The sequence below is a fragment of the Arachis ipaensis genome, chromosome B9, assembly GCF_059453495.1.
Source record: "Arachis ipaensis isolate K30076 ecotype BB chromosome B9, ASM5945349v1, whole genome shotgun sequence".
Classification (NCBI taxonomy): Eukaryota; Viridiplantae; Streptophyta; class Magnoliopsida; order Fabales; family Fabaceae; genus Arachis; species Arachis ipaensis.
In genome coordinates this window covers 40,811,914-40,884,002 of record NC_142444.1, presented here as the reverse complement: position 1 = coordinate 40,884,002, position 72,089 = coordinate 40,811,914, and the positions used below count along the sequence as shown (strand labels likewise).

The 72,089-nt window shown below is 36.3% G+C and overlaps 1 non-coding gene across 1 annotated transcript; it reads right to left on the bottom strand.

Annotated features, from left to right (window-relative positions):
* Positions 1–39,169: 39,169 nt before the first annotated feature.
* Positions 39,170–39,277, bottom strand: LOC148544416 (small nucleolar RNA R71). The gene has a single exon (XR_015901329.1). It is a non-coding gene; the product is annotated as a small nucleolar RNA R71 (small nucleolar RNA).
* Between the last annotated feature and the right edge of the window lie 32,812 nt (positions 39,278–72,089).

The following is a 72,089-nucleotide window of genomic DNA, read 5'->3' as shown; positions in this document are numbered from 1 at the left end:
GGCAGGGGCAGTGGAGGGAGGAAGAAGAAGAAAGAAGAAGAAGGAGGGGGAAGGAAAGGGGTGGGTGGCGGCAGTGTCTGGGTGGTCGGCAGGGTGGCGGTCGTTCGGTGATGGTGGCTGGGTAGGGTTGGTGTGATCGGAGAAGAAGAGAGGGATGAGAGGGGTTTGGGGGGGGCGAATGGTAGGGTTCGCGTGACTGAGGGGGTTATAAATTTCAATCCATGCGATCGCGTGGGGAACGCGGTCGCATGGCTGGAGTGAAATGGGGGTCGATGCGATCGCGTGAGTGGCGCGATCGCATGGAATAGCTAAAAGAATGAATGACGCGATCGCCTGAGGCATGCGATCGCGTCGCTTGAAATTGTGCTAAACGCACGAATCCAGCGTCGTTTCAGCGCAACTAGGGTGTTGTGTAATCCATGCGACGCGATCACGTCGCTCACGCACAATGGGTGTTGTGCAAGTGACGCGATCGCATGAGTGACGCGATCACGTGGGTCTTTTGTGCAAAACGCACAATGGCCGCACGATTCCAGCCTAACTTTCTAGACGTTGGATCTTTACGCTGATCTCCAGACCACGCGGCCGCGTGAATGACGCGGTCGCGTGGGAAGTATTTTTCGCAACTTTGACGTGATCGCATGAATGATGCGGTCGCGTCGCGCACCCTTTTTTTTATGCAGTATGCGGAATGCAATGATTAATATGAATGCAATGCAAACTAAATAAAATAAAATAAAACTTGAAAGCAAATAAAACTGAATAAAAATTGAAAAAGGAACGATCATACCATGGTGGGTTGTCTCCCACCTAGCACTTTTAGTTAAAGTCCTTAAGTTGGACATTGGATGAGCTTCCTGTTATGGCGGCTTATGCTTAAATTCATCCAGAAATCTCCACCAATGCTTGGAATGCCAATAGCCTCCGGGGTCCCAAACTAGGCATGTGAAGCTTCTGAGCAGCTTCAAACAGATTGTCAGGCTCCCGGGGTGATGATTGTCAGCATAGATTCTAGGATCCCAAACTTTGCTTTTAAATCCGCCTTCTTCTTGATCTATACTTTTCCATCTGGGCGGTTTAGAAATTAGATTCTCACCGGGATAACCAAACATTTTCCGAGATCCATCCGATTGATCATGATGCCAATCCGTGCACTTCAAGTTGAAGCGTGGAACCTTATTAAATCTTGTGCACCAGCTCTGAGTACGAGCCATTTCCCGCTTACTCTTAAAGCCACAAAGAGCTCTAAGCTGGCCATCTGTTTCAAGCAAACCATATTCAAGTGGAAAAACACAGTTAAAGGTTAAGGATTGTACCCACTTGAAACTTGTATTGGGTGGTAATGGCCTTGGGATAGGTGGTTCCAGTGGTTCTGTGAGTTCTACTCCCTTGTGCTCTTCTGTGAATTTCTCCACTTCTTTGCAAGATTCTTCAAATGTATCCATGTCCTGATCAAAGCCATCTATGTCTTCCTCATCACTTAAGTCATAGACTGGAGGTTGAGAGAAATCTACCTCCGTATCATCTTCGTATTCACTTGGGAAAGATTCTTTGATCTCAGAGAATTCACTCACGGATGTAAGTTCATTACGTGGGGGTTGGGCACTGTCCTCCTTAGCATCAATTGTAACGTCCTTGACAGAATTTTTCACAACTCTGGATTCCCATGAAAGTTCAGCGTCTCCTAAGTCTTCAACCAACTCTTCTTCTTTAATAATGATAGCTTCCTCTACTTGTTCCAGGACGAAGCTATGCTCTGTCTTGTCCACTGGAGTTTCTAGTATCTCCTTCATGCTACGCTCTTTGTTAGATTGTCCACGTGGGGCTGTGGGAGGTCCTTGAATGTTCGAACGTCTAGAAGATAATAGACTTACTGCTTGCTCCAGTTGATGAAGGATTGTTTGAAGTTGATCTACTGTTTCCTTGAGGCGAACCTCTGATTCTCGAGGTGATAGATTTGGATATGGTACATGGGGAAGTGGTGATGTTTGGGAGTAATTGGACTGGAATCGGGGTAGATGAGGATCATACGGTGGTGAATGGTGAAAAGGAGCTTGTGAGTGTGGTGGTTCGAAGTTATGTTGAGAGGATGGTCTATAAGCACATGGTGGGGCTTGTGGGTAATTACAAGGTTGTCCACCATGTCTATTGGCTTGGTCTGCATTGTAGAATGATCTTTGTCCATGATATCTTGGAGGGTGTTGTTGCCTAAAGGGTTGATCAGATCCTCTTGGCTCCATCCATCTTTGATTGCTTTGACCTTGATGCATGTTCCTGTTATAACTTTCATTCCTTTCAACAACATTAGAACCAAACTCAAAGCTAAAGGGGTGAGAATTCATAGTAGCTAATAGAAAAAAAGGGGAAAATAAAGACAAATAAACAAGTAAAAGAAAAATATTTACAATAACCAATAATAAGGCACACGATTGCAGTTTCCCGGCAACAGCGCCATTTTGAAAGAGCTGAAGATTGATGGTTTAGAGGTCATAGTAAACTCTCGTTGTAAGTATAGTTACTAAACAAAGCAATCAACCTTTCTTACAAACATTTTGGTTGTCACAAGTAACAAACCCCTAAATAAATTGATAACCGAAGTATTCAAACCTCGGGTCGTCTTCTCAAGGAACTGCAGGGAAGTATGTTCTTATTATTGGTTATGGAGGTTGTAAATTGGGGTTTTGAGAATGAGGAGGGAATGGTTTAATTAGCAATTAAAGTAAATGAAGAACAAGTAATTTAAATGGCAAGTAAAATAAATAGATGACTGTAAATAAACTTTTGGCAAGGTATGAGAAATTAGAGGTCCTATCCTAGCTATCCTTATCAATGACGATGAAAATTGAATCTTAATTCCACTTTGTTAACCTTTACTAAGGCAAAGGAAGGTCAAGAGATTAATTGGTTTGATCTTCGGATCCTATTTATTTCCTAAGAAAAGATTGAGATTATTGAAGTTCAATTTAATTAACAAAGATAACAATTATCAATCATGTTTGAGTTTGATAACTCCTGAGTTACTGATTTCTTAACCAAGACCAAAAGGAGAAAAGTAAATCTACTGGAATAAAAATGTCTTCAGATGGGAATAACAATAATGTAAATAAAAGAAAGCAATAATAAACTGAAATACCTCGATTAACATTAATTTAAAGAGTAATCTGTAACATAGAAGAATTCATAAATAAAACTGGGAAAATAATAAAAAGGAATATTGAACCTGATAAAAAGAGATAATCCTGAAAGTGCATAAAATCCTAAATCTAAATCCTAATCCTAAAGAGAGGGGAGAGAGGAGAGAACCTCTCTCTAAACTAAATCTAATTCATGAAAAACTAACTAAAGTGGAGACTCTCCTTGAATGGATGCATTTTCCCACTTCATAACCTCTGGTCTATGCCTTCTGGACTTGGATTTGGGCCAAAAAGGGCTTCAGAATTTGCTATGAGCGTTTTCTACAATTTTTGGTGCATGGCCTTTGTCACGCGTCCGCGTGGGTCTCGCGGTCACGTCATTCGGAGTTTTCCTTATCACACGGTCGCGTCAGTCATGCGACCGCGTCATATGTGTTTCGCTCGAGGCATGCGGTCGCGTCAGTCATGCGGCCGCGTCAATGCCTTTTCGCGCTGGCATGCGGCCGCGTCGCCCATGCGATCGCGTGGCTGCAAGTTTCTTCAAAAACTCTGTTTTATGCTTTCCTTCCAATTTTGTATGTTTTCTTTCCATCCTTTAAGTCATTCCTGCCTTAGAAGATCTAAAACTACTCAACACACTAATCACGGCATCGAATGGAAATAAAGGTAATTAAAATAATTAATTTTAAAGCATAGGAAACATGTTTTTCACATACATCACATAATAAGGAAGGAAAAGTAAAACCATACAAATAATATGAATAAGTGGGTGAAGGATTGAATAAATCACTCAGATTAAGTATAAAATATATCATGAAATATGGGTTTATCACTTTGGCTCCAAGTTTTGTTTTTGAACTTTGATCTTCTGTTTTTCTGTTTTGACGTTGATTTCTCCATTGTTGCTTGATTTGTGCTTGAGAATTTGTTAATTTCTTCTTGGTTCCTTGGTGTAGCACAAATTAGAGAAGATGCTTTTTGAAGAGCTTTGACCGAATGCAACTCATTACTCAATTGTAGCCCTTTCTTCTTGTTTAGTTTTGGCAACAAGCTTTTTGTCCTTCAATGCTCCATAGCCTCTGCACTTTTCTTTTCTTTCTTTATTTCTTGCTAAGTGACGTGACCGAAGTGAAAAGAGAGAGGAGAGAGAAGATAAGACTTTTGGCTTTCGGTGGAAGTTTTAATGAAATTAATTGAAATAAATTTAGGGTTCAAGTATGTAAAAGTGGGAGTAGGTGACCATACGAGGCTTGAAAGATTTTGGGCTTATTATCTTGTTTCTCATATGTGCTAGGGATTGGCTTGGTTCTAATGGACCAAAGATTGTGGGTTTGATGATTTCTATTTTATGACCAAGTGTTTTATTTGTCTGCTTGCACACTAAACTAAATACGTTAAACAAACAATTGGTAATAATAATGTTTGTTCATCACTTGGGTTAGTTTTTCAAACGCAATACAGTACATGCATAGTCTAACTATAAATCATTGGAAAGCTATGAAGAGAATCCTGCACTACATCAAAGGCACGATAAATCAAGGATTGTTATTTGCCAAGAACACTTATTTTCGATTACTCTCTTTTGCAGATGCAGATTGTGGTGCTGATATTGACGACCGAAGGTCAATAATAGGCTACTGTGTGTACCTTGGAAGGAATCTAATTGTGTGGAAATGCAATAAACAGCAAGCTGTTAATAGGTCTAGTATAGAGGTTGAATTTCGCACTCTGGCAGCTATGCAATCTAAACTTGTGTGGACTCAGAATCTGCTTCATAAACTAAATATTCAGATTCTTATAGTTCCTATCATCTATTGTGATAATCAGAGTACTTATTTACTTGCCACGAATCCCATTTTGCATAACAAATTCAAGCACTTTGAACTTGACCTTCATTTTGTTCGAGAGCATGTTACAAATAAAAAGCTATATATTACTCACATACCTGTCTTCGAGCAAGTTGTATACATCTTTACAAAGACCCTTGTCATTCGTCTCTTTAACAAGTTTAAACACAAATTTCGAGTGATTTCTAGTTCTCCATTCAGTTTGAAGGGACTGTTAACAGTAGTACTGCTAAACAGAAAGCGAGAGGATAACAATTAATTTGTTATAGATATTTATGATAGAATTAGTTTGTTAGTATGTGGTAAAACTATGCATATATATCAGGTCTGATTCACTTTACATAAAGAAAAAAATACTTCACATTGTGTATTCTATTTTCAATCAATTACTCTATTCTAATTACTTTAAATTCCTTTAATATTCACATTCTTAATCTCCAAAAAACTTCTGTTTTAGGAACTTCACAAAATCATCAACAAAACTTAGATATCGCATGATGTAAACCGATGCATTCTCGTCGTATATACTCATAAAAAAATTATTATCTTATCATTCACTTAGATAAGTAAATTGGTCTTTTTACCTTTCATAAAAACAGTCCTCTCTCGTTGGATTTCATATGAATTGTCAAGTGATAGGATAAAGTAGAATAAGCAAGATGCCAATTAATCTTTTTTTTTTATATGTATATCAATTTAAAAAAGATCAGTTTTCATTTCACAAAAAAGCTATTTTTATACTTTTCGTGACTAATAACGACACATTTATATTTTATTAATATTTATAAAATATCCTTCATTAATAATAAGTTCGAACATTCATCGGTGTGAACAAAAAATAACTATATCTACTACCAAATGTGATGTTATGAATTTGATTATATCCAACCGTTTATGTAAATCTGCCGAAAATTTCATAAATTGGTCTTTAAATAGAGTTGTAGAATATCAAATTAATAACATATATATATATATATATATATAGACCAATATCGTATGAAATTATTTTGGTTATAGTAAACAAAAGATGTGAAATGATATTAAAAATTTATTTATATTCTTGAATAACTAATAATTTAAAAGTTATCATGTATAGATATATAGCTTATATATATATCCCAAAAATATTTTTTTATTTTTATTTTGATTATTCATGTATAGATGGAAGATTCAAACTTCGTTCTTTCACTTTTTTTTTTTTTTTGGGTAAATCACGTTTCATCTTTGCACAATTCAACTTGGGTACAAGCATTTAATCGGCTAAAGCGAACAATAATTATAGTGTAGTAGTGATGATTATTTTAAAGTGTGTAACCTTTTAAACCCACTCAATTGTCCCAAATCATCAATTGATGGGAGGAGACAATAGAATCTAGGGTTCTGTTGAAAAAGTATATCCGCTTTATACTTGCTCATTATGTTTGTTACCACTTTTATAACTCAAGTATCAATATTGGAGGACAGTTAAATATACAATCTATGAAAAGAAACAAAAAAAAAAAATTCAAATTTTGAAATTACAAATAAAGAACAAAAGAACGAAAGAGTGAAAGGCTATTGTAAAAGCTTAATTAACCATGATTACATGCATGTCCAACTCAACCAAAAACCAGGGTTTCCTTTTATCATTGTTTACCAAACGCTAATAGAATGAACTCAAAATCTCAAGGAGGATCTCACCATGCCATTTCAAGCTCAATCATCTATGCAAAAGAAATCAAAATGATGGAAAAAATAAAGTTTAATTGTTAATATAACAATGTTAGAAAAACCAACTTCTTTTCCCAGTCAATATTAGTCAATTTTTTTAAAATTATTTTGTTCATTTTAAATTTTTTTAAATTTAAACTATAAATTTTTAATCCTGAATTCTAAAGAGTAATGTTATGGAGCAAATTTTTTTTCAGTCATTATTAATTATTTTTTTAAAAATTATTTTATTTATCTTAAATTTTAAATTATAAATTATAAATCATAAACCATTAGTCCTAAACATCAACTTATAAACCCTAAATTATTTAAATATGATCATTTTTAGAACTAAAAAAAAGTCATTTATATTGGGAATAAGTAGTATAATCAAAAAATATATATATATATATATATATATATATATATATATATATATATAATTAATGGTCTTTATTGGATGAAAATTAATATATCTTATTTATTAAATTATATATATAGATGGTGCATATAGATATATGATCATTAAACTAACTCCCTTTGAGAATTCATAATAGTTATAATTATCGCATATTTGTCAATAAAATATTCTCAAGATGATAATAGCAATAGAGTTTTTTTTTTTTTTTACCTACGACTGCCATAGTAATTAATAATGTGTTTATTATACTTTGATTCCGGACACCTAATACCCTAGGGTGCTAGTTAAATGGATATTGTGTATGATTTAAATATTTGTAGAATTAATGTTTAGTCAATAAGAAATCTGTCAACTCTCGGTAAAAAGTTTGAGCTCTATGATTATAATGATTGAGATGAATAAAACATTGACCAAGGAAATCGAATAAACGAAGAAATGAGTTTTTAAGGTCATTCACAGTTCATTATAATAATGGTAACAAGTTAGAGTTTAATAATTAAAGCATACTCTAAGGGTTAACAAAGAGATGAAAAGATAGAAGGGATTATACTTTGTTCTTCTTGGGTTCTTAGTAAAAATATATTACTTTATACTATCGGGTCGTTAAGAAGTGTTGCTAGACGCCAATCTTGATTAGTAAATTAGTATGATTAATTTACTACTCGCTTAGTATTAAATCTATGGGATCACACACTAACGAGTGTTCTAATCTTTGCTAATAAAAAATTATTTAATTATTATTTTGATTTGATTAAATAAATAATTATATTAATTCAAATAGAATATTATTATATTATTTACTAATACGAAAAATATAATAATAATAATATGATAATTGAAAATATTATATATGAATATAGAATAATCAGTTATATTATTTCTAAATTTGAATTCTAAGTTTGGATGAGATCCTAATTAATTCTGTTTTAAATTGTTGTGATATGATTCATAAAATTTGAACGAATTAGATTTGAAATTACAAGATATATGATTTAAATTTGAATTGGGATTCAAATTTAAAATAAGTAACAAATCTTTTATATATATATATATATATATATATATATATATATATGCGCCAAGAGTAGAGGAAAAATACCAATAACACACAAGTATTTTATTTTTTTACCTCTTTACATATAAATGTATTTGAGTCTAATTCTTGGAGAAGAATTTTATGGTGTGCAAAGAGTTACAAAGAGGTTTCTCAATTTAGATCAGATATCCATTGATCAAAGTGTTGACAGTAAATGTTGGTCTTGATGTGGATATGCATAGTGTCTTCGTACCATCAAAAGAGAAAGTGATTTTTACTAACATACTCAGGTATTTAAATCTGATCTATCTTACTAGAATAAAATTTAAGTACAAAATAGATCTTTAAAATTACTTTTTTTTTCTTCCGCTGTGTATTATGAACACATAGTAATCTTTTCATTTAATGTTAGCTAACTAAAGTTAGTTCTCTATGTTTCTTCAACTCTAAATTCTAAATTCTTAAAAAATTAAAAAATTTTAGAATTAAAATAAAAAGTAGTTAATATAAACTAACTAAAAATTAATTTTTTGTACTTTCTCCTGTTAATATTATATTGCCATTATTTGAAAGCTGTTTATATTTATATAATTTTTAAAAGAAAAAATGACTAAGTTTACTAGTTTTATTGATATGATGATAAGAATGTTTATGTAAATACTTTTTGTTTTTGACATATTGACATTTGACAATATGTACATAGTAAATTTAAATAAAAATTATGCAACATCATCCCTGTTCTGTGGTTCTCCGATCTCCCATGCCCATTGTACCAAAAGACAGAAAAACAATGATGATCAAATATGTGTAAAGAGAAAGATAAAAGAAAAAGAATGTGATGAAAAATGTTACTTTATTTTAGCAGTTTGAGAGAAAGACAATAGGCAATTGCACATGACAAGAAGCAAAGCATTGTTATAGGTTTGTATCATTTTGGTCCCATTTGGGAATCATAAAGCTAAGAGGCCAAACCCATATTTAATGAGTTGTGAGTGTAGTTAATGGTGGTAGCTAGTACCTCATTACCTAATAATCAAACCCTAAGTTATGTGGACCTTATTATTGTTATTAGGGTTTTGGAAACTATTCTCATATATCTTTTGTCGGCAAATTCACCATCCAAATGATAAAACCCTTGAAATGGTTCTTTTTTTTTTATGTCATATAATAGTGTATCAAAAGAGGAGAAACAGAAAAAGAAATGTACATTTTGAATAATAATAATAATAATAATAATAATAATAATAATAATAATAATAATAATAATAATAATAATAATAACCCGCTGTAGCCTGGGCTGTGAGGCATCATATACCATATGCAAGTGAAGATATATTTATCTTACTACATTTTCTTTATAACTTATAATGCATGTGCATGCTAGTGTTGTCCTTTTACCGGTCCTTTATTTAACTTATTAATTATTTATGAGTTTACCCTACTTTCATTGTCTCTTTAGCTTTCGCAAATTACACGTAAAACTTATTTGGTAGACGATAAACGTTTAGTAGGAAAAAAAAAATCAGCTCAAATAATCTAAAATTATTTTATTTAGTATTTATTAATTATTATTAAAATAATTATATAATTTTAAATATTATCTTTTTAACATTATCGTTTGGTGGTTGCCATGTTTTTTCCTTCTTATTAATAATTGGGAGGAATCTGTATGAATATACATATACTTGAGTTTTGTAATTTAACATCTATTCCAAAACTTTAAGTTAACGAGAATGTATATAATTTTAGGGTTAATTATGCTAATATTTCTTGGAGTCACATTATATATTACATATGGCACATTCTCACGTTCTTTTTTTTTTAATTAAGAATTTAAACTACTAGCCTAGGTACGTAAAATTAAGGTAGAAACATTGGCTTGGGCCATATATATGAATAAAGTTGATTTGCCCAGCACACAATTGCAACAACCCAAAGAATGTCCCACATACATAATGTTAAGTGCAACTTCCTACTCATTAAAATGTGCATGAGTGAAACTTTTGCTTAAAATGATTGATGAGGATCTTTCATCCATCACACTAAGATTGCCTTTACATGATTACAGAGTGAACGCAATATATATTAAAAAAAGTGCTTTATCCTCTCTATTCTCGATTCTCGTGGAAACTGAAAATATAATTTTTTTTGCTTTCATAAAATATAAAAGAAAACTTTAATTCCGCAAACAAATTAAAATTATTATTTTTTAGAATTTACTTTTTTTTTGGTATTTTATAAATTTGTTTATAGATAAGTGAATTTTCGCCATATACATAAAATTTGCTTATTACATCAGCGAACATATCTAGTTATATAAATAGACAAATTTACCGATGTGATGAGTAAACTTTATTAAAACCAAGGTTTTGAAAACTAGATCGGATCGGTCGGTTCAACCGAATTAACAAAAAATTGGTCACTTAGTCGATTCGGTTGACTTTTAGAACTTCTCTGCAAACAAATTGGTGAAAAATCGATCAACCAGTAATTAATCAGTAAACCGGCCAAATCGGCCAGGTTTTTCAAGATGCCGATTTTTTATTTTTGTCCCAAAACTACATCGTTTTGACGTGAAAAACACTCAGTCCATTACTAAACCTGCTGAGACCCAACCCAAAGAAAAGCCCTCTCAGCCCTTCACTCCCTCAGTACTTCACTCCCTCACCAGTCACCACACCTCAACCGTAATTTCTACTTCTAATCATCCTCCAACTCCAACGAAGGCTACCGTCCCTACCACTTTATCACAATCGACGCAGGATAGGAGCTGCTGTCACCGCGCAGAAGGAACTCACCGTCGCAGATCAAAGCGGGTGTCAGCAGCATCATCGTCTGGTCGTTTGAACTCTGAAACTTAGCGTCGGTGTCATCTGGTCATCGGCGTCGTTGTCCTGGTCGTCCTGGAAATCTAGGCCTTCTCTGCTCTCTGCCGCGGTGATCGGTGAGTTCTTGGGAGTTTTTTTCATTTTGGTAATTATATAAAGTAATGAGTCTGTATTTCTAGATTTTGCTAAATGTAATTTTGATATAAGTTCAATTTTGGATTCTGGATTTTGAATGATACATTGAATTTTGTTGAATTTTGCTCTCTGCCGCAGTGAATTCTTCGGTTATTGTTGTCAATTAATTTCTTTTATTTTGTTAACTACATGAATTGCTTGCTGTAGTGAGTTAATTAGTTTTTTTTTTCAGTTAATTTACTTTCATTATGTATTCTGAATTTTGGATTCTGAATTATATGAATTAATCATTCTGGATTTTGGATTTTGAGTTGGGATTGTGTTTTGAGTTGGATTGTTATTTATGTGATTTTGAATTTAGTTTGGATGTTATGTTTGGATTGTTTTAGTTAGTTTTTCTGTTTCTAGATTTCTCTGAATTTAGATTTTGAGTTTCTGAGTTTTGTTGTTGAATACTTAGATCGAAAGGTTTTTGTTAAAATTTGGTGTGGCTCTGAATTTTTTTGTTGCTGATGGATTGAATTTTTAAGTGTAAGTGTAAGTTTGTGATTCTAATTTTTTTGTTGTAAAGTTGCTTGGGATTTATGGGGGTTGGTGTTGAATCACTGGAGTTTGGCTTGGGTGTGGCTAGGTTCGATGCTGGAATGTTTCAATTCTTAGATGGATTGGAGAGTAAAAAAGGAGGAAAAGGTTCCGTGGATGATGAATTTTTAATTAAAAATTTTTTATTTTATAGATTTTTAAAGATAAAATATGAATAAATTATTGTCAAATTATAAAAATTTTGAATTTTATTAGTTAAAAAATGATTAAATTTGTATATTTAAAATTGTGTATTGAATTTTTAATAATTTTATTATATATTTAATGAAACTGGTTCAACTACGGTTAGATCCTAGTTGAACTATTGAATTATTGGACCAGTTATTTGACCGGTTCAATTATTGGTTCAGTTCTCGCAACCTTGATTAAAACACAAAATGAAAAAGTAAATTCTAAAAGATAATATTTTTTAATTTATTTTGAAAATTAAAGTTTTTTTATATTTTATAAAAAAAATATAGTAATAACACCACAATAATAATAATGCATATTGTTTTTCATGGAATGATCAATTTTTCCTTAATTTTAAGATTACTATCCTGAAATAATAATGCAAGTAAATTGTTGAACATATATATATATATATATAGCGTGCCAATATATATTATTTGTCTAAGACTAATAAAAACAAATGATTTTTTTTTCATTTTTTTTTCTAAAAAGCATATAGTATGACTGGCATACTTGCTCACCTAAAGTTTAACAATACCATATTATTTTAAGAGTTTCGTTGCTATGATGAAACTAATACATGATATAATATGAAAGAGTTTACATCTTCGTTCTTAATTGGATATTAGCACTTGGCTAGAAAACGTAGGTTGAATGAAAATAGTTGTAAAATTCTGGGGGCAAAAGGAGTACGGCTGAGCTAGAAGGAAAATTCGAGGTGGAAGAATATGGGGGAGATAAAGTGATGGCAGAGTACTGGGGTGAGGGTGCCAACTCAATTAAGACACCCACAGAAACATAAAGATGATGATGTAGAATTATTGGGGTTTGGAGAAATCCCTGACAATTCACAACATAAAAGAGATTAGGAAATTTCATTCTCTCGAAGTGGTGTTCTTATGTGAGACTGGTGCGCGAAATTTAACTCGCACAACAGAACCGACAAATGCACCGAGTCGTCCAATTAATACCTCAGGTGAGTGAGGGTCGAATCCCATGAGTATTGCCGGATTGAGCAAGCTGTGGTTATCCTGCAGATCTTAGTCAGATGAATAGAAAGAAGATTTGATTGTTGTAAACGCATAAACAGACAATAATAAGAACAATAAATGGATATGGTAGAGACAGTGATAAGACATCAGTTAAGGCTTCGGAGTTGCTTCCTCTTCTGGACAAACACGTCATACTCACTACTCCAATGATGAATGATTCCTTCAATGGCAAGGCTGTAAGTGATTAAGTCATGGGTCGTGGTCATTAATCTCCTAAGGTCCAGACCAAACATCTGAACGAACTAGATCAATCTGGGAGAGGGTGAAGCGCGCACAAGTCAATTCCTTTGTTGATCCTACTCAAAACGCCACAGACAAAGTCGGATCTTTCGGATCAGAGACTACTGCTCTTATGGTTCTAGCCCATAGAGCCACAGGAACCTCAATTGCCCCTGACTAACGAGGTTATATGTCACATACCCCAATTAATTCAGATAATTCTGTTGGAACCCATGATGCATCCTCAACCTGTAGCTCAATACTATCTGGGTCAAGACTCGTAAGGAACTCATGTAGAATCGAGATTCATAAGGACAAAGAATGATAATGCATCATAGAATAGAATCACACATTCATTGGAATAGAAAAGTAATTGTATTAATTCATAGGAATCAGCAGAGCTCCTAACCTTAACTTAGGAGGTTTAGTTGCTCATACTGTACAGAGAATAATATGAAAAATGTGTAAAGTGTCTGTGCTTCTCCCCTCCTGGGAGGCATAGTCCTCAGGAAGAAGGAAGTCCCTTATTAATAAAAACTCTAAGACTAAACCTAAAAGATATTACTTTTAATTAAAAATTACAAAAAAGAAAATAAAATAAGCTAAGTGCTAAAATCCCCTTTGGGGTCCACTTGGTGAGTGTTTGGGCTGATGCCTGGCGTTCAAATCAAGTTCTGGGCGTTTACTGCTCCCCTTGGGGCGTTGAACGCCAGTTTGGGAGTTCAACTTGGGAGGTTGCTCCCTTTGGGGCGTTGAATGCCAGAAAGGAGGTAAGTTGGGCATTCAACACCCATTTTAGGCCATCCAATCCAAAAAAAAGTATAAACCAATATATATTTCTGGAAAGCCCTGAAAGTTAGCTTTCTAACGCCATTGAAAGCGTGTCAATTGGACTTCTGTAGCTCCAGAAATGTTCGTTTGAATGCATGGAGGTCAGGATTTGACAACATCTACACTCCGTTCTTCGCCTCTGAATCAGACTTTGCCAAAACTTGCCAGATTCACCCAAAATTCACCTATAATTATAGGAAAAATACAAAAGCTCAAAGTAGCATCCAAAAAGTGAATTTTGCAATCAAACCTACTAAAATTTAACAAAACATACTGAAAACACTATGAAAATAACATCAAAAAGCGTATAAAATATCCGCTCATCAGAGACCAAACATCAATCCTCATTCATCTTTAATCAATTACAGTGGTGTGGCTTTAATAACTATTTTTGTGTCGATCCAATAGGCACAGCGGGAGGCCTTGCTGTAGCCTGGAGGGAAGGAGTGGATGTAAAGATTAAGGAGAGTGCTGAGTTTTATGTGATTTTTTTTTATGGAAGACCAGCAGCATCAAATCATATGGGAGGTGGTAGGAACTCATTTGCACAGTGTAGAAGCAACTCGGGAACACCAGTATAAGGTGCTGCTTGGCAAAATAAATCACCTGGGAGAGAGACACATGGTTATTGGAGATTTCAATGCTATTTTAGCATGACATGAAAAACAAGGAGGGCGAGAAAAATTGCCCCAATCAATGCATAATTTTCAGAACATTGTAAGTAAGGGGAGATTGATTGATATGGTATATAGAGGAGGAATATTTACATGGTGAAATCCCAGTTATCAAGATCATGCAATACGGGAAAGACTAGATCGAGCTTTCCTCTCTACAATTTTAAGAGTCAAATACCCGATGGCAGTGATCCAACATTTGGAAGACACTGGATCCGACCATAGACCTTTATTTTTTTGTGACAATGCAACTACTACAAAGAGCAAAAGGAGGTTCCGATTTTAAGAGAGGTAGTGTGGAAAAGAAAAGGTGGATCAGATGGTGGTTGAAACTTGGAATATCAAGATTAATGGCTCCCCAATGTTTCGTTTGTTTCAAAAACTAAAGCTCTGTAGAACAGAAATTGTCAGATGGCAGGCAGTGGGTAATAAAAATTCCAGAAAAGCTATTGAACAAATTGAAGGTAGGTTAGCAATCCTAAAGGAGAATCTAGAAGAAGCATGTAAGGTGGAGATGCTATAGTTAGAAGAGGAGTTGACCAATGCCTATTTAATGGAAAAATGCTTTTGGGAGGAAAAATCTAGAGTTAATTGGTTGAAATGGGGGGGATCAAAATACCAGATTTTCCATGCAAAAAATCAGACCAGAAATAGGAGGAATAAAATTTGAAGGTTGGAAGATGGAAAGGGAGAATGGTGTACAACTCCAACAGCTATAGGAGAGAGGGCTGAACGGTTTTTTAAAAGTTATTCACCACAGGTGCCCTGCAGGATCCAACATAGGTTCTAGAAGGTGTTGGGAGGAAGATTTCATCTGAAACTAATCAGAACCTTACAAAACCGGTTAGTGAAGAATAGATTAAGAGAGCTGTAGTTTCTATTCATCCAGCGGTAGCCCCAGTGGATGATGGCTTCACAGCAAAAATTTTTCACTACTATTGGGGTATAATCAGATCCGATGTATGCAGAGCAGTAAAAAGTTTCTTTTGTCGCAACAGAATATTAAAGAGCTTCAATCACACTCAAATTTGTCTAGTCCCTAAAATCTCAAATGCTGACAACATGAACCAAATCAGACCAATCAGTCTTAGCACAATTTTCTACAAAATCATATCTAAGGTATTGGTTTACAGACTTCAGCCTTTAATGAATAGAATTATTAGTGAAAATCAAAGTGCCTTCATTCGTGGTAAACTCATTAGTGATAACATTTTAGTAGCTCATGAGTGCATGCATTCTTTAAAAAAATAAGGCTTATAGAAGATGTGATATGGCATTGAAAATATACATGAGTAAAGCCTATGATCGGGTAGAATGGAGATTTGTATGGGGCATGATGGAAAAACTTGCCTTTTGCGAAAGGTGGATAGAGTGGATGAAGGAATGTGTCACTACGATCACTTATTATGTTATTGTGGATAATATACCAATAGGTTTCTTTGAACCTAGTAGAGGGCTCCGTCAAGGAGATTCCCTCTCTCCTTATCTTTTTCTTCTATGTGCAGAAGTTCTATCCTATCTGCTCCACAAGGGAGAACAGAATAACCTATTTTAGGGACTTCAGTTGAATAGTAGCTACTCCACAAAATTGTTCTAACCTACTTGGAATACTTCAGGAATACGGTTTAGTTAGTGGCCAGGCCATTAATCTCCATAAGTCAGCAGTATTTTTCAGCAAAAACAATCCTCAACACATTAAGGTACAACTAGCAGGATCAATTAATGTACCTAATGTCAGAGCACATGACTGATACTTGGGAATGCCATCTATAGTTAATAGATCGAAGCGAGAAACTTTTGCCTATGTAAAAGATAAAGTGACATAGAAGCTAAATCATTGGAAAAGGTCTTTACTTTCTACTAGTGGAAGAGAAATTTTAATTAAGATAGTTGGAACAGCTATTCCAATCTATACTCTCAGCTGTTTTAAGCTGCCTGAGAGTTTGCTAAATGAATTACACAATTTAATGATGCAATTCTAGTGGGGATAGAGAAAAAACGAGAAGAAGATGCAATTGATTAGCTGAGACACTATGAGTAGAGAAAAGGTTGATAGTGGAATGGGATTTAAAGACCTAAGAACTTTTAATATGGCTATGCTTGCAAAACAGGAATGGAGACTAATAAGCAAACCGCATTCTTTGTTTCATAAAATATTTAAAAATAAATATTTCAGACTAACCTCCTTTCTAGATGCAAAACCAGGCCTTAATCTTTCATAGGCATGGCAAAGTTTATTGGAGGGTAGAAGAATACTGGAGGTGGGAGAGAAATGGAAGGTCTCGTCTCAAGGACTAGTCAAGATCACAGAAGATCCTTGGTTTGGTTCGCAGCCACCCTTTCGTATGGGCGAGTCGGAATGCCAATATGGGAATATTGTGTGGCTAAGACACCTTTTTGATGCCTCTGGAGGATGGAATCAGCAAGCTTTGGATGTTAATTTCAGCCCTGCAATAGCTTTACAGATTAAGAAAATGGATATTGAATATGGAGAAGACTCTATTATATGGACCAAGTACATCTCAGGCCACTATACTGTGAAATCCGATTATTCTATGGCCTATCAATTTTTTCACGAACCACTAACACAGATGCACTCGAGATTTAAAGAAAAGGGGCTATGAAAACACATTTGGGGATTAAGATGCGCACCAAAGATTAGAACTTTTATTTGGAAGATAATACACCAGGGCTTAGCAATCAAAGAAAGGCTTCACCAATGCCTTTTCCAAGTCAGCGAACTCTGCCCCAAATGCTATGTCACGGTAGAAACTACCCTCCACGCATTGCTCTTTTGCCGAGAAATCCAGGAGGTGTGGAATAAGTCGTCGGTAGCAAGTGTAATCTTAAGACAACAGAATCTGGAACCATGGCAATGGTGGCTCACTTTAATTAAGAATCTCAACAAAATTGGGGAAGCAAAGAAAAGAATGGCACAAATAGCATACTTACTCTAATGCGTATGGCTAGCAAGAAATTCGTTGATTTTTTAAGGAAAGAGGACTGAGGTTGGAGATATTCTGTTCCAAGCACACACATATGAAAAAGAGTATTGTTACCATGGAAGGAACAATACTTATGCTTCACGAAGATAAGATGATTAGGGATCCTGTCTAATTCTATTCTCTTTATCCTATTAGTTTTATTTTTTCTCCATATAATCAGTTTGGGAGACCCCCAATTTTATTACCTATTAAGTCTCTATGCATTACTAAGTGGGACAAGTTGTAATTCACTTTTGATTTGCAATATACCATCTTAATGTCTTTGAACAAAAATTGGATACTTTTCATTTTAAAGATTTGTAAATTAATGGTAGATAGCATTTAGCTAAATGGTATATTTTTGATAAAGTGGTAATACAAAAATAAATATTTGAGTAAAATATTTTACATATTGACAATGCATACATATATCAATCACTTATTTTAACAAAGAGGTAATAAATATTTTGTTTCCAAAATTTGTTTGATGAGTCAATTTGGATCTTAATTTTCTAAAAGCATCAACTATATTCTTGTTTTAAAAAATACGTACGGCTACTATGAGTTCCTAACCAAACATTTATCATCACATATTAGAGGATAAAGCTTTTTTAGTTAGTGATCAATTTTGGCTTAATATTTGTTAAATTAGATAGATAGAGTATAGTTAGTTATGACTTGCTATTGTAAGTCAATTGAGTAATTTTACTGGTGATATCTGTTATTGTATATATAAACACCAAGTTAATGTTAATGACCAATCACTTTTTATTTCTTTCAATATGGTATCAGATGAATAGTCACTCCCACAACTTCTCTTTCTTTCTTTCCTCTTACTTTCCAGGAAAATGTTTCTTTCCAGGAAAACGTTTTTTGTTCTTGTACTTCTCTTCCACGATTTTAGCATGATTCCTTCATCATCATGGACGATCTCGCGAATCCCTATTTTCTCCATCAAGCTGATGGCCTTGGACACGTTCTCGTCTCACAACCCCTAACCGGTGATAACTATGATTCTTGGAGCTGTTCCATGGAGCTCGCTCTTTCCGTTAAGAACAAACTTGGCTTTGTTGATAGTTCATTGCCTCGTTCGGCTGCTGATAATCCTCAGCACGTCGCTCTTTGAACATGCAGCAATGATGAATCTATATTTGACGATATATTTTGGTTTGATTTGAGGGGATTTCATCACATAAACCCACATTTATTCATCTAAATAGTATGCTTTTATGTTTTCTCCCTAAATTGAGCTTAATTGTGAAAACGTGCTATTTTGTGCTTAATTTAATCAATTTTATTCTACTTTTATTCCATTCGATGCCTTGATGTGTTTCATGAGTGATTTCAGGATTACAAGGCTAATATGGATGGAAGAAGTGATGGAAAATCATGCAAAAAGGGAGAAAGCATGAAGGAATGAAGTTTTGGAAGATTCAGCATCCGTGCGTGCACACAGTGGGTCACGCGTACACACACGCGCGCAAGCTTGGCGATGCGTACGCGTGACCCACGCGTACATGTGGGAGTGTATTTCGCCAAATGACGTGTACCCACTTGTTTTTCTTTTGATTGCGTGGTTATCATTTTTACCCGACCAATATGTTGTATTCTAAACCGTGCGCATTTAGAATACGCACATTGCTTTTTCTCATACCACACTTCTATGACTTCTTCCTCAATTGTTGTTTATGTGTTTATACAGCAACCGGAGCCCCAGTACCCACCAGCTGAAGGTGGAGCCTTACAGTCCTTCACCTCCAGATTGAGTGCATGCACGGAGGACCTTGCAACGTTTAAGTGTGGGGGAGGATCCGCAAGTTTGGGGCGTAAATTCTCTTTCTCTCAACACTTTGCATTATTTCCTAGTTTTTAGTAGTTATGCTTTCTTGTAAATATTTGTTAGTATTTTATTACAATTATATTTTGCTTAATTTGCTTGTATATATCATAGCATGTTATAGTTTTATAGTAGTTATATGTGCATGTTGCCTATTATAGAAAATAAGTTTGGTAAAACAACAAAGAATTTTCAAGAATTCTCTTCTAGGGCGTTCCATTGATTGGATTTAAAACTTGTTTTTGTGAACTTGCATGAAGTATTTTTTGTTATGGAACATAGAAAAGAGCTTGAACAAAATACCTAGTGAGATTTGAGCTTTAATTGTGTGGTTGCACATTTTCAACCACAAATTTTGTTCTTGTGTGATAAACTCCTCTTATGATTATAATCTTTGATTTGCTTGAAATCTTTATATCCTATCTTTGTTGTTTTGAATGCATTTATTATGATTGAGGCCTTTTTTTTTTATGAAACTCACTAAACCTATATAGCCAACCCTTACATTTACCATTGTAAACTACTTTTGAGCCTTTAATTCTCCTTTGTTCTAATTTTAAGCACATCGTTTGCCCTAAGCGAAAAACCATTATGTCCATGTATTGTATCTTTGATTAGCTTGGGTTTGAGTGTGTGTGTTAATCAAGTTTGGGGGAAATTTGTGGGAAACATTGGTAGAAAGTTAGTTCGGGTGTTCATTGAGAATATTTGAAAAAATGGGTAAACACTCATACATCCTTTTTTCAATTCACACACATATGCATCCTTTATTCACATTCTTATTGTCATTTTTTATCCTTTTTATTTTTTTCTTTCCTTTTTTTTATGAACAAAGTATGTACACCAACATTTTTTTTCTTTTATTATATAAGAGAGATGCATATGTTCTAAATAATGAATGCATGAGTGTTTACCCATTTTTCTAAATATTCTCAATGAACACTCGAACTAACTTTCTACCAATGTTTTTCACAAATTCCCCCACACTTGATTAACACACACACACACACACTCAAACCCAAGCTAATCAAAGATACAATACATGGACATAATGGTTTTTCGCTTAGGACAAAAGATGTGCTTAAAATTAGAACAAAGGAAAATTAAAGGCTCAAAAGTGGTTTACAATGGTAAATGTAAGGTTGGCTATATAGGTTAAGTGAGTTTCATAAAAAAAATGGCCTCAATCATACTAAATGCATTTAAAACAACAAATATAGGATATAAATATTTCAAGCAAATCAAAGATTACAATTATAAGAGGAGTTTATCACACAAGAATAAAATTCGTGGTTGAAAATGTGCAACCACACAATTAAAGCTCAAATATCACTAGGTGTTTTGTTCAAGCTCTTTTCTATGTTCCATAACAAAGAATACTTCATGCAAGTTCACAAAAACAAGTTTTAGATCCAATCAATGGAATGCCCTAGAAGAGAATTCTTGAAAATTCTTTGTTGTTTTACCAAACTTATTTTCTATACTAGGCAACATGCACATATAACTACTATAAAACTATAACAAGCTATGATATATACAAGAAAATTAAGCAAACTATAATTGTAATAAAATACTAACAAATATTTACAAGAAAGCATAACTACTAAAAACTAGGAAATAGTGCAAAGTGTTGAGAGAAAGAGAATTTACGCCCCAAACTTGCGGATGCATGAGTGAATGTGAGAAAGTGGATAAATGGGTAGTTAGGTTATTTTGTTATGTATATAGGTTAGTACAGGATTAGGTGGGATATTTGAGCTAATTAAAGATCCAATTTATTAGCCCACTTAACCATATTAATTCTACCCTTACCTAAGTCTCATTACAACCCTCCAAAGACCTCATGATATTTGCATTCATTCATCAAATATGAGTTGATTGTTAGATGACTTGCAAATTTTTGAAAAACATGATTAAAGGGGTATTGAGTGATTAAGCCCTACACACTGAGCGACTAGAGTGTATACACATCCGGTGAGGGGTTCAATCGCTCAATTCTATGTTTCCATCGCTTATCTTATGTCTTCTTGCAAGTTGTTGAAAGTAATTTTTGAAAATTTCAAATCAAATCTTTGGACTTTGATCATATTGCATTGATTTCTTGTCTTGGCCCTAAGTTTCTACTTTGGATTGATTGAGATTCTCTTGTTTGTTTTTGCTGAACTCAATAGGAACCATAGTATAGATATAGATAGATAGCATTTAGTACAATTTCATGCATTTAATAAGTTAACTCCCCTTTACCTTCCTCCTTGATTATGAATAGCATGAGGACATGCTATTGTTTAAGTGTGGGGGAATTGAAGAATCCATATTTGACGATATATTTTGGTTTGATTTGAGTGGATTTCATCACATAAATCCACATTTATTCATCTAAATAGCATGCTTTTGTGTTTTCTCCCTAAATTGAGCTAAATTGTGAAAATATGCTATTTTGTGCTTAATTTAATCAATTTTATTCCAATTTTATTCCATTCGATGCCTTGATGTATTTGATGAGTGATTTCAGGATTACAAGGCTAATATGGATGGAAGAAGTGATGGAAAACCATGCAAAAAGGGAGAAAGTATGAAGGAATGAAGTTTTGGAAGATTCAGCTTCCGTGCATGCGCGCAGTGGGTAACGCGTACGCACACACGCGCAAGCTTGGCAACGCGTACGCGTGACCCACGCGTATGCGTCGCAGCCAGCACGTGACTCACTTAATGGAAATCGCTGGGGGCGATTTCTGGGCCTCCAGAGCCCAGTTTTGGGACTCTCTGAAGCTAATTTTACCTATATCAAGGAAGGCCTCACTCCATGTGAAGGGGGGGCAATTAGGGTTAGATTTTATCATATTTTAGTGTAGTTCTCTAGAGAGAGAAGCTCCCCCCTCTCTCTAGAATTAGGGTTCTTTAGTTTAGTTTCTTGTAATTTCTACTTTTAATTCTTGTTTTCATTTACTTTTTCTTGTCATTTATTGTTATTGCATCTTTGTTCTTCTTTATTTCTCTTGTTATTTCCTTTATTTTGTCACTTTTATGTTATGAACACTCTTGTTAATTTTACTTACATTTAATGCAATTTATGTTTTATGTTCATTTATGGCTTTCTTTAGTTGTTATTACTATTTTCTTGCTTTGTTAGCTTTAGAATTTATTTTATTGCAATTTAATATTATTTTATTTTCATGCACACCAAGTGTTTGATGAAATGCTTGGCTTAGTCTTTACATAGTTTTTCCTCACTCTTGGTTTGGAATTGATGACTTTGGTGATCCTTGAGTCATTGATATCCATTCTTGTTTGATATATTAGAGTAGTTAGTTGATTTGGTCTCCCTTGACTCTATGTGACCCATTAGTGTTGACATAGGACTTAGGGATCGAAATTAACTATGCCTATTTGACTTATCTTCGATGTAAGGTTGACTAAGTAGGATTAACTCTCCATAATCATCATGGGTTTGTGGTCAATGGCTAGGATAGGTAACCTTAGCTCTCAATTACTTGCCAAGAGATTTCTTGCATTTGAAGTTTCTTTTCCTTGCATTTAATTGCTTTGACTTTTATTACTTTGATGTTTAATTTCTTGCATGTTTAGTTTTCACCCTCTTGGTTGAAAAATTGGATGTTTTGGTGAAATTGAGTTGTGGATGTCCATTCCGCATTGTGTGAGGATTGTTAATTGGTTTGGTTTTCCTGGACTCTATATAACCCACTAGTGTTGACTAGGACTTAGGGATTGGGACCAATTATGCCCTTTTGACTTATCCTCGATGTTAGGATAGACTAATTGGGATTAATTCACACACAATTACCATATTTGTGGTCCACAACTAGGATAGGAATCCTTAATTCCCCAATTCTCACCAAGAGTCTTCTTGCATGTTCATTTAATTTCTTGCTATTTACATTCCCTGCTTCTCTTGCACCCAATCCCCATTTTCCTCAAAGCCAATGATATGACACTTCATTTGCAACTCCTAGGAAAGACGACTCGGGAGTTAAATACTCTCGGTTATAATTTATTTTGTATTGTGACTATCTTTAGGAATTAAATTTGATGTTGAGAGTTAGTTGTTGATTTGGCTATACTTACAACGAAGAGATTCTTATTTTGAGAAATTCCGAATCAACTATAATTATCATCTTATCAAGCAACAATGTGGTACTCTCTAGGATTTTCAATTCTCTTTCCAAGGATATTGTTGGTAGTATTATGAGGTCGCGAGTAGTGTAACACCCTAACTTTTAGCACCTCATGATCGTAAAAGTCCGGGCGTCACCTACCTCTACTCCTTTAATTTCATACTATATTTATTTAATATTGAGCCTTTGTGAACACAAACCTAAACCTTTAATTAAGAAAACAAAGATTTTTTATTTTAAACCACTTAACCACAAAGGTATATATATATATAGCATTAAATACATAGATTTATTTCAAGATTCTCAAAAACAAATCCTACCCTTCTAAAAAATAAAAGCAATAAACATGAGGAAAAAATAAATTCTAAGAACTCAACTCATAAACATAATCTTCTATACTCCTATAGCTCCGCACTAAATCTTCGCACCTGTAGCTGGAAGGGTGGAAATATGGGGTAAGAACTGGGAAGTTCTTAGTAGGGTCGGGGTTAGAAGTTAAGTTCGTTTCATTAAGTTCTCAGTCAATAACAACAGTCAACAAAGTACAATCCAACTCAACAATTACAGAACACAGAATCCATTCACACGCACACACAATCATAGAAAATACAATCACAAATAAATATGCGCAAACAAGTATGATGCATGTCTGTCCTATGACAGATGATATCATTTGTCGGTACCCGACATGTCCTGGTAGTTAACTTTACTTGGAAACACCCATTGCGGAGCAAGTGAGTTTGAGCTACAACCCCCTTACTACTACCCACTTAACCCAGAGTGAGTGGAAGAACCACTACTACCGCTACTACCTAGGCAGGTGTTTAAAAGCTCAACTTGGAGCAAGTGAATAATTCACTACTACTGCTACTACCCAGGCGTCATAATCACTGACTTGAAGCAAGCAGACCGAATTACAATCTTTGCTACTACCTAAGTATTACATTCAAAATTCATTGTTACTTTCATTATCATTTCATTTCTTTCATAGTCATTCAAAATTCCATAATTAAACTCAGTGTTTATAATTCTTCTTCCTCGTCTCATACCCAGAACAAGTGGGACTAAGCCACAACCCTTGTGTACTGCCCAGGTGTTTTCCAAATATCAAAATCCCTCTTTTAAAAATAATTCAAATCCATTTCTCTTTCATTAAACTCTTTTTCTTGATAAATCAAACTGAAACATAATACTTTTCTCGATAAAACTCAAAACATAATCATTTCTTTAATAATTCAAAATTAGATAATATAATTCTTAAAGCTTTTGAAAATCTATTTTTGACTCCCAAATAATAAAAACACCCCAACTGGCTGTTCATACATAACTGAATCAAAATCTCAAGCAAACAACAATAATTTAACATAAACTAATTCAAAATCAAACAACAATTAATCGAACCAACATTCACTTATCAAATTCACATTTAATTATTATAAAATCACCAAAACCCTACTTTCGTGCATAAATCACAACAATGGAACTTTCAAAGAAACTTTCTGACAGGATTACTGAAGAGAAAAACGTCAGAAATCATTTGTGCCTCCTAAAATTTCAATTGGTCAAACTCAATAGGAAGAGGAGCTACATTACTATCAACTTCTACCAGATAAAAATAACGCTAACGTGTAAAGAAAGAAGATACAAATACTCTTACCGAATTAAATTTTTAATTAGAATTACGGATCACAAAATATCAGAGTCGGAAGCTCGGAAGTTCCACGGTTTCTCTCCCTCACCCTCGGTCACTCTGTCTTTCCCTTATTCCTTGATTTTTGTTTTGGCGATGAAAGAAAACCAAATGAACAAAGGACGGTAATGGTGATTAATAAATAGAAGGATAGGTGTCATGTATATATGTATATAAATAAATACATGCAAGCCACGTTAACATTTTCTTTTCCCTTTTATTTTGTATAATTCGGTGGTGATAATGATGAATGATTAGTAAACTTATATATTTAATAAGTGAATGTTATATATATGTATGCATTAGTATATAAGCTACGTCTTTCATTTCTTTCCTTTTATTCTTTTAGTGGCTTTGGCCAAATAAATTAAATAGAACAAAGATAATGATAATATAGTAATAAGGATAATGATAATAAAAACAATAATAATAATAATTTTTTATATATATATTTTTTGAAATATCTTATTATAATAAAAATTATTTAAAAATTTTAATAAATTTTAAATTTAAAGTCTCATAAAATTTAATTTAATTACTTTTAAAAAAATAATTTTTTTAAATAAAATAATAAATCATAATTAATTCATTATTTAATTTTCAAAAATTTAGGGTGTTATAAGTAGCTTCGGAGGTTTGGCAAGACCTTTGTGAGCACATTCAACAGCATAATGGTCCACGAATTTTTTAACTTTGACGCGATTTTATGTTGATTTTATGACAAATTTTTGACACAACCTCTGTCTGACAACAACATCGCACCATACACTCCTCCACCAATTGTTGATATCCCTCAGGTTCAACCGATACCTATAGAGCATTCTTCATTGGCTCAGCATGAACCTAGTCCACCCTTTGTACCTAGAAGATCAATTAGACTACATAAAGCACCTTCTTACCTACAATACCATTGCAATCATATCACTTCCACTACTACTCAAAATCCAATAGCTGCATCTTTGAGTTATCAAAAATTGACTGCCAATTACAGAAGTTACATAATGAATGTAAATTCTATTTTTGAGCCTAAGTTCTACCACCAAGCAGTACCTATTCTTGAATGGCAAAAGGCTATGAAAGCTGAGTTTGATACTATGGAGGCTAATAAAATATGGAATTTGATATCCCTTCTACCAAACAAACACACAATTAGGTGTCGATGGGTCTATAAAATCAAGTATCTAACTGATGGCTCAGTAGATAAGTATAAGGCACAACTAGTTGCAAAAGGTTACACTCAACAAGCTGGCCAGGATTTTATTGAGGCCTTTTTCCCTATTGCCAAAGTTTCCTCTATCCGAGTACTCTTAACTCTTGCTGCCATGAACCATTGGTACCTATTCCAATTGGATATCAACAATGAATTTTTGAATGGGAATCTTGATGAAGAAATATACATAGATGTACTTTTGGGGTATGCCACGAAGGGGGAATCCCTTATTTGCAGGCTGAGCAAGTCAATATATGGATTAAAGCAAGCCTCCCGACAATGGTTCATCATTTTTTCTACTGCACTTATTTTTGCAGGCTTTACACAGTCACAATATGATCATTTCCTTTTCACCAAGGATTCTGGGACTGCTTTTGTTGTTCTATTAGTATACGTTGATGACATTATACTTGCTGGTCCCAATGCAAGTATCTTGGAAGAAACAAAGCTTCAAATCAAGGATAAATTTAAGTTGAAGGATATGGAACCATTAAAGTACTTCCTTGGCCTTGAGATTGCATGTTCAAAGGAAGGTATCTTTCTCTCCCAATGGAAATACACACTCCCTCCTTGAAGACATTGGCACCTTGGCCTCCAAACTAGTCAAAGTTCCCATGGACCCTACTGTGAAACTCAACAGTGAGGAGGGCTAGTTATTGCCAGATATTACTTAATATAGAAGGTTGATTGGAAGGTTATTGTATCTAACATTGTCTCAACCAGACATCATATATGTTGTAAATGAACTTCGCCAATTCGTGTTTAAGCCTCGAGTACCTCATATTCAAGCAGCACATCATCTCTTTCATTACCTCAAAAACACACCAGGACAGGGTCTATACTTTGTAGCATCATCCTCTTTGTTGTTAAGAGCTTATGCTGATGCTGATTAGACTTCATGTGTGGATACCAGGAGGTCAATTACAGGTTATTGTGTGTTTTCTGGAGACTCTTTAGTGTCTTGAAAGTCTATCAAGCAAAGTACAGTTTTGAGATTGTTAGCAGAATCAGAATACAGAGCATTAGCAGCTATAGATAGTGAAATAACTTGGATGAGAGGACTTCTCAAAGACTTTCACATAAACATAAGGCCTTCAGCAGTGTATTGTGACAGCCAGGCAGCGATTCATATTGCATCTAACCCCACTTTTCATGAGCGCACAAAGCACATAGAGGTGGATTGCCACTTTGCTAGGCAAAAGGTATAAGAAGAGACAATAAAGTTGGCTCATGTGAGGACACAACATCAATTAGCAGACATATTAACGAAGCCCCTACCAAAAATAAAATTCCATGAGTTGTTGTCCAAGATGGGAGTTAGAAACATCTACTTTCCATCTTGAGGGATAATATTAGAGGATAATGCTTTTTTGGTTAGTGATAAATTTTGGCTTACTGTTTGTTAAATTAGATAGATAGAGTATAGTTAGTTATGACTTGTTATTGTAAGTCAATTGAGTAATTTTACTGGTGATATCGATTATTGTATATATGAACACTAAGTTAATGTTAATGACAAATCACTTTTTATTTCTTTCAATATCACAAATGCTGTTAGCAAAATATTGATATAGACAATTAAATATCACTTTTGTATATATTGTCATGGTTACTTGATGTTGACATCTTTGAGTTATGATTAATATGGTGTCTGAAAATGGTTCATAGAACTTAATTATGTTAAAATTGATAGACACAAATTAAATTACATATCCAACTTCCAATTTCATATTAATCAAAATTACTGAGTATTCGCTTCAGTTAACAATTATAGGTGGCATTTGACCACTATTATATCAACATTACCCTAATAACTGTGGGGCAAAAGTTTGTCCAATTATTACAAATAAGATTCGTAATTTCTAAAGTGAAAGACTTAGTTGGTAATTTTAAAAGTCAATAACTAAATTAATTCATCGACTAAATTTTAAGAATCAAAATATCACAATATCTCTTATCCCAAAAACATAAATGGTTAGGTAGAAATATGTGAATAATTTTATATTTAACATATCATTTTACAGAAGAGTTTCTTTTGAGTTTGAAGATTTTGGAGGCAATAAGTGTTAGTAATATTGAATTTATGATCCTATTAAGTTAGTTAAAGAATCTATTGAAAAGTTAGTTATGCTAGGTTAATAAAGTTGTTAGAATTGTTAGGAGTTATTAGAGATAGCCATACTGCTAGAAGAGAGAGTTTCTCTCTCTAAAAATTAACCTAAAATATGGCACTAAAACTATCCTAATGCTCTCCCTTGATCCTCCTTGAGAATTGCATCAAATACTTTAGAAATGAGTTGGATTGAGTCCAAAAAACCTTGAAATCACGACCCACGTGTTTACCTAAGTAAATCACGTGCTAACAGTCATGCCTACGCATGAGGGATGCATAGGGGTAAATTGGCAATCATTCAAAAGATGCATACGCGCAACTTGGGATTCATGCGTACGCATAAGGCATCCGTACTCATGACCATGAATTGCCCTAAACTTCTTTTCTTCATGAATTCTTTACTTTTGCCTGCTTTTTCTTCACTTCTTCAAGCCATCCTTGCCTTCTAAGTCTGAAATCACTCAACAACATTAAGGCATCGAATGGAATTAAAGTGAATTAAATTTAGCAAATTTCAAGCATAAAAAGCATGTTTTTAATCATTAAGAATAATTAGGAGAAATTCACAAAAATATGCTATTTCAATGAATAAATGCAAGATACATTGTTAAAATCTACTCAATTCAACCCAAAATTTTCTATAAAGTAGTGGTTTATCAAACGGTTAATGCAAATAAGAAGAACACCGTGAATTCTAAAACAAATAACCTATGCTTCTATAATGATGGGAGAAGACACTAATTTAACACAAATTGTACCTAAACTAGTTGAACAAGTTTTAAAATGTTCACACTAAAAAGTGGGATGAAAATTAAATATAATGTATTGATAAGAAATCAAATATGGTAGCTCATTAACAAACCTACTCATTTAGCACATGTTATTCATTACAAGTTAATTTTTCGAATAAAGAGACATCTTAATGGTGAAAATCCAAATGTACAGGGTGAAATTAGCTGTAAAAGGATTCCATAAGAAAGGGAATGAAATTTAATTAAACCTACAATCCAATAGGTCGATCTCTAATAGTCAAAATCATGCTAAACCCGACTCTAGTAAAAGGAGTGAAAAATCATATAATTTAGTTTTACCAATTGCATAATGTTGACTTGGAAGAAAAAGTATACATGACTCTGATCAGCGGATATTTTATACGCTTTTTGGCATCATTTTCATATAGTTTTATTATGTTTTGTTTAAGTTTTATTATATTTTCATAGATTTTAGTGCAAAATTTACATTTTTCGATTCTAATTTGAGTTGTTGCATTTTATGATTATTTCAGGTAATTTCTGGCTGAAATTGAGGAGCTTTGGATAAGTCTGAGTCAGAGACAGAGAAAGAACTACAGATGTTGTCAGATTCTGACCTCCGTGCACCCGAAGGAGCATTGTTGGAGCTACAAAAGTCAAAATAGTGCACTCTCAATGGCATTGGAAAGCTAACATCTAAGGCTTTTCAGCAATATATAATAGTCTATACCTTGCTCTGGAAATAAAGGTCCAAAACTGGTGTTCAACACCAGCACTTCACCCTCTTCCTGGCATTGGACGCCCAAAAGGGAGCAGTTGGCATCCAACACCCAAAAAGGAGTCCAAAGCTAGCGTCCAATGTCCAAGAAGGGTACTAGCTCGTGGAGTCACCCTTAGCTTAGCCCAAACACTCACCAAGTGGACCCGGAAAGTGGATTTTCGCACTACACAAGACTAGTTTATGTTATTTCTGTAATTTTTAGTTATTAGATTAGTATATATAGAACAAGGATCACCCTTGTTCAAGAAGTCTTCACCATATACCATATTTTCGAACATTATTGTAAGCTATGAGTCACTAACCTTCTAGGTTAAGGTTAGGAGCTTTGCTGATTCTTATGGATTAATAATATCATTGATCTATTTTAATCTATGCTTGATTCTATTCTAAGATGTATCTTCGTTCTTCATCCTAATGAATTGGGAGTGTAACTTGACCATCATCCCTATTCTTCATAGTTTCTTGCAAGTCCTTGACGCGATAGTACTGAGCCACAAGCTTGATTATACATCTCTTAGACGGCTAATCCACGACTTCGTTGGGGACTTGAAGACATCAGTTCAGCCGAGGTACGGGGCGATTAGGGCCTTTGTGGTATAGGCTAGAATCAATGGAGCAGCGTTCTCTGATCCAGAAGATCCGACCTTGTCTGTAGCGCTTTGAGTAGGATCACAAAGGGACTGGACTGCTGGAGCTTCACCCCCGTTCAGATTGGATGACCACTAACCTAGCGTTTGATCTGCAGCAGATGAGATTAATGACCACTTACCTGGCGTTAGTCACTTACAGCCTGCCATGGAATGAGTCATCGGAAGTTGAAGTAGACAGTGACAAAAGTTGATTCAGAAGGAGGAAGCATCTCTAAAGCCTCAACCGTTCTCTCATCTCTGATTTCACATCTATCTAGTAACTTTATTTATTCTGTTTTTATGCGTTTTTCACAACAACTATATTTTCTATCCACCTGACTAAGATCTACAAGATAGTCATTGCTTGTTCAAGCCAATAGTCTCCGTGGAATTGGCCCTCACTCACCTGAGGTATTGCTTGGATGACCCGGTGCACTTGCCGGTCTATCTGTACGAATATTGCGGAGTCAATTTCGTGCACCAAATTTTTGGCGCCGTTGCCGGGGATTGTTTGAGTTTGACAAACTACCGGATTATCTTGTTGTTTAGATTAGGTACTTTTTACTAATTGGTTTTGTGTCTTTTGTTCTCTTTTTCAAAAACTTTTTCAAAATTCATCTTTTCTTTAACTATTGTTTGAGTCTAGTGTCAGTTCTTAAGTTTGGTGTCCTATGTGTGTTCTTTATTTTCTTTAAATTTTTGAATTTTTTCTTGAGTGTTCTTCTTGGTATTCAAGTTGTTTTTGTTTCTTTTATTATTTTGATCTTAAAATTTTTAAGTTTGGTGTCTTTTGGTATTTTTCTTTCTAATTTTCAAAAAAACTAGTGTCTTTGATCTAAAAATTTTAAGTTTGGTGTCTTTTGGTTGTTTTTCTCTTTCTTCATTAATTCAAAAAAATAAAAAATAAAAAATAAAAAAATAATATATTTTAAAATTTAAACTTTACTAACAAGAAAAGTCCAAAAAAGTTTTAAATTTTGATTTCAAATTTTATCTTTTCAAATCTTTTTCAAATCATTATCTTATCTTATCTTTTCAACTTATTTTCAAATCTTTTCAATTCTCATCTTATCTTGTTGACTTTTCCTTTCCAATTTTAAATTTAAAAATTTTAAAATCAAATCTTTTTCAATTCTCCTATCTTATCTTATTTTCAAATCTTTCTTAATTAGTTACTTATTTTATCTTATTTTAATTTTAAAAGTTTGGTATCTTTTTAATACTCTCCTTTCTCTTTCCTCTTTTTCAAAAATTCCTAACTAATTATTCTATCTTCTATCTTCAAGAAAGAGAAAGAGAAAGAGGCAAGAACTTTTTAAATCTTATCATATCTTTCTTTTAATTTGATTCTTTCATACCTTATCTTTCTCTTTTAATTTTAAAACTTACCTAACTTACTTTCTTTTCTTTTAAATTTAAAACTTTTTCAATTCCAAATATTTCTCTTTCTTTTTTTTCAAAAACCACCATTTAATTTAGAAATTTAGAGGTACAAGTTGGTCAGCTGAGTAAGAGAATCCTTGAAACCCCTCCTAACACTCTCCCAAATAACACTAAAGTAAACCCAAGAGAAGAGTGCAAGGCCATCACTGTAGAAGTTAAGGCCGAATCTGAAGGGGATAATCTGGTGTTGAATGCCAGTAATGGAGTCCTTACTGAGCGTTCAACGCCCAAAAAGGAGCCATCCATGGCGTTGAACACCAGTAAGGGAGTCCTTACTGGGCGTTCAACGCCTAAAGAAGAGCCATCACTGGCGTTGAGTGCCAGTAAGGGAGTCCTTACTGGGCATTCAACGCCCAAAGAGGAGCCATCCCTGGCATTGAACGCCAGTAAGGAAGTCCTTACTGGGCATTCAATGGCCATAAAAGCACCATCCTTGGTGTTGAACGCCAGTAAGGAAGTCCTTACTGGGCGTCCAACGCCCAAAGTGACACAACAGCTGGCATTGAATGCCAGTAATGGGGCAGTTGGGCGTTCAATGCCCACTAAAGACTTTCCTATTGAAGAACTGAAGGAAACTAAGGTTCACGAGGAGACTATAGAAGTTCTATTAAATGCCTTGTTAAAAATTATGGATTATGAAGATCACTTCTCCTCTGACGAGGAAGAGGAAACTAGGGAAGAGCAAGTTGCTCGTTACCTATGAGTCTGCATAAGACTAAATGCCAAGTTATTTGGAACAAAGACATTGGAGGAAGAACCTCCAGTGCTTACCAAGGAACTCAATGCCTTGGTTAAAAAAAAAACTACCTCAGAAGCTGCCAGATCCAGGACACTTCCTAATTCCTTGCACCATAGGCACCATTACCTTTGAGAAGGCTCTGTGTGACCTAGGTCAAGCATAAACCTCATGCGACTTTCTGTAATGGAGAGGATGGGAATCTTTGAGGTACAAGCTGCAAGAATCTCATTAGAGATGGCAGACAGGTCAATGAAAAAGGCTTATGGTCTAGTAGAGGATGTCTTAGTAAGGGTTGAGAACATTTACATCCCTGCGGACTTTATAATCTTGGATACTGGGGAGGAAGGTGATGAATCCATCATCCTTGGAAGACGCTTCCTAGCCACTGCCAATTCCATCATTGATATAGCAAGGGGAGAACTAGTCCTGCAATTACATTAGGACTGTATCTTATTCAAGATACCTGACCTTAACTCTCCCTCTGACAAAAGAGAGACAATTGTACAACACTTAGTGTTCCAACCCTCTCTCTCAGTGCAAAGCTATACAGAACCCCCAGACACCAATTCTAAGTTTGGTGTTGGGTGGCCATCATCAGGCACTGAAAACACTAGTACCAAGAAAAAGGTACCTAAAGGCTGGAGAGATAAGAAAATTCCTATTGAAGGCCTCTCACCTGGCATGAGAGTCGTCTTCACTGACAATCAAGTCATTCCACACATAGTGAATAGGATCCTGTCTCTAGAACATGTGGAACTCATCCATGAGAGCACAGGCAAGAAGTTCACTGTAAGGGGCGAAATTCTGAGCCCCTACTCAACTCCGGAAGGAGCTAACTATCAAGCTAGTGACATTAAAGATGCACTTGTTGGGAGGTAACCCAACCATAATTAGTTATTTCTATCTTTTTTAGCTTTATTTTACATAGTTATTTCTTTAAGTTTGTGATCATGTGTAGTAGTTAAAACAAAAATAGATATAGTCAGAATTGGAAACAAAACACCTTGGAGTAGGCCCCTTGCTGGCGTTGAACACCAGCCAAGGGGGCAGAGGCTGGGCGTTCAACGCCCCAAAGGAGGCATAGACCTGGCGTTGAACGCCAAGAAGGAGGCCCCCAATGGGTGTCCAACGCCCTAGGAGGAGCATATAGCTGGCGTTGAATGCCAGCTAGGAGCAGGAGCTGGGCATTCCACGCCCACAAGGGGGCAGGAAATTCGAATTTCCTAGCCTCTCAGGATCAGTGGGTCCCACAGAATCTCCACTTACCCCACCTTCTTCTCTCTCTTACTTTCACTCTTTCCCACACACTCTTCACCATAAACCCTCAACTAATCACATACATATCTCTTCCCAAAATCATCATAACTCCCACAAACTCCCACCCACTTCAAATTCAAAATTTACCACCCAATTCCCACCCATTCTTTCGAACCTTACCCCATCCCACCCTTATAAATACCTATTCCTCCAACCCTTCATACACACACCTCATACACTAAAGTCCCCACTTGACCGAAACACTCTCTCCCTCCATCTCCCCTATTCTCTTCTTCTATTCTTTTCTTCTTTTTGTTCTTATTTTGCTCAAGGACGAGCAAAGCTTTTAAGTTTGGTGTTGAAAAAGTCTTGCTTTTTGCTTTTCATTCACACTTATGGCACCCAAAGTCGGAGAATCCTCTAGAAAGAGGAAAGAAAAAGTTGTTGCTTCCACCTCCGAACCTTGGGAGATGGAGAGATTCATCACCAAAGCTCATTAAGACCACTTCTATGAAGTAGTGGAAAAGAAGAGGGTGATTCCTGAAGTCCCCTTTAAGCTCAAAAAGAATGAGAACCCAGAGATCTGACGAGAAATCCAGAGGAGAGGTTGGCAAGTCCTAACTAATCCTATCCCAGAAGTTGGAATCTTGATGGTGCAAGAGTTCTATGCTAATGCATGGGTCACTAAAAATCATGACACTAGTGTGAACCCACATCCTAAAAATTGGAGCACCATGGTCCGAGGGCAACCCTTAGATTTTAGCCCAGAGAGTGTAAAGTTGGCGCTCCATTTTCCAATTATGCAAGGAGACCCACATTCTTACACTAGAAGAGTAAATTTTAATCAAAGGTTGGACCAAGTCCTTTCAGACATTTGTGTGGAAGGAGCTTAGTGGAAGAGGGATGCTCAAGGCAAGCCTATCCAACTGAGAAGGCTTGACCTTAAGTCTGTAGCTAGAGGATGGTTGGAATTCATCTAACATTCTATCGTCCCTACTAGCAATCGGTCAGAAGTGACAATTGACAGAGCCATCATGATTCATTGCATCATTGATGAGTGGATAATTTATACGCTTTTTGGCATTGTTTTTAGTATGTTTTTAGTAGGATCTAGTTACTTTTAGGGATGTTTTTATTAGTTTTTATGTTAAAATCATATTTCTGGACTTTACTATGAGTTTGTGTATTTTTCTGTGATTTCAGATATTTTCTGACTGAAATTGAGGGACCTGAGTAAAAATCAGATTCAGAGGTTGAAGAAGGACTGCAGATGCTATTGGATTCTGACCTCCCTGCACTCAAAGTGGATTTTCTGGAGCTACAAAACTCCAAATGGCGCGCTTCTAATTGTGTTGGAAAGTAGACATCCAGGGCTTTCTAGAAATATATAATAGTCCATACTTTGCCCGAGTTTAGATGACTCAAACTGGCATTGAACGCCAGTTCCATGCTGCAGTCTGGCGTTCAGCGCCAGAAACAAGTTGCAAAGTGGAGTTCAACGCCAGAAACACGTTACAAATTGGCGTTCAACTCCAAGAATGACCTCTACACATGTAAACTTCAAGCTCAGCCCAAGCACACACCAAGTGGACCCCGGACGTGGATTTCTGCATCATTTACTTATTTCTGTAAACCCTAGTAACTAGTTTTTATAAATAGGACTTTTTACTATTGAGTTTTCATCTTCGGATCATCTTGGGACGTTTTGTTCTTAGATCATGGGGGCTGGCCATTTGGCCATGCCTGAACCTTTCAGTCATGTATTTTTCAACGGTAGAGTTTCTACACACCAAAGATTAAGGTGTGGAGCTCTGTTGTTCCTCAAAGATTAATGCAAAGTACTACTGTTTTTCTATTTAATTCAACTTATTCTGCTTCTAAGATATTCATTCGCACTTCAATATGATGGATGTGATGATCGTGACAGTCATCATCATTCGCATCTTATGAACGCGTGTCTGACAACCACTTCCGTTCTACCTTAGATTGAATGGATATCTCTTGGATATCTAATACAGGAGATCGAGTCTTGAGTTATTAGTGTCTTCGTGGTATAAGTTAGAACCCATGGATGGCCATTCCTGAGATCCGGAAAGTCTAAAGCTTGTCTGTGGTATTCCGAGTAGGATCTGGGAAGGGATGGCTGTGACGAGCTTCAAACTCGCGAGTGCTGGGCGTAGTGACAGACGTAAAAGGATAGTAAATCCTATTCCAGTATGGTCGAGAACCGACAGATGATTAGCCATGCAGTGACAGCGCATTGGACCATTTTCGCAGGAGGATGGGATGTAGCCATTGACAACGGTCATGCCCTACATAAAGCTTGCCATGGAAAGGAGTAGGATTGATTGGATGAAGACAGCAGGAAAGCAGAGATCAGAGGAACGAAAGCATCTCCATACGCTTATTTGAAATTCTCACCAATGAATTACATAAGTACCACTATCCTATTTTATATTTTATTTAATTTTCCTCCACTATAATCTCTTAATACATTTGAATCCACCTGACTGAGATTTACAAGGTGACCATAGCTTGCTTCAAGCTGACAATCTCCGTGGGATCGACCCTTACTCACGTAAGGTTTATTACTTGGACGACCCAGTGCACTTGCTGGTTAGTTGTACAAAGTTGTGAAACAGATATAAGATCATGAACGTGCATATTAAGTTTTTAGCGCCGTTACCAAGGAATGGAATGATCACGATTTCGCACACCATGTTTTTGGCGCCGTTGCCGGGGATTGTTCGAGTTTGGACAACTGACGGTTCATCTTGTTGCTCATATTAGGTAATTTTCTTTTCCGTTTTATTTTCAAAAAAAAAAATTCAAAAATCTTTCAAAAAAAAATTTCTTTTCCTTTTGTTTTTGAATATTATATTAAAAGTTTTAAGAATGGATTCTAAAGTTTCAAATTGGTATGCTGAAGTTTGGCTGGCCATCAAGCTTTAGACTAACCTGGTATGATTCCTGGAATCTTGATTGAGGACTTTGAATTCATTGCTTTTCCTTTTCCCTATAGGTTTTCAAAAAATAAAAATATACAAAAATCCAAAAAAATTAATAAAATCATAAAATCAAAAATATTTTTGATGTTTCTTGTTTGAGTCTAGAGTCAATTTTTAAGTTTGGTGTCAATTGCATTTTTTTTCTTTCTAAAAATTTATGCATTTTTTGAAAATTCATGCATTCATAGTGTTCTTCATGATCTTCAAGTTGTTCTTGGTAAGTCTTCTTGTTTGATCTTCATATTTTCTTGTTTTGTGTCTTTTCTTGTTTTTCATATGCATTTTTAATTTGTTAGTTTCTAAAGTTTGAAAATTTCTAAGTTTGGTGTCTTGCATGTTTTTCTTTCATTAAAAATTTTCAAAAATAAGTCTTAATGTTCATCTTGATCTTCAAAGTGTTCTTGGTGTTCATCTTGACATTTATAGTGTTCTTGCATGCATTGTGTGTTTTGATTCATAATTTTTATGTTATGAGTCTTTTTCATGTTTTTCTCTTTCTTCATTAAAAATTCAAAAATAAAAAAATATCTTTTCCTTATTTTACTCAAAATTTTCGAAAATATGAATTGATTTAGTCAAAAAGTTTTTAAATTTAATTGTTTCTTATGAATCAAATCAAATTTTCAATTTAAAAATATTATCTTTTCAAAATCTTTTTCAAAAATCAAATCTTTTTCAAAATTCCTTTCTAATATTTTCGAAAATTTTTCAAATTAATTTTCAAAAATATTTTTCTTAATTTTAGTTCATGATTTTCGAATTTAATGTGATTGATTCAAAAATATTAAGTTGTTACTTGCCTAGTAAGAAAGGTTCAATCTTTAAACTCTAGAATCTTATCTTTTTAGTTTCTTATTAGTCAAGTAATCAACTTTAGTTTCAAAATCAAATCTTTTTAATTTTCTTTTCAAATCTTTTTCAAATTAAAATTTCAATCATATCTTTTTCAAAAACAAATTTCAAAACTTTTTCAATCAATCTTATCTTTTTGTTTCAATCATATCTTTTTCAGAACTACCTAACTAATCCTCTCTCTTATTTTCGAAAATTCCCTCTCCCCTTTTTCAAAATTTCTTTTTAATTAATTAATTGTTTTAAATTTTAATTTGAATTTTATTCTTCCTTTAATTTTCAAAAATCATCAACTCCTTTTTAAAATTTATTTTCGAAATCTAACTTTCAAATTTAATTTTTATTTTAATTAAATTTCAAAATTCTCTCTCTCTCATCTTCTTCTATTTATTTAATTACTTACTAACACTTCTCTTCATCCCATATCTCTGCTCCTATCCTCACCCTTGTGTTTGGATTATCCATTCTTCTTCACTCTTGTTCCCTTTCTTCTTCTACTAACAATAATGAACCTCTTTACTGTAACATAGAGGATTCCTCTTCTTTTCTTGTTCTCTTCCCTTTCATATGAGCAGGGACAAGGAAAAGGGCATTCTTGTTGAAGCAGATCCTGAACCTGAAAGGACTCTGAAAAGGAAACTAAGAGAAGCTAAAATACAACAACCCAAAGACAACCTTACAGGAATTTTCGAATAGGAAAAGGAGATGGCTGCCGAAAATAATAATAATGCAAGGAGGATGCTTGGTGACTTTACTGCACCTAATTCCAATTTACATGGAAGAAGCATCTCCATCCCTGCCATTGGAGCAAACAACTTTGAGCTGAAACCTCAATTAGTTTCTCTGATGCAGCAGAACTGCAAGTTTCATGGACTTCCATCTGAAGATCCTTTTCAGTTCTTAACTGAATTCTTGCAGATATGTGATACTGTTAAGACCAATGGGGTTGACCCCGAGGTCTACAGGCTTATGCTTTTCCTATTTGCTGTAAGAGACAGAGCTAGAGTGTGGTTGGACTCTCAACCCAAAGATAGCCTGAACTCTTGGGATAAGCTGGTCACGACTTTCTTAGCCAAGTTCTTTCCTCCTCAAAAGTTGAGTAAGCTTAGAGTGGATGTTCAAACCTTCAGACAAAAAGAAGGTGAATCCCTCTATGAAGCTTGGGAGAGATATAAGCAACTGACCAAAAAGTGTCCTTCTGACATGCTTTCAGAATGGACCATCCTGGATATATTCTATGATGGTCTGTCTGAATTAGCTAAGATGTCATTGGATACTTCTGCAGGTGGATCCATTCACCTAAAGAAAATGCCTGCAGAAGCTCAAGAACTCATTGACATAGTTGCTAATAACCAGTTCATGTACACTTCTGAGAGGAATCCTGTGAGTAATGGGACGCCTCAGAAGAAGGGAGTTCTTGAAATTGATACTTTGAATGCCATATTGGCTCAGAACAAAATATTGACTCAGCAAGTCAATATGATTTCTCAGAGTCTGAATGGAATGCAAGCTGCATCCAACAGTACTCAAGAGGCATCTTCTGAGGAAGAAGCTTATGATCCTGAGAACCCTGCAATAGCAGAGGTGAATTACATGGGTCAACCCTATGGAAACACCTATAATCCCTCATGGAGAAATCACCCAAATCTCTCATGGAAGGATCAACAAAAGCCTCAACAAGGCTTTACTAATGGTGGAAGAAACAGGTTTAACAATAGTAAACCTTTTCCATCATCCACTCAGCAACAGACAGAGAATTCTGAGCAGAATCCATCTAGCTTAGCAAATTTAGTCTCTGATCTATCTAAGGCCACTGTGAGTTTCATGAACGAAACAAGGTCCTCCATTAGAAATTTGGAGGCACAAGTGAGCCAGTTGAGTTAGAAAATCACTGAAACTCCTCCTAGTACTCTCCCAAGCAATACAGAAGAAAATCCAAAAGGAGAGTGCAAGGCCATTGAAATGATCATCATGGCCGAAACCACAAAAGAGGAGGAAGACGTGAATCCCAGTGAGGAAGACCTCCTGGGACGTCCAGAGATCAATAAGGAGTTTCGCTCTGAGGAACCAAAGGAGTCTGAGGCTCATCTAGAGACCATAGAGATTCCATTGAACCTCCTTATGCGATTCATGAGCTCTGATGAGTATTCTTCTTCTGAAGAGAATGAAGATGTTACTGAAGAGCAAGTTGCCAAGTACCTTGGTGCAATCATGAAGCTGAATGCCAAATTATTTGGCAATGAGACTTGGGAAGATGAACCTTCCTTGTTCACCAATGAACTGAGTGATCTGAATCAACTGAATTTACCTCAGAAGAAACAGGATCCTGGAAAGTTCTTAATACCTTGCACCATAGGCACCATGATCTTTGAGAAGGCTCTGTGTGACCTTGGGTCAGGGATAAACCTTATGTCCCTCTCTGTAATGGAGAAACTGGGAATTTTTGAGGTGCAAGCTGCCAGAATCTCATTAGAGATGGCAGACAACTCAATAAAACAGGCTTATGGACAAGTAGAGGACGTGCTAGTAAAGGTTGTAGGCCTTTACATCCCTGCTGATTTCATAATCCTAGATACTGGGAAGGATGAGGATAAATGCATCATCCTTAGAAGACCTTTCTTAGCCACAGCAGGAGCTGTGATAGATGTTAATAGAGGTGAATTAGTCCTTCAATTGAATGGAGACTCCCTTGTGTTTAAAGCACAAGGTTATCATCATATAAACATGGAAAAGAGGCACGATAAGCTTCTCTCAGTACAGTGTCAAATAAAGCCCCCACAATCAAACTTTAAGTTTGGTGTTGGGAGGCCTCAGCCAAACTCTAAGTTTGGTGTTGGGAGTTTACAACATTGACCTGATCACCTGTGTGGCTCCATGAGAGTCCACTGTCAAGCTATTGACATTAAAGAAGCGCTTGTTGGGAGGCAACCCAATTTTTATTTATCTAATTTTATTTTTATTTTTATTATTCTTTTATGTTTTATTAGGTTCATGATCATGTGGAGTCACAAAATAAATCAAAAAATTAAAAACAGAATAAAAAAAATAGCAGAAGAAAAATCACACCCTGGAGGAAGGACTCACTGGCGTTCAAACGCCAGTAAGGAGCATCTGGCTGGCGTTCAACGCCAGAACAGAGCATGGATCTGGCGTTGAACACCAGAAACAAGCAGCATCTTGGCGTTCAGACGCCAGGAATGCACACTGAGGAAAGCTGGCGCTGAACGCCAGAAACAAGCATAGAACTGGCGTTCAACGCCAGAAACATGCTGCATCTGGGCGTTGAACGCCCAGAACAAGCATCAATTCGGCGTTTAAACGCCAGAATTGCATGCAAAGGCATTTTACATGCCTCAATGGTGCAGGGATGTAAATCCTTGATACCTCAGGATCTGTGGACCCCACAGGATCATCTCAGCATCTGTGGACCCCACAGGATTCCCATCTACCTCCACTCATACTCTCCCCTCTTCTCATTCATCCTCTCTTCCCAATAAACACTTTCCCCAAAACCCTTCACCAATCACCTCAATCTATCTCTTCCCTATTACCCACTCACCACTCACATCCATCCACTCCTCCCCATAAACCTACCTCATAAACCCCACCTACCTTCAAAATTCAAAATCACTTTCCCACCGAAAACCCACCCCATATGGCCGAACCTTAACCCCTCTCCCTCCACTATATAAACCTCTCCATTCTTCTTCATTCTCACACAACACAACCCTCTCATCCCCTTCTTAGCCGAAACACAACCCTTTCTCCCTCTCTTCCATATCTTCTTCTTCTTCTTCTTTTCTTTCTTCTCTTGCTCGAGGACGAGCAATATTCTAAGTTTGGTGTGGTAAAAGCATAAGCTTTTTGTTTTTCCATTACCATTGATGGCACCTAGGACCAGAGAATCCTCTAGAAAAGGGAAAGGGAAGACAAAAGCTTCCACCTCCGAGTCATGGAAGATGGAAAGATTCATCTCCAAAGCCCATCAAGACCACTTCTATAATGTTGTGGCCAAGAAGAAGGTGATCCCCAAGGTCCCTTTCAAACTTAAGAAAAATGAGTATCCGGAGATCCGACATGAGATCCAAAGAAGAGGTTTGGAAGTTCTAACAAACCCCATCCAACAAGTCGGAATTATAATGGTTCAAGAGTTCTATGCTAATGCATGGATCACTAGGAACCATGATCGAAGTAAGAACCTGAACCCAAAGAATTATCTCACCATGGTTCGGGGGAAATACTTATATTTTAGTCCGAAAAATGTGAGGTTAGCGTTCAACTTGCCAATGATGGAAGAGAACGCACGCCCCTACACAAGAAGAGTCAACTTTGATCAAAGGTTAGACCAAGTCCTCATGGACATATGTGTGGAAGGAGATCAATGGAAGATTGACTCAAAAGGCAAACCAGTTCAACTGAGAAGACTGGACCTTAAGCTTGTAGCTAGAGGATGGTTGGAGTTCATTCAACGCTCAATCATTCCCACTAGCAACCGGTCTGAAGTTACAATAGACCGGGCCATCATGATCCATAGCATCATGATTGGGGAGGAAGTGGAGGTTCATGAGATTATACCTCAAGAACTCTACAAGGTGGCTGACAAGTCCTCCACTATGGCAAGGTTAGCCTTTCCTCACCTCATTTGCCACCTATACAATTCGGCTGGGATTGACATAGAGGGAGATATCCTCATTGAAGAGGACAAGCCCATCATTAAGAAAAGGATGGAGCAAACAAGAGAGCCTATTCATGGATCTCAAGAGACGTGATGAGCGGATAACTTATACGCTTTTTGGCATTGTTTTTAGTATGTTTTTAGTAGGATCTAGTTACTTTTAAGGATGTTTTTATTAGTTTTTATGTTAAATTCACATTTCTGGGCTTTACTATGAGTTTGTGTGTTTTTTTGTGATTTCAGGTATTTTCTGGCTAAAATTGAGGGACTTGAGCAAAAATCAGATTCAGAGGTTGAAGAAGGACTGTTGATGCTGTTGGATTCTGACCTCCCTGCACTCAAAGTGGATTTTCTAGAGCTACAAAACTCAAAATGGCTCGCTTCCAATTGCGTTGGAAAGTAGACATCCAGGGCTTTCCAGCAATATATAATAGTCTATACTTTGGTCGATTTTAGACGACGTAAAAGGGCGTTGAATGCCAGTTCTACGCTGCTATCTGGAGTTAAACACCAGAAACACGTCACAAGCCAGAGTTGAACGCCAGAAATACGTTACAAACTGGCGTTCAACTCCAAGACTGACTTCTACACGTGTAACATTCAAGCTCAGCCCAAGCACACACCAAGTGGGCTCCGGAAGTGGATTTATGCATCAATTACTTACTTCTGTAAACCCTAGTAACTAGTTTATTATAAATAGGACTTTTTACTATTGTATTAGACATCTTTGATCAGTTTTATGCTATCTTAGACTTTCATGGGGGCTGGCCATTCGGCCATGCCTGAACCATTATCACTTATGTATTTTCATACGGTAGAGTTTCTGCACTCCATAGATTAAGGTGTGGAGCTCTGCTGTTCCTCAAAGATTAATGCAAAGTACTACTGTTTTTCTATTCAATTCAACTTATTCTGCTTCTAAGATATTCATTCGCACTTCAACCTGAATGTGATGAACGTGACAATCATCATCATTCCCCTACGAACGCGTGCCTGACGACCACTTCCGTTCCACCTTAGATTGAATGAGTATCTCTTGGATCTCTTAATCAGAATCTTCGTGGTATAAGCTAGATTGATGGCGGCATTCATGAGAGTTCGGAAAGTCTAAACCTTGTCTGTGGTATTCCGAGTATGACTCTGAGATTGAATGACTGTGACGAACTTTAAACTCGCAAGTGCTGGGCGTAGTGACAGACGCAAAAGGAGGGTGAATCCTATTCCAGTATGATCGAGAACCTCAGATGATTAGCCGTGCTGTGACAGAGCATTTGGACCATTTTCACAAGAGGATAGGATGCAGCCATTGACAAGGGTGATGCCTCCAGACGATTAGCCATGCAGTGACAGGGCATCGGACCATTTTCCAGAGAGGATAAAAAGTAGCCATTGACAACGGTGATGTCCTTACATAAAGCCAGCCATGGAAAGGAGTAAGACTGATTGGATGAAGACAGCAGGAAAGCAGAGGTTCAGAGGAACGAAAGCATCTCTATACACTTATCTGAAATTCTCACCAATGATATACATAAGTATTTCTATCCTTATTTTCTATCTATTTATTATTTATGTTCGAAAACTCCATAACCTTTTGATATCTGCCTGACTGAGATTTACAAGGTGACCATAGCTTGCTTCAAGCCAACAATCTCCGTGGGATCGACCCTTACTCACGTAAGGTTTATTACTTGGACGACCCAGTGCACTTGCGGGTTAGTTGTATCGAAGTTGTGAATGAAAAACGATTTATTAAGACGTGCATACAGAGTTTTTAGCGCCGTTGCCTGAGATCACAATTTCGTGCACCAAGTTTTTGGCGCCGTTGCCGGGGATTGTTCGAGTTTGAATAACTGACGGTTCATCTTGTTGCTCAGATTAGGTAATTTTCTTTTTGTTTTATTTTCAAAAATTTTTCAAAAACCTTTCAAAAATTTCTCATCTGTTTTCGAAAAAAAATGTTTTCAAAAAATATATTTTTTCTTCAGAATTTTTAAGAATGAATTCTAGTGTTTCATGATGATTTGTTGAATCCTGGCTGGCTGTGAAGCCATGTCCAAATTCCTTTGGACTGAGGATTCAACTAATCACTTCAATGCATGTAATAACATACTAAAGCTTGGCTGGCTATTAAGCCATGCCTAACCCTCAGATTGGAGCTTTAGACTAAAGAGCACAAGATTCCTGGAATTCATATTAAAATTTTTGGAATCCTTATTTTTCTTTTTCTAAATAATTTTCGAAAAATATAAAATAAATATACAAAAATCCAAAAAAAAATCATAAAAATAAAAAATATTTCATGTTTCTTGTTTGAGTCTTGAGTCAAGTTAAAAGTTTGGTGTCAATTGCATATCCATCTTGCATTTTTCGAAAAATTCATGCATTCATAGTGTTCTTCATGATCTTCAAGTTGTTCTTGGTAAGTCTTCTTGTTTGATCTTGATGTTTTCATGTTTTGTGTATTTTCTTGTTTTTCATATGCATTCTTGCATTCATAGTGTCTATACATGAAAAATTTTTAAGTTTGGTGTCTTGCATGTTTTCTTTACATCAAAAATTTTTTTCAAAAATAAGTTCTTGATGTTCATCTTGATCTTCAAATTGTTCTTGGTGTTCATCTTGACATTCATAGCATTCTTGCATGCATTCATTGTTTTGATCTAAAAATTTTCACGCATTGCATCATTTTCATGTTTTTCTCTCTCATCATAAAAATTCAAAAAAATCAAAAAAATATCTTTCCCTTTTTCTCTCTTAAAATTTTGAAAATTAGATTTGACTTTTTCAAAAACTTTTTAAAATCTAGTTGTTTTTATGAGTCAAATCAAATTTTCAATTTAAAAATCTTATCTTTTTCAAAATCTTTTTCAAAAATCAAATATTTTTCATTTTTCTTATCTATTTTCGAAAATTTCAAAAAAATATTTTTCAAAAATCTTTTTCTTAATTTGACATCATATTTTCGAAAATAACATCATCAATTAATGTTTTGTTTCAAAAAATTTCAAGTTTGTTACTTGCTTGCTAAGAAAGATTCAAACTTCAAGTTCTAGAATCATATCTTGTGATTTCTTGTGAATCAAGTCATTAATTGTGATTTTAAAAATCAAATCTTTTTCAAAACTAATTTCAATCATATCTTTTCAAAAATATCTCTTTATCTTATCTTTTTCAAAATTTGATTTTAAAATATCCTTTCTAACTTCTTATCTTCTTATCTTTTCAAAATTGATTTTCAAATTTGTTTCAACTAACTAACTAACTTTTTGTTTGTTTCTTATCTTTTTCAAAACTACCTAACTAACTCTCTCTCTCTCTAATTTTCGAAAATATCTTCCCTCTTTTTCAAAATTTCTTTTTAATTAACTAATTATTTTAATTTTTGATTTTAATTTTTGAAAAATTACAAACCTTTTTCAAAAACTATTTTCGAAAATCACTAACTCTTTTTCAAAAATAATTTTCGAAAATTCTCCTTCTCTCTTCATCCTTTTCATCCCACATCTCTGCTCTCCTTACCTTTGTGTTTCTTTCTTTACATTACATTCTTTTCTTCTTCTACTCACACAGGAGAACCTTTATACCTGTGGTAAAAAGGATCCCTATTATTATTTTTTTGTTCCCTTCTCCTTCATATGAGCAGGAGCAAAGACAAAAATATTCTTGTTGAAGCAGATCCAGAACCTGAAAGGACTCTGAAGAGGAAACTAAGAGAAGCTAAATTACAACAATCCAGCAAGCACCTTTCAGAAATTTTTGAACAGGAAGAGGAGATGGCAGCCGAAAATAATAATAATGTAAGGAGGATGCTTGGTGACTTTACTGCACCTAATTCCAATTTACATGGAAGAAGCATCTCCATTCCTGCCATTGGAGCAAACAATTTTGAGCTGAAACCTCAATTAGTTTCTCTGATGCAGCAGAACTGCAAGTTTCATAGACTTCCATCTGAAGATCTTTTTCAGTTCTTAACTGAATTCTTGCAGATCTGTGATACTGTTAAGACTAATGGAGTAGATCCTGAAGTCTACAGGCTCATGCTTTTCCCTTTGCTGTGAGAGACAGAGCTAGAATATAGTTGGACTCTCAACCTAAGGATAGCCTGAACTCTTGGGATAAGCTGGTCAAGGCTTTCTTAGCCAAGTTCTTTCCTCCTCAAAAGCTGAGTAAGCTTAGAGTGGATGTTCAGACCTTCAGATAGAAAGAAGGTGAATCCCTCTATGAAGCTTGGGAGAGATACAAAGAACTGACCAAAAAGTATCTTTCTGACATGCTTTCAGAATGGACCATCCTGGACATATTCTATGATGGTCTGTCTGAATTAGCTAAAATGTCATTGGACACCTCTACAGGTGGATCCATTCACTTAAAGAAAACGCCTGTAGAAGCTCAAGAACTCATTGACATGGTTGCTAATAACCAGTCCATGTACACTTCTGAGAGGAATCCTGTGAATAATGGGACGCCTATGAAGAAGGGAGTTCTTGAAATTGATACTCTGAATGCCATATTGGCTCAGAATAAAATATTGACTCAGTAAATCAATATGATTTCTCAGAGTCTGAATGGAATGCAAGCTGCATCCAACAGTACTCAAGAGGCATCTTCTGAAGAAGAAGCTTATGATCCTGAAAACCCTGCAATAGCAGAGGTGAATTACATGGGTGAACCTTATGGAAACACCTATAACCCCTCATGGAGAAATCACCCAAATCTCTCATGGAAGGATCAACAAAAGCCTCAACAAGGCTTTAATAATGGTGGAAGAAATAGGTTTAACAATAATAAACCTTTTCCATCATCCACTCAGCAACAGACAGAGAACTCTGAACAAAATACCTCTAATTTAGCAAACTTAGTCTCTGATCTATCTAAGGCCACTGTAAGTTTCATGAACGAAACAAGGTCCTCCATTAGAAATTTAGAGGCACAAGTGGGCCAGCTGAGTAAAAGGATCACTGAAATCCCTCCTAGTACTCTCCCAAGCAATACAAAAGAAAATCCAAAAGGAGAGTGCAAGGCCATTGACATAATCAACACGGCCGAACCTGGAAAGGAAGGGGAGGACGTAAATCCCAGTGAGGAAGACCTCCTGGGACGTCCAGTGATCAATAAGGAGTTTCCTTTTGAGGAACCAAAGGAATCTGAGACTCATCTAGAGACCATAGAGATTCCATTGAACATCCTTATGCCCTTCATGAGCTCTGACGAGTATTCATCTTCTAAAGAGAATGAGGATGTTACTGAAGAGCAAGTTACCAAGTACCTTGGTGCAATCATGAAGCTAAATGCCAATTTATTTGGTATTGAGACTTAGGAAGATGAACCTCCCTTGTTCACCAATGAACTAAGTGATCTGGATCAACTACATTGTCTCAGAAGAAACAGGATCATGGAAAGTTCGTAATACCTTGAACCATAGGCAACATGATCTTTGAAAAGGCTCTGTGTGACCTTGGTTCAGGGATAAACCTCATGCCCCTCTCTGTAATAGAGAAACTGGGAATCTTTGGGGTGCAAGCTACTAAAATCTCATTAGAGATAGCAGACAATTCAAGAAAACAGGCTTATGGACAAGTAGAGGACGTGTTAGTAAAGGTTGAAGGCCTTTACATCCCTGCTGATTTCATAATCCTTGATACTGGGAAGGATGAGGATGAATCCATCATCCTTGGAAGACCTTTCCTAGCCACAGCAAGAGCTGTGATTGATGTTGACAGAGGTGAATTAGTCCTTTAATTGAATGAGGACTCCCTTGTGTTTACAACTCAAGGTTACCCTTCTGTAAACATGGAAAAGAGGCACAGTAAGCTTCTCTCAAAACAGAGTCAACCAGAGCCCCCACAGTCAAACTCTAAGTTTGGTGTTGGGAGGCCACAACCAAACTCTAAGTTTGGTGTTGAACTCCCATATCCAAACTCTAAGTTTGGTGTTGAGAAGTCTTAACAATGCTCTGAACATCTGTGAGGCTCCATGAGAGCCCACTGTCAAGCTATTGACATTAAAGAAGCGCTTGTTGGGAGGCAACCCAATTTTTATTTATCTAATTTTATTTTTCTTGTTCTTTCATGTTTTATTAGAAGCGCTATGATCATGTGGAGTCACAAAATAAATATAAAAATTGAAAACGGAATCAAAAATAGCAGAAGAAAAATCACACCCTGGAGGAAGACCTTACTGGCGTTTAAACGCCAGTAAGAAGCATCTGGCTGGCGTTCAACGCCAGAACAGAGCATGGTTCTGGCGCTGAATGCCCAAAATGGGTAGCATCTGGGCGTTTGAACGCCAGAATTGCACCCTGGAGAAGAGCTGGCGCTGAACGCCCAGAACAAGCATGGTTCTGGCGTTCAACGCCAAAAATGGGCAACAAATAGGCGTTCAATGCCCAGAACAAGCACCAATATGGCGCTGAACGCCCAAAGTTGTGTGCAAGGGCATTTTACATGCCTAATTTGGTGCAAAGTTGTAAATCCTTGAACACCTCAGGATCTGTGGACCCCACAGGATCCCCACCTACCTCCACTCACTTCTTCTCACCCCTCTTTCACACAATCCCATAAACACTCTTCCCCAAAACTCTTCACCAATCACCTCAATCTCTCTTCCCTATAACCACTTCACCACTCACATCCATCCACTCTTCCCGATAAACCTACCTCATAAACCCCACCTACCTTCAAAATTCAAAATCAATTTCCCACCCAAAACCCACCCTTATGGCCGAACCTTACCCCCCTCCCTTCCCTATATAAAGCCCTCCATTCTTCTTCATTTTCACACAACATAACCCTCTCTTCCCCTTCTTGGCCGAATACACCCCTCCCTCCTCTCCTCCATATTTTCTTCTTCTTCTTCATCTATTCTTTCTTTTCTTGCTCGAGGGTGAGCAATATTCTTTCTTCTTTATGCTATCTTAGACTTTCATGGGGGCTGGCCATTCGGCCATGCCTGAACCTTTCACTCATGTATTTTTCAACGGTAGAGTTTCTACACACCATAGATTAAGGTGTGGAGCTCTGCTGTTCCTCAAAGATTAATGCAAAGTACTACTGTTTTTCTATTCAATTCAACTTATTCCGCTTCTAAGATATTCATTCGTACTTTAATATGATGGATGTGATGATCGTGACAGTCATCATCATTCGCAACTTATGAATGCGTGCCTGACAACCACTTCTGTTCTACCTTAGATTGAATGGATATCTCTTGGATATCTAATACAGGGGATCGAGTCTGAGTTATTAGTGTCTTCATGGTATAAGTTAGAACCCATGGATGGCCATTCCTGAGATCCGGAAAGTCTAAAGCTTGTCTGTGGTATTCCGAGTAGGATCTGGGAAGGGATGGCTGTGACGAGCTTCAAACTCGCGAGTGCTGGGCGTAGTGACAGACGCAAAAGGATAGTAAATCCTATTCCAGTATGATCGAGAACCGACAGATGATTAGCCATGCAGTGACAGCGCATTGGACCATTTTCACAGGAGGATGGGATGTAGCCATTGACAACGGTGATGCCCTACATAAAGCTTGCCATGGAAAGGAGTAGGATTGATTGGATGAAGACAGCAGGAAAGCAGATATCAGAGGAACGAAAGCATCTCCATACGCTTATCTGAAATTCTCACCAATGAATTACATAAGTACCACTATCCTATTTTATATTTTATTTAATTTTCATCCACTATAATATCTTAATACATTTGAATCCGCCTGACTGAGATTTACAAGGTGACCATAGCTTGCTTCAAGCCGACAATCTCCGTGGGATCGACCTTTACTCACGTAAGGTTTATTACTTGGACGACCCAGTGCACTTGCTGGTTAGTTGTACGAAGTTGTGAAACAGATATAAGATCATGAACGTGCGTATTAAGTTTTTAGCGCCGTTACCAAGGAATGGAATGATCACGATTTTGCACACCAATCATGCTTCGGGATGAGGCGCAGGTACAGGAGGTAATACCTCAAGAATTGTACAAGAAAGCTGAAAAACCTTCAATCTTAGCAAGGTTGGCTTTTTCCCACCTTATATGTCACTTATGCAATTCAGCTGGAATTGTCATAGAAGGAGACATCCCCATTGAGGAAGACAAGCCCATCACTAAAAGAAGGATGGAGCAAACTAAAGAGCCTACACATGCACCTCAACAAGAGCATGTGGAGCTTCCTCAACAAGAAATCTCTGAGATGCCTCAAGGGATGCATTTTCCTCTCCAAGGTTATTGGGACCAATTTCATACTTCTCTAGGAGAATTGAGCTCCAACATAGATCAGCTAAGGATGGGACACCAAGAGCACTCTACCATCCTCCATGAAATAAGAGAATATCAAAGAGCCATGAGGGAAGAGCAACAGAGACAAGGGCGTGACATAGAAGAAATCAAGCGCTCCATTGGATTCTCTAGAGGGAGCAGCAGTCGCCGTCACTAAGTTGGATTCGTTCTTTAATCCCCTGTTGCTTATGTTATCTTTTCTGTTTTCCATGTATTTTATCTTATTGTCTGTTTCTAGTGCATGATCATCTTTATTTTATGTCTTAAATCTATGAAATATTCCATGCATCTCTCACCTTACTTGAAAGAAAATTTTATTTGAAAAAGAATAGGGAGATACTTGAATTTCGAGTTATATAATAAGAATAGTTCAATTATTTTGATGTGGTGGAAATACTTTTAATCTCTGAATGCATGAATAAACAGTGCATATTTGATGTTAGAGTTAAGAATGTTGGCTCTTGAAAGAATGATGAAAAAGGAGAAGTATTATTGTTAATCTGAAAAATCCAAAAAAAATTATTTTTGAAGCAAGAAAAAGTAGCAAAAAGAAAAAGAAAGAAAAAGAGAAAGAAAAAATGCAAAAAAAAAAAGCAAGCAGAAAGAGAAAGAAAAAGCCAATAGCTCTTTAAACCAAAAGGCAAGAGCAATGATCCAAGGCTTTGAGCATCAATGGTTAGGAGGGCCTAAAAGAAACAAAATCTTGGCCTAAACAGTTCAAGTTAGCTGCTTCCCTAACTATATGCTTGTGGTGTGAAGGTGTCAAGTGAAAAGTTTGAGACTGAGCAGTTAAAGTCGTGATCCAAAGCAAAAGAGTGTGCATAAGAACTCTGGACACCACTGGCTGGGGATTCTAGCAACTGAATCACAATCCTAAAGGGTTCACCCAGTTAAGCGTCTGTGGCGTTTATGTATGCGGTGGTAATACTAGAAAACAAAGTGCTTAGGGTTAGGGGCAAGACTCAAAAGAAGCTGTGTTCAAGAATAAAAAAGAACTAAACTAGGAGAGTCAATAATATCATCTGGATTTTGAATTCCTAAAGATGTCAATTATTCTGAGCTTCAAAAGATAGTGAGATGGCAAAACTATTCAAAAGTGAATAGCCACTAGTCCTGCTCATCTAATTGAAACTGAGCTTCATTGAGAACTCTGAGATTTATTATATCCTTCTCTTCTTTTTAATCCTAATTTATTTTTGGTTACTTGGAGACAAGCAACAGTTTAAGTTTGGTGTTATGATGAGCGGATATTTTATACGCTTTTTGGCATCATTATCATATAGTTTTTATTATGTTTTGTTTAAGTTTTATTATATTTTCATAGGTTTTAGTGTAAAATTCATATTTTTGGATTCTACTTTGAGTTGTTGCATTTTATGATGATTTCAGGTAATTTCTGGCTGAAATTGAGGAGCTTTGGAAAAGTCTGAGTCAGAGATAGAGAAAGTACTGCAGATGCTATTGGATTCTGACCTTTGTGCACTCGAAGTAGCATTTTTGGAGCTACAGAAGTCCAAATGGTGCGCTCTCAACAGCATTGGAAAGCTAACATCTAGGACTTTCAAGCAATATATAATAGTCCATATTTTGCTCTGGAAATAAAGGTCCAAAACTGGTGTTCAACGCCAGCACTTCACCTTCTTCCTGGCGTTGGACGCCCAAAAGGGAGTAGCTAGCGTCCAACGCCCAAAAAGGAGTCCAAAGCTGGCGATCAATACCCAAGAAGGGTACTAGCTCGTGGAGTCACCCTTAGCTCAGCCCAAACACTCACCAAGTGGGCCCGAAAAGTGGATTTTCACACTACATGACTAGTTTATCTTATTTCTATAATTCTTAGTTATTAGATTAGTATATATAGAACAAGGATCACCCTTGTTCAAGAAGACTTTACCATATACCATATTTTTGAACATTATTGTAAGCTATAAGTCACTAACCTCCTAGGTTAAGGCTAGGAGCTCTGCTGATTCTTATGGATTAATAATATCATTGTTCTATTTCAATCTATGGTTGATTCTATTCTAAGATGTATCTTCGTTCTTCATCCTAATGAATTGGGAGTGTAACTTGACCATCATCCCTATTCTACATGGGTTCTTACGAGTCCTTGACGAGATAGTACTGAACCACAAGCTTGATTATACATCTATTAGATGGCTAATCCACGACTTCGTTGGGGACTTGGAGACATTAGTTCAGCCAAGGTACGGGGCGATTAGGGCCTTTGTGCTATAGGCTAAAATCAATGGAGCAGCATTCTTTGATCCGAAAGATCCGACCTTGTCTGTGACACTTTGAGTAGGATCACCAAGGGAATGGACTGCTGGAGCTTCACCCCCGTTCAGATTGGATGACCACTGACCTGCCATTTGATCTGAAGTAGAGGAGATTAATGACCACTGACCTGGCGTTAGTCACTTACAGCCTGCCATGGAATAAATCATCAGAAGTTGAAGTAGACAGTGAGAAAAGTTGATCCAGAAGGAGGAAGCATCTCTGAAGCCTCAATTGTTCTCTCATCATTGATTTCACATCTATCCAGTATCTTTATTTATTCTGTTTTTATGCATTTTTCACAAAAACTATATTTTCTAACCACCTGACTAAGATCTACAAGATAGCCATTGCTTGTTCAAGCCAATAATCTCCGTGGAATCGACCCTCACTCACCTGAGGTATTACTTGGATGACCCGATGCACTTGCCGGTCTATCTGTGCGAATATTGCGGAGTCAATTTCATGCACCAGACTCAACTAGAAGGATTCATATAAACTAATCCCTAATAAATGTGCAAACTCCAAAGATCTCTTTATGGCTTGAAGCAAGCACCAAGGATATGGTTCACTAAGTTTAGCTTATACAAAATCTCCAAATCTGACACCTTTTCTTTATAAGATTTACCAAAATATTAGCCACTTACATTCTAGTATATGTAGATGGTATATATACCTGGAATTTCACAACCTATTCATAACCTAAAATTAAAGCACTGATCAAGCAACTTAACTCTATATTCTTATTTAATGACTTGGAAAAAATGAATTTCTTTCTTAGGATGAAGTAATGAAGCAAACTCAAGAAACATACATTTATTTAAAAAAATATATGTGAAAGACTTACTAGTCAAAGCAGAAATTAATAATGCCAAATCTATGCTTACACCAATAACTTATGGACTCAAACTTTCAACTCAAGAGAGAGAACTATTTTCAAAATAACTTTCTATAGGTTAACCATTAGACAACTACAATATGATACCATCAAAATACTTGAAATTTTCTTTAGTTTGCAGTCAACCAAATCTCATAATTTTATGCATTCACCTATGAAAAGTCAGTAGAAAGTTGTGAAGAAAATATTAAGATATCTTGCTGACATAATTAGTTACATCTTGGTCTTCAAAAATCAAAATAGTTCAAAATCTATAACTTTTGTGATTCAGGTTGCAGAAGTTACATAGATAATAGAATAATCTACAAATAGATTTTGTATCTTTCTAAGTCCTAACCTAGTTTTATGGATGAACATGTAGCAAAATGTATTTTTTAGAAGTTCAATTAAAACAAAATATAAAGGGTTGATAACAGGACTAGTAGTGATTATTTGGATACAAAGTTTACTAATTAAAATGTAGGTGGTATGCACTTCAAAGTTAAGCATTTATTGTGATAGTTGACATGTTGTGTTACTAGCTCATAATCCAATATCATATAACAAAAGTAAACATTTTGAATTCGATTTATACTTAGTTAGAAACTAAATTACTCAAAAAAAAGAATACATGTGCAATACATTCATTCTCAATACCAATTAGCTAACATTCTAACAAAGCTTCTCTTTGCGTAACTTTTATATACTTCAAATCCAAGTTCAGGATAATAGATAGAAACTTAAAATAATAACTCAAAATTTTAATAAGATTAATGTTATTAATATTTAATCTATTTTCTTGTCAAGTTAGCTAAAGAACTTGTTGAGAAATTAGTTATACCAGATCAATAAAGTTGTTAGAACTATTAGCCTTATTATAAATATCTTAATTGCTTTGAAAAAAATAGCATATCATCGAGTATACTAGAAATTCATATTCTCTCTATTTTTCTATTTTTTTTCTTTTACCCTATATTCATCTTTAACAAAATTTTGGTAAATTACAATAAAAATCAAAATTTATACCTTTTAATTAGAAAAATTCTAATATTATGTCATGAAATCACTTTATCCAAAAATTTTGTTGAGTATAAGATTAAAATTGAAGCAGTGACTTAGCCAGAAATCAAAGAATTTTTCTTTTGGTCCAATATGTTTTGTAACCACTTTCTATTACCAATACTGGTTTAGCCTTAGTCTGTTATATATAGTTAGTTCACGCTATATATAGTAAGACTTTCTTCCAATCAATTGTAATCAAGAATTCATTCTATAATCAATACTATTATGTTTTCATTCATCTCTCCCTTGATCTCTAGTATCTATCATGGTATTAGAGTGTAACACCCTATATCTTTGAAACTTTAATTATTATCAATTTATTTGAAGTTATGATTTATTTATTAAATTGAACTCATTATTTTTAGATATTATTTTATTGAAAGTAATTAAATTAATTTTATAACTATTTGAGTTTAATTAAATTCATATTTTTATATATATTTTTGTTATAATAAAATATTTTACATAATTGAAACTATAATTTTAGAAATTTATAAATAATGAAAATAATATATATATATATATATATATATATATATTAATTTGAGTAAATGATATTTTTTTTTAAAATATAGTTTAGTTAATACTATTATTATCGAGCTCGATATCCGCCGATATGAGTAAATATCGGTACTCTTCGATGAACTTAGCTTTACTAATGCTTCATCGTATATCTTTTATCATTATATTACTGATGTCATTTATATTAGTAACTTATATATATATATATATATATATATATATATATATATATATATATATATATATATATATATATTACTTGTGTTTTAATATATCTAGCTTTCATAATTATCCGTTTAAGATATTTATAATTTGAATCGCTGACTCAGCAGCTTGGTTTCATGACATCCAATCCTTTCCATTTAATGACTATGACACATAATCATCAAACCACTAATTATCATCATCATTCCATCTTCATTCAGTCGAAAGCATTTGGAGAAAGAAAAGAAAGAAAATCAAGAGTGAGAGAACGTGAACTTCATGGAAATCAAAACCTTTTGGCTTCGATTTCTTACGATTCATAACTCTAATAAAACATCTAATCCGATTAAAATGTTCATATCTTTTTTCTCTTTACGTTGGTGTCACTTTTGTTCAGAAGAAGTTACCAGAGGGAGCTGCTGAACCTTTCATACCTGCAACCGTGAGGAGCGTCACCGTCAAACTGTAGGAAGAAGAGTCAGACGAGATAGAGAAAGAGGACGTAATGGAGAAGAGGGAGAAGTGGTGGTGGTTTCCTTCACTGCCGTTGCTGTTTGAGGCTGACCGGAAGAGTGGAGGTGACGGTGGTGCGCTGCTGTGTGGGACAACAAGTAGCTGCGTTACCGCCGAAGCTCTTTGCCGCTGTTGCTGGATAAGAGAAATAAGGTTTGGTTTTATGGGTTCGACTATTTGAGGTAGGGGCATTTTTCTTAAGCTTATTTTACTATCAATAATTGTGATAAGTCGATATTAATGAAAAAAAATATATTTTTATGATTTTCATAAATCTTATGGATTGAGTTGAGCTATTCTGGAATAATGGAGTTGCTTGCTTGATGGATATTTTGATTATTTGAGAAGGTTGTATAAACTAGTTAATTGATTGATTTTGTTGAGTTGGTGATTATTAAATTGACCTCTTGATTTACTAGAATCGATTGGGTGTTGACATTTTGTGATGATGATTTTCTTGATTTGGTTTTGAACCTATTGAAAAGAATTTGAGAGAGGTTTGGATGGGACCCGTAAAGGGTGACAAAGTCCAAGTTTTATGGGAGGTGTTGTCAAAATTTTTATAAGTATTTAAGAATAACGAATTTCGAGTCTTTGAGAAAAAAGTTTCGAGTTTGAAAAGAAGTTGAGGTTGATTTATTCAATTGAAGCATTCTGTTTTGAGGAGTTAAAGTATTTAGAACTTGATTTGGTTCAAAAGAAAGGGATTTCGAGAATTTTAAAACCGTCTTAAACTCTAAATGGGTTGTGATGTAGTTTGGGATTTTGGTCGAGTAAAAATGAGGATTTAACTTGCTTTTTCAAAAGAATGAATTTGGTTTAACTAATTGCAAAAAAGATTATGTTTCGGGTATTTGATTGAAGGTAAGAGATTGGTTGTTGCTCTCCTAAAGTTCAGAGAGTTTGCCGTGGAATTTAATTTAATAAATCCTGATTTAAGGTAATTTGATCTAATTTAATAACCTATTTTGTCTTAAGTTGATTTGAGGAAAGAATGGTTATTTTTAAGTATGATTGATGTTGTGAGGACGGTAGTTTTGTCCCGCTCACGGATTTGGCAAGTTGAGGATGAAGGATTTCCTCTCTTGTCGTGGTATGGATGTAGGAAAGGCGGAAAGGCACTCTCCTTCGTATTGTTTCCCCACATATTTCTATGATTGTAAGGTGGAAAGGCATACACTTTCAATGTGGAAAGGCATTCTCCTTTGTGATACCTCCAGGAGAAGGTGAAAAGGAACTCTCCTTCATTTATGATCCTCTGGGAGATGTGCAATCTAGAGACATTGTCCGGGTTAGCTACTGGATGTGTCGGGTTCAGGTGATTTAATCGACACGTGAGCTCATGGCCAGTAGGACAGGTCTGTATCATGTTGCATTTGTTTGCTTTGTTTGGGTGTGCTTAAGTGTTTTGGTTTTCCTATCTAATGAATTCTGTTTAATTGGTAATTGTGATACTTGCTGTAGCTATTTTTTAAATGTGTTTGCCTTGAATTTGTTTGTGTTTGTGATTGATTTTATTTTGGGATTAAGTTTTAATGGTGAATTATTTTGAATTGGGTTGGAGGCCGAGGTGATTTAATTTGGGCCGGAGGCCGAGGTGATTTTATTTGGGCCAAAGGCTGAGATTTGATAATATATTAGGCCGGAGGCTGTGATTGATTATGTTTGGGCCAGAGGCTGTGATTAGTTAGATCTTGGTAAGTTTTGGTTAAAATAGTTTCTTAGTAAGTGGTGAAATGTATGGAATGCTATTTTGCATGAAATTTTGGTAAGAAAAATATGAGTTTTAAATTTGAATAATGAATTGATGATCACTGCATTTTGAAAATAATTTTGTTTAAAATATCTTCTTAAAAATCTTCTACTAAGAACCAGGGAGGACGATGTTCTCATCCCCTACAGATTTTTTAGGACGAACGAGGAAGATTGTGAAGTTTTTATTGAGTTTTTAGATATGATGCTTCTGTTTGTATACATATATTATAGATTTTCCTCGCCTTTATTATTATAATCTTGTAAGAGAGATAGGAGTTGTACATTTTGTATGTATATTATTTTTATAAGCTACTTATGTAAGAAGTTTTGTAGATATGCATATGCTTGTTTGTTTTCAAGATAAAGTATTTTTCCGATTTTTCAAGGAAAGCAGCGATATGGTTTCGAGTCAAAGGCTCCTATTTTATTATTATGTATATGAAGTCATCGTAATGCTTCTTGCTATCATAGTGGCACAACTGAAAGCGTGACATTCTGATAGTGAGGGTGTTACATAGAGCAAGGTTCAGATTCAGACACAAAAATCAATCCACCAGAGGTCATATCTTCACAACCAACACCATACCAACAAACCTTTCACTACTTCACAATAGTTCTAAAACATTTATGCCAATTGAGGATAAGTTAAATGAGGCAAGCTTTCTAACCTGGGAGCAACTTGCATTTTTCACAATTGGAGCTAATAATCTTGAAGATCATCTCAAAAAAGAGCTAATTCTTTCCATGTATGATCCAGAAGTAGATCAAGCTTCATAAATTATATCCAAGACATACAAGCAGTAAAAACTCCATGATAATCTCTTAACGACATGGCTTTTATAATCAATGGATGACTCATTCAAGAGAAAAATGATTGGGTGCCATTTTGCTTATCAAATGAGGAGAGAATATAAGAATATTTTGCCAAAATTATCCAATATTAAGGTAAAATAATTAAAGACTAAACTGAAAAGCATCAAGAAAGGTGGATCCTCAGCAAGTGAATTGGTGCACGAAAATTACTTCACACTATGTAATTCCGCACAACTAACCAGCAAGTGCACTGGGTCGTCCAAGTAATACCTTACGTGAGTAAGGGTCGATCCCACGGAGATTGTTGGCTTGAAGCAAGCTATGGTTATCTTGCAACTCTTAGTCAGGATATTAATTAGTGGTTATCAATTGACTTGCAAATGAACAAGAGAGCATGAATTAAAGGTTACTTGTTATGCAGTAAATGAGAATATGTTGGAGTTTTGGAGATGCTTTGCCTTTTGAATCTCTGCTTTCTCTCTATCTTATTCTTCACACACGCACATCCCTCCTATGGCAAGCTGTGTGTTGGAGGATCACCGTTGTCAATGGCTACCATCCTTCCTTTCAGTGAAAATGGTCCAGGTGCGCTGTCACCGCACGGCTAATCATCTGTAGGTTCTCGATCATACCGGAATAGGATTCGCTATCCTTTTGCGTCTGTCACTACGCCCAGCACTCGCGAGTTTGAAGCTCGTCACAGTCATCCAATCCCAGAATCCTACTAGGAATACCACAGACAAGGTTTAGACTTTCCGGATTCTCAAGGATGCTGCCAATGGATTCTAGCTTATACCACGGAGATTCCGATTAAGGAATCTAAGAGATACTCATTCAATCTAATGTAGAACGGAGGTGGTTGTTAGGCACACATTCATAGGTTGAGAATGGTGATGAGTGTCACGGATCATCACATTCATCATAATAAGGCACAAATGAATATCTTAGATAGGAACAAATATGATTGAATAGAAAACAGAAATACTGGCATTAACTCATCGAGGCACAGCAGAGCTCCTCACCCCCCAACAATGGAGTTTAGAGACTCATGCCGTCAAAAGGTACAAAGTTTAGATCTAAAATGTCATGAGATGCGAAAATAAACCTCTAAAAGTTGTTTAAATACTAAACTAGTAACCTAGGTTTACAGAAAATGAACAAACTATGATAGATGGTGCAGAAATCTACTTCTGGGGCCCACTTGGTGTGTGCTGGGGCTGAGACTTAAGCTAATCACGTACATAGGGCTGTTTTGGGCATTCAACGCCAGCTTTGGATCAAATTCTGGCGTTGAACTCCAACTCCTAACTTGTTTCTGGCGCTGGACGCCAGACAGCAGCATGGAACTGGTGTTGAACGCCAGTTTACATCGTCTATCCTTGAGCAAAGTATGAACTATTATATATTGCTGGAAAGCCCTGGATGCTTACTTTCCAACGCAATTGGAAGTGCGCCATTTGGAGTTCTGTAGCTCCAGAGAATCCACTTTGAGTGCAGAGAGGTCAGAATCCAACAGCATCAGCAGTCCTTTTTCAGCCTGAATCAGATTTTTGCTCAACTCCCTCAATTTCAGCCAGAAAATACCTGAAATCATAGAAAAACACACAAACTCATAGTAAAGTCCAGAAATATGAATGTTTCCTAAAAGCTACTGAAAATAAACAAAAAACTAACTAAAACACACTAAAAACTATATGAAATTAACCCCAAAAAGCGTATAAAATATCCGCTCATCACAACACCAAACTTAAACTGTTGCTTGTCCTCAAGCAACTAGATAAATAAAATAGAATACAAATAATTTAAGAAGCAATAATATCTCAAAGTTTTTGAGTGAAGCTCAGATTCTAATTAGATGAACGGGACTAGTAGCCTTTTGCTTCTGAACAATTTTGGCATCTCACTTTATCCATTGAAGCTCAGATTGATTGGCATCTATAGGAACTCAGAATTCAGATAGTGATATTGATTCTCCTAAGTTAGTATGTTGATTCTTGAACACAGCTACTTTATGAGTCTTGGCCGTGGCCCTAAGCACTTTGTTTTCCAGTATTACCATCGGATACATAAATGCCACAAACACATAATTGGGTGAACCTTTTCAGATTGTGACTCAACTTTGTTAAAGTCCCCAATTAGAGGTGTCCAGGGTTCTTAAGCACACTCTTCTTTTTGCTTTGGACCTTGACTTTAACCGCTCAGTCTCAAGTTTTCACTTGACACCTTCACGCCACAAGCACATGGTTAGGGACAGCTTAGTTTAGCCGCTTAGGCCGGGATTTTATTCCTTTAGACCCTCCTATCCACTAATGCTCAAAGCCTTGGGATCCTTTTTATTTACCCTTGCCTTTTGGTTTTAAGGGTTATTGGCTTTTTGCTCTTGCCTCTTAGTTTTAAGAGCTTTTGGCTTTTTCTGCTTGCTTTTTCTTTTTCTTTCTATTTTTTTTTCCTGCAAGCTTTGTTCTTTACTGCTTTTTCTTGCTTCAAGAATCATTCTTATGATTTTTCAGATTATCAATAACATGTCTCATGTTCATCATTCTTTCAAGAGCCAACATATTTAACAGTCTTAAACATCAAATTCAAAAGACATATGCACTGTTCAAGCATTCATTCAGAAGACAGAAAGCATTGCCACCACATGTAAATAATTAGAATGTTCTTATTAAAAACTCGAAAATTATTGCCTCTTATTCTAAAGAAATTCTTCTATTTTATTCATGTTTGATGATGATGAGAAAATCAAATTATAGCTTAATTGGAGATAAAATCAAAAGTATAGATACTAATTACTACTATATGACTCCTAAGGTAAAACTAGAATAAGAACAGTTATCACAGAGTTAAGGCTAAGATTAGAATTTAACAACCTTTGTTCTGGAGAGTGGATGTTCCTCTAATCTGCGGGGTGCTTGGTCCTTCAAGAGATCATTTCTGGCGCTTCAATTCCCTTAAGTCGCGCCCTTGCTCCTCCTGTTCTTTAATCAAATAGCAAAGAATGCTACTTTGTTCCTTCTGTTCTTTCATTATTTGTTCCATAGCTTCTTGCATCTTGGTAACTGATGTTTCAAGATACTCCCAGTATTCAGATTGAGGGATTTCTGGGAGAAATTCCTGTGTTTTCTTCTTGATGGGGTCATCCTGTGCTTGTTTTTTTTCCATTGATGCTTTGGTGATTGGTCGCTCAATTGAGATATACTCAGTTATTCCCATCCTTACTCCAACGTCCTTGCAGAGCATACAAATCAAGCTTGGATAAGCCAACCTGGCATCTTTGGAATTTTTGTTTGTAATTTTGTAAAATTCAGTTGAAATCAGTTGATGAACTTCCACTTCTTTTCCCATCATGATGCAATGGATCATCACTGCTCTTCTAATAGTGACTTCAGAACGGTTGCTAGTGGGCAGCAGAGAATGCCCAATGAAATCCAGCCATCCTCTGGCGACTGGTTTGAGATCTTCTCTTTTGAGTTGATTTGGAACACCCTTCGTGCTGGTGGTCCACCTGGCTACAGGGATACATATATCCTCTAGAATCTTATCCAGGCCCTTGTCTGTTCTCATCATTATCCTATTGAAGGAGTCTGGATCATCTTTCAGCTGAGGTAGCTTTAAGATCTCCCTGATCTTGTCAGGGTGGGTATGAACAATCTTTCCTCTGACCAAGGTCCGATAGTCATAGATAGAAGATCTAGATAGTCTTTGCCTGTCTGTATGCCACATATTAGCATAGAACTCCTGGACCATATTCCTTCCCACTTTCGATTCAGGATTAGCTAGGGTCTCCCAGTTCCTGATTCGAATTTGCTCCTGGATCTCCGGATATTCGTCTTCTTTCAGATCGAATCTAACTTCCGGGATCACTGATCTTAGACCCATTATTTTTTAATAATGGTCTGAATGTTCTTTAGTTAAGAACTTCCCTTGATTCCAAAGTGATTTTGGAACGCTTTCTTTCTTGCCTCTTGGAGTGGGTTGTTTTCCTTTAGGAGCCATGATCTTAGTGATCACGGATAAGCACACCAAACTTAGAGGTTTGCTTGTCCTCAAGCAAAAAGAAAAGAAAGGAGAGGGAGAGAAGGAGAGCTAGGTGCAATGGTGGATGGGAGGGGAGGGAGGCCGAACCCATATTTAAAGGGAGAGGGGGGTGGGTTTTCGAAAAAATAGGGAGAAAGATAAGATAGAAGATATGATTTTTAGAAAAAAAATATGATAAGAAAATATATGATTTAAAATTGAAAAGATATGAAAGATATTTGAAAAAGATAGATTTGGAATTTTGAAAATGATAGTATGGAGATTTGAAAAAGATATTGCTTAGTTGAAAAGATTTTTGAATGAAAAGAGAGAGATTTGTTTTGAAAATTTTGAAAAAGAGTTGAGTTGGATTGAAAAAAAAAGGGATTTGTGCTTATGGATTAAGATACATTTAATATTTTTAAAGAAGGGGTTTTAGAAATTAGGGATTTTAGAAATCAGGGTTCTTAACATGTTTATGCAAGAAATCATGAATTGAAACATGAAAATTAGGATTAAAATGAAAAATATGAAGAAAAAACGAATTTACCTCTTCCCCACCATCCTGGCATTTGAACGCCCAAACGCTGCATGTTTTGGGCGTTCAACGCCCAAATGCTGCTTCTCCTGGGCGTTCAACGCCCAGCTGCTGCTTATTTCTGGCGTTGAACGCCAAGAAGTCCTTTGTTACTGGGCGTTTTTCTGAACGCCCAGAACGCTGTGAATCTGGCGTTAAACGCCCAGAAAGAGCTTCTTTCTGGCGTTCAACGCCCAGATGGCTATCCTTACTGGCGTTCAACGCCCAGTGGATGCTTCTGTTGGGCGTTTAACGCCCAAAATAGACTTTTACTGGCATTTTCTTGCCAGTGAGCTCTTTTTCTCTGTTTTGCGTGCAGAATCCTTCTGTAACCCTGTGAACTTATACAATTGACTGTTTATCTTAGGATCAATGAACTTTATATAAACAAATAAAATCAAGAATAGGGAAAAATGCTTAGAGGAAGTGATGCCCCATGGCTGGGTTGCCTCCCAGCAAGCGCTTCTTTATTGTCTTTAGCTGGACCTTGCTGAGCTTTTAATCTAGCTTCAGCCTTGAGCACTCTTGCTCAACATTGCCTTCAAGATAGTGCTTGATTCTCTGTCCATTAACAATGAACTTCTTATCAGAATCAATATCTTGAATCTCCACATACCATATGGTGATACACTTGTAATCACATATGGTCCCCTCCACCGGGACTTCAGTTTCCCGGGGAATAGCCTGAGCCTAGAGTTAAACAACAGAACCTTTTGTCCTGGTTCAAAGATTCTAGATGACAGCTTCCTATCATGCCATTTTTTTTATTTTTCTTTATAAAGCTTGGCATTTTCGAAAGCAGTGAATCTGAATTCCTCTAGTTCATTTAGCTGGAGCAATCTTTTTTCTCCAGCTAATTTGGCATCAAAGTTTAGGAATCTGGTTGCCCAGTAGGCTTTATGTTCCAGTTGCACGGGCAGGTGACATGCCTTACCATACACAAGTTGGTATGGAGAGGTCCCTATAGGAGTCTTGAATGCTGTTCTGTATGCCCACAGAGCATCATCCAAGCTTCTTGCCCAATCCTTTCTACGGGTACTTACAGTCCATTCTAGGATTCTTTTTAGCTCTCTGTTAGAGACTTCAGCTTGTCCATTAGTCTGTGGATGATATGGAGTCGCCACCTTGTGCGAATCCCATACCGGACCATGGCAGAGTAAAGTTGTTTGTTGCAGAAGTGAGTGCCCCCATCACTGATTAGTACTCTAGGGACCCCAAACCTGCTGAAGATATATTTCTGGAGGAACTTCAGCACTGTTTTAGTATCACTAGTGGGTGTGGCAACGGCCTCTACCCATTTTGATACGTAGTCAACAGCCACCAGAATATAAGTGTTTGAGTATGATGGTGGAAAAGGTTCCATGAAGTCAATTCCCCATATGTCAAACAACTCAATCTCCAAGATTCCTTGTTGAGGCATGGCGTAACCATGAGGCAGATTACCAGCTCTTTGGCAACTGTCACAGTTACGTACAAACTCTCGGGAATCTTTATAGAGTGTGGGCCAATAGAAGCCACATTGGAGGACCTTGATGGCTGTTCGCTCACCTCCGAAATGGCCTCCATATTGTGATCCATGGCAATGCCATAGGATCCTCTGTGCTTCTTCTCTAGGCACACATCTCCGGATTATTCCGTCTGCACATCTCTTAAAGAGATAGGGTTCATCCCACAAGTAGTACTTTGCATTAGTAACTAATTTTTTCTTTTGTTTCCTGTTGTACTCTTTGGGTATGAACCTTGCAGCTTTATAGTTTGCAATGTCTGCAAACCATGGTGTTTCCTGAATGGCAAATAAATGCTCATCCGGAAAAGTCTCAGAGATCTCAGGAGAGGGGAGGGACGTCCCTTCTACTGGCTCTATCCGGGACAGATGATCAGCCACTTGGTTCTCTGTCCCTCTTCTGTCTCTTATTTCTATATCAAACTCTTGCAGAAGCAACACCCATCATATGAGCCTGGGTTTTGAATCCTGCTTTGTGAGTAGATATTTGAGAGCAGCATGGTCAGTATACACAATCACCTTTGATCCTACCAAGTATGATCTAAACTTGTCAATGGCATAAACCACTGCAAGCAATTCTTTTTCTGTGGTTGTGTAATTTTTCTGGGCATCATTTAAAATACGGCTAGCATAATAAATAACGTGCAGAAGCTTGTCATGCCTCTGCCCCAGCACTGCACCAATGGCGTGATCAATGGCATCACACATTAGCTCAAATGGTAATGTCCAGTCTGGTGCAGAAATAACTGGTGATGTGACCAGCTTGGCTTTCAGCATTTCAAACGCCTGCAGACACTCTGTGTCAAACATAAATGGCGTGTCAGTAGCTAGCAGATTGCTCAGAGGTTTTGTGATTTTTAAAAAATCCTTTATAAACCTCCTATAGAATCCTGCATGCCCCAGAAAGCTTCTGATTGCCTTAACATTGGCAGGTGGTGGTAATTTTTCAATTACCTCTATTTTTGCTTGATCCACCTCTATTCCCTTGTTTGAAATTTTATGCCCAAGGACAATCCTTTCAGTCACCATAAAGTGACATTTTTCCCAGTTTAAAACCAGGTTGGTCTCTTGGCATCTTTTCAGAACTAGTTTCAGGTGATCAAGACAGGAGCTGAATGAGTCTCCATATATTGAGAAGTCATCCATGAAGACTTCCAGAAATTTTTGCACCATATCAGAGAAAATAGAGAGCATGCATCTCTGGAAGGTTGCAGGCGCATTACACAGCCCAAATGGCATCCTTCTATAAGCAAACACTCCAGATGGACATGTAAATGCTGTTTTCTCTTGATCCTGGGGATCTACTGCAATCTGGTTATAGCCTGAGTAGCCATCCAAAAAGTAGTAATAATCATGACCTGCCAGTCTTTCTAGCATCTGGTCTATGAATGGTAAAGGAAAATGATCCTTTCTGGTGGCTGTATTGAGCTTTCTGTAGTCAATACACATGCGCCACCCTGTAACTGTTCTTGTAGGAACCAGTTCATTCTTTTCATTATGAACCACTGTCATGCCTCTTTTTTTGGGGACAACTTGAACAGGGCTCACCTAGGGGCTATCAGAAATAGGATAAATAATCCCAGCCTCCAGTAATTTGGTGACCTCTTTCTGCACCACTTCCTTCATGGCTGGATTTATCCGCCTCTGTGGTTGAACCACTGGTTTAGCATTATCCTCCAATAAGATTTTGTGCATGCATCTAGCTGGGCTTATGCCCTTAAGGTCACCTATGGACTACCCAAGAGCTGTCTTGTGTGTCCTTAGCACTTGAATAAGTGCTTCCTCTTCCTGTGGCTTTAAAGCAGAGCTTATGATCACTGAAAAAGTGTCACCTTCTCCCAGAAATGCATATTTCAGGGATGGTGGTAATGGTTTGAGCTCGGGTTTAGGAGGTTTTTCCTCTTCCAGAGGAAATTGCAGAGGCTCTTTCATTTCCTCTGAATCCTCCAAATTAGGCTGAGCATCTTTGAATATGTCTTCCAACTCTGATTCGAGACTCACAGCCATGTTGATCTCTTCCACCAAAGAGTCAATAAGATTAACTTTCATGCAGTCTTTTGATGTGTCTGGATGTTGCATGGCTTTGACAGCATTCAACTTAAACTCATCATCATTGACTCTCAGGGTTATTTCCCCCTGTTGGACATCAATGAGAGTTCGTCCAGTTGTTAGGAAGGGTCTTCCTAGAATGAGAGTGGCACTCTTGTGCTCCTCCATTTCCAGCACTACAAAGTCAGTGGGAAAGGCAAATAGCCCAACTCTGACAATCATGTCTTCAATCACGCCTGATGGGTATTTAATGGAGCCATCAGCAAGTTGGAGACATATCCGGGTTCATTTAACTTCTTTAGTTAAACCAAGCATTCTGATAGTGGATGCAGGTATTAGGTTGATGCTTGCCCCAAGATCACATAAAGCTATCTTGGTGCAATTACCTTCTAATGTGCATGGTATCAGAAAACTCCCAGGGTCTTTAAGCTTTTCAGGAAAGCTTTTCAGAATGACTGCATTGCATTCTTCAGTGAGGAGAACTCTTTCAGTTTCTCTCCAATCCTTCTTATGACTCAAGATCTCTTTCATGAACTTGGCATAAGAAGGTATTTACTCAAGTGCCTCTGCAAATGGAATCTTTATTTTAAGAGTCCTGAGATAATCTGCAAAGCGAGCAAATTGCTTATCCTGCTCCTCTTGGCGGAGTTTTTGAGGATAAGGTATCTTGGCTTTATATTCCTCAACCTTAGTTGCTGTAAGTTTATTTCCTACAGAAGTGGTTGAAGAAGCCTTTTTAGATGGGTTGTTATCAGCACTTGTGTGTGTCTGATTCCTCACTGGCAATTGAGTGCCAAAGTTAGAAGCTGGAGTGACGTTAGACGCCAGCTCCTCATCTGTTCCTGGCGTTTGAACGCCAGAACTATGCTTCTTTTGGGCGTTCAACGCCAGATCCTTACTTGTTTCTGGCGTTGAACGCCAGTCCTGAGCATGGTCTGGGCGTTCAGCGCCAGCCTTCCACCCAACCTCTGGCGTTTTAGCGCCAGAATTATTTTTCCCTGGGCTCTTACTGTCCTCAGATGGATTTTGGGTGGTTTGCTCATTTCTTGGTTTCCTGCTGCTTTGAAGTGGGGTAGTTAGTGCTTTCCCACTTCTTAGTTGAACTGCTTGGCATTCTTCTATTATTTGTTTTGACAGCTGCTGCCTTGTTTGATTTAATTGTACTTCCATGTTTATATTAGCCATCCTTGTCTCTTGTAGTTTATCCTTGAATTCAGCTAACTGCTTTGTTAGAAAATCCAATTGCTGATTGAATTCAGCAGCTTGCTCTGCAGGACTGAGTTCAACAGTTACTGTTTTAGCCTCTTCTTTCATGGAAGAGTCACTGCTTAGGTACAAATGCTGATTTCTGGAAACTGTATCAATGAGCTCTTGAGCTTCTTCAATTGTCTTTCTCATGTGGATAGATCCACCAGCTGAGCAATCTAAAGAGATCTGAGCTCTTTCTGTAAGCCCATAATAGAAGATGTCTAACTGAACCCACTCTAAAAATATTTCAGAGGGGTATTTTCGTAGCATCTCTCTGTATCTCTCCCAGGCATCATAAAGAGATTCATTGTCTCCTTGTTTAAAGCCTTGGATGTCCAGCCTTAGCTGTGTCAGCCGTTTTGGAGGAAAGTATTGATTCAGGAATTTTTCTGTCAGCTGTTTCCATGTCCTTATGCTAGCCTTAGGTTGGTTATTTAACCACCTCTTGGCTTAGTCTTTTACAGCAAATGGAAACAGTAATAATCTGTAGACATCCTGATCTACTTCCTTATCATGTACTGTGTCAGCAATTTGTAAAAACTGTGCCAGAAACTCTGTAGGTTCTTCCTGTGGAAGACCGGAATACTGGCAGCTTTGCTGCACCATGATAATGAGCTGAGGATTCAACTCAAAGCTACTGACACCAATGGAAGGTATGCAGATACTACTCCCATATGAAGCAGTAGAGGGGTTAGCATATGACCCCAGAGTCCACCTGGACTGTTCATTTCCACTTAGATCCATGATGGAGAAAGGGAGATGATGTAAAAAAAATATTTATTTTTATTTATTTATTTATTTATTTATTTAATTATTTCAAAAATAAAATAAATTAAAATAAAATAAATAAAAATAGGTGAAAATTTTCGAAAAAAATGAGGAGAGAGAAAGTGGTTAGTAAGTTTTGAAAAAGATATGATTTGAAAAAGATTTTAAATTTTGAAAAAAAATCTGAATATTTAAAAATAATTTTTGAAAATTTGTTTTAAAAATAGAGAGAAAAGATATTTTTGAATTTAGTGAGGAAAGAGAAAAACAATAAAATAGCACAAGATTTAAAAATTTTTAGATCTAATGCTCCTTGTTTTCGAAAATTTTGGAGGGAAAACACCAAGGAACACCAAACTTAAAAATTTTAAGATCAAGACACAAGGAAAACTCAAGAACACTTTGAAGACTCACAAGAACACAGGAACATGAAGAAAGAACACCAAACTTAAAATTTTTAGAAAACCAAACTAAAATTTTCGAAAAACAAAGAAAAATCAACCAGAAAACACCAAACTTAGAGTTTGGCACAAGATTTATTCAAAGAAAAATTATTTTTGAAAAAGATTTTAAAAATAAGATAGCCAATTACCAAGAACATAAGCACCACGCTCTAACTAATTGAGCTATAAATTTAAAGTGTTTTAACAATGTATAAATAATAAAAGACTCTAAACCAAAAAGAAAAATTTTTCCTAATCTAAGCAACAAAATATACCGTCAGTTGTCCAAACTCAAACAATCCCCGTCAACGGTGCCAAAAACTTGATGCACGAAAATTACTTCACACTATGTAATTCCGCACAACTAACCAGCAAGTGCACTGGGTCGTCCAAGTAATACCTTACGTGAGTAAGGGTCGATCCCACGGAGATTGTTGGCTTGAAGCAAGCTATGGTTATCTTGCAACTCTTAGTCAGGATATTAATTAATGGTTATCAATTGACTTGCAAATGAACAAGAGAGCATGAATTAAAGGTTACTTGTTATGCAGTAAATGAGAATATGTTGGAGTTTTGGAGATGCTTTGCCTTTTGAATCTCTGCTTTCTCTCTATCTTCTTCTTCACGCATGCACGTCCCTCCTATGGCAAGCTGTTTGTTGGAGGATCACCGTTGTCAATGGCTACCATCCTTCCTTTCAGTGAAAATAGTCCAGGTGCATTGTCACCGCACGGCTAATCATCTGTAGGTTCTCGATCATACCGGAATAGGATTCGCTATCCTTTTGCGTCTGTCACTACGCCCAGCACTCGCGAGTTTAAAGCTCGTCACAGTCATCCAATCCCAGAATCCTACTAGGATTACCACAAACAAGGTTTAGACTTTCCGAATTCTCAAGGATGCTGCCAATGGATTCTAGCTTATACCACGGAGATTCCGATTAAGGAATCTAAGAGATACTCATTCAATCTAATGTAGAACGGAGGTGGTTGTCAGGCACACGTTCATAGGTTGAGAATGGTGATGAGTGTCACGGATCATCACATTCATCATAATAAGGCGCAAATGAATATCTTAGATAGGAACAAACATGATTGAATAGAAAACAGAAATACTGGCATTAACTCATCGAGGCACAGCAGAGCTCCTCACCCCCAACAATGGAGTTTAGAGACTCATGCCGTCAAAAGGTACAAAGTTTAGATCTAAAATGTCATGAGATGCGAAAATAAACCTCTAAAAGTTGTTTAAATACTAAACTAGTAACCTAGGTTTACAGAAAATGAACAAACTATGATAGATGGTGCAGAAATCCACTTCTGGGGCCCACTTGGTGTGTGCTGGGGCTGAGACTTAAGCTAATCACGTGCATAGGGATGTTTTGGGCGTTCAACGCTAGCTTTGGATCAAATTCTGGCGTTGAACTCCAATTCCTAACTTGTTTCTGGCGCGGGACGCCAGACAACAGCATGGAACTGGCGTTGAACGCCAATTTACGTCATCTATCCTTGAGCAACATATGGACTATTATATATTGCTGGAAAGCCCTGGATGTCTAATTTCCAACGCAATTGGAATCGTGCCATTTGAAGGTTTCTAGATCCAGAAAATCCACTTTTAGTGTAGGGAGGTCAGAATCCAACAGCATCAGCAGTCCTTTTTCAGCCTGAATCAGATTTTTGCTCAGATCCCTCGATTTCAGCCAGAAAATACCTGAAATCATAGAAAAACACACAAACTCATAGTAAAGTCTAGAAATATGAATTTTGCCTAAAAGCTACTGAAAATAAACTAAAAACTAACTAAAACACACTAAAAACTATATGAAATTAACCCCAAAAAGCGTATAAAATATCCGCTCATCACAACACCAAACTTAAATTGTTGCTTGTCCTCAAGCAACTAAATAAATAAAGTAGAATACAAATAATTTAAGAAGCAATAATATCTCAGAGTTTTTGAGTGAAGCTCAGATTCTAATTAGATGAGCGGGACTAGTAGCTTTTTGCTTCTGAACAATTTTGGCATCTCACTTTATCCATTGAAGCTCAGAGTGATTGGCATCTATAGGAACTCAGAATTCAGATAGTGATATTGATTCTCCTAAGTTAGTATGTTGATTCTTGAACACAGCTACTTTATGAGTCTTGGTCGTAGCCTTAAGCACTTTGTTTTCCAGTATTACCACCGGATACATAAATGCCACAGACACATAATTGGGTGAACCTTTTCAGATTGTGACTCAGCTTTGCTAAAGTCCCCAATTAGAGGTGTCCAGGGTTCTTAAGCACACTCTTCTTTTTGCTTTGGACCTTGACTTTAACCGCTCAGTCTCAAGTTTTCACTTGACACCTTCACGCCACAAGCACATGGTTAGGGACAGCTTAGTTTAGCCGCTTAGGCCGGGATTTTATTACTTTAGGCCCTCCTATCCACTGATGCTCAAA